This window comes from Watersipora subatra, chromosome 10, assembly GCF_963576615.1.
Source record: "Watersipora subatra chromosome 10, tzWatSuba1.1, whole genome shotgun sequence".
Taxonomy (NCBI): domain Eukaryota; kingdom Metazoa; phylum Bryozoa; class Gymnolaemata; order Cheilostomatida; family Watersiporidae; genus Watersipora; species Watersipora subatra.
Window position 1 is genome coordinate 10434011 of NC_088717.1, and position 54081 is coordinate 10488091.

Sequence of the window (54081 nt, forward strand, 5' to 3'; positions counted from 1 at the left end):
AAATCACTACCTCCAACTTAGTCTCCTAGCCCGTGGTCTTGCCTCAACAAAAAGTAACATAAAAACTCTGTACTGTATGTCAACTGTTTTATAAATAACTAAAGAGACGTTGTATAACCACGATTATTCTCGAGCGGCTGTTTGCATAGCTTTGAATAGGTAACTTTTATTGATATAAACTCAGCCCAACGATTACTGGAGTCAAAAAAATATTATAATCTCAAGATGAAGTAAATTTTTAAATATTTTGTAAGCTATAAAAACAGCATATGCAGTATGGCATATTTAAACCATGAATTGATATAGATAGACAACTCGAATTATAAAAAAGTCAAAGGAAGACTGCTGATGCAGTACTTTTATTTAAATTAAAATATTTTTACTCTAAACATAATCTTTGCGAGCAGCATCTGAAGCTGATATTGATGTTCGTTTTTAAAAGATTTCTTACAAAATTTGAATTAAACAAACAACCAAAATTTAATGTGAGTTAAAAATAGAGTTATTCTCACATGTTTGTGTTTTGATACCTCTATTTGGTATCTCTATTGCAAAATAGAACATAAAATTGATATCTTACTTTTATTCAATTAGAACCAATTGGTGATCAATTCTCAACAAGGCAACTGATGGTTCATACTATGATACAATTATACTATGATCTATACTATGATCTATACTATGATCTATACTATGATCTATACTATGATCTATACTATGATCTATGCTATGATCTCTACTATGATCTATACTATGATCTATACTATGATCTATACTATGATGTATACTATGATCTATACTATGATCTATACCATGATCTAAACTATGATCTATACTATGATCTACACTATGATCTATTCTATGACATATACTATGATCTATAATATGATCTATGCTATGGTCTATATTATGATCTATACTACGATCTATAGTATGATCTATAATATGTTCTATACTATGATCTATACTATGATCTAATAATACTATGATAAAAAATCAGATAGTATTGTAATTATTTGTTGAGGCAGCAGCAAGATGCATTATCGAAGTCCAGAAAATCTTTGCAAATTAATTCCTAAAATCTAATATAATTTGACAAACCCGTTTTAGCTGCCACATAACATATGAAACATTGAGTCAATTTTTTTGGAGTAAAAATATTTTCACTAAACAACTTAATTGCATAAGAAAGCCTTCTGGTGTATATTATAGCTGATCTAACACTACCGCTTCGTAAAATGGGCTGGTGAAACTAAACTACTAGTTGGTTTTAAACTGTACATATCACTGCTCTATTAGCATCCTTTATGTAGTTGTTTATTTCTGTTTTGTATCATATAATGAAGTGCCTCAAATTGATTTAAGTTGGTTTGAAATGGTTTGAGTTGGTTTGAAATGGTTTGAGTTGATTTGAATTGGTTTGGGTTGATTCGAGTAGGTTAGCTAACCAATTTTTGTTTGCTAGCTAGGCTTTTCACTGAAATCAATTGAACATTTGTAGTTAGTGAAAAAGGTATGTATTTCAACAAAATAGAAAGTTAAGAAATTTTGGAACAATTAAAACAAAAAACTTAAACAAATAGTAAATAACATCATTGATGTCAAAGAGCAGAAATTCATTCTGAATGTCCTTTGTCGATTCTCTTCAGGAGGTTCCTGTTGTCCAGTAGTCATCGTTGTCCAGTAGTCATTGTTGTTCAGTGGTCACCATTTAGTATCGGCCTAAAAATGTCAAAAACGAATGTAATCAATGTGCTCTGTAGCCAGAACTTGGCTTGTGCTCATCCAGTTACTCAAAGAAATGAATATACATACATTACTAACAAGTTGTTGTTTTGGGTTGTTTGACTAATAATTCTAAAGCCAGAGACCAATCTTTATAAGCTGCTGTGGGCTTTTATGTTAAACGATTTCTCGAGAAGTAATTTTTAATAGGTTTTCTGGTCTGAATTGTTAAAAGTTCTATTAAAAAGTAGGTAACTCAGTGGCTGTGCTTTACACATGTGGTAGCAAGGCTAAATATTCAACACTCATCAAGTTTTATCTCAAAAGAAATGAAAGACAAAAACTTGCAGTTTCTATTTGTGCGTAATTCTGCATTGAAACAACAGTTGTTATTAAAACCTTTAAAAAGATGTAAAGTGATATTAAATATGTTGTTTTGAAATTTTTAACACTTCGGCAACATTTTGCTTATTCATTTTTTTCATATAAATTGCTCTAAGAATGAGATTTCAACTTGAAAAAAATACTTTCAAGAAAATAATAGCGACTTTTAGTTTTACATCGATGCTTAAAAGAGAACTTTTTGAGCGTATTTCTGATAAAGCTTCATTTTACACGAAACAGATAGAATAAACGATTAAACCATAGAACAACTGTAGGTCAACTACTCAACTTACCAACATTTCTCCTGTATCCACCACCATAGGATCTTTGACCTCTGCCAAATCCTCGTCCTCCTGATCGTCTGCCATATCGTTGACCATACCTTCTACCATATCGACCTCCGGATCGGCCTCCAAATCGACCATTATTTCTGTAGTAATTGTTGTAGCCACCATAATTGCCTCGGTAGACGCTGTTGCCATATTGTCCAAGATTGTTAAGATAACTAGCAGAAGCCAAGGCAAGACAGAGAGCCAGAATTAGAGCAAGGACCTTCATGTTTGCTATAGGTTGTGTTGAAACCTGTAATACAATAAAAACTAAGGAGGAATGTCAAAAATTCAGAGAACGTTTAAAACTTTAGCGAACATAATGTTTAACATCTTCTTAAATATGAAGCTAGTAAACAAAAGTGTGTAATAAGTTTGGCATATATTTGCTATCAATGAGCTAAAACATACAATTATTGGTCATATACTAATGCAATTTTAGACCAGATACTTGTTCAAGTTCAGAAATGGTTAATTTTTAATTAACCGTGCTTACTATTCAATTCTTTTACAAAAATATTTTTTATTTTATTTGTTTATTTCAAACCAAATATTCAAAATTAGTTAAAATACAGAAAAAGTATGTTTTGTCGATATCAGGAAAATCTTTTACATTTATTTATTTTATAAATTACCAAAAAATAAGTATAATGCTACAGCTTTACCTGTTATGATCTGCTAAAGAACTTGGCTGAGAAGCTGTAATGATGTGATGATAATAGAGTAAAGCTGTTGTTTTATAGCAAACAACCAGGTACTTAATTTACTATTAATCATCATCGTGTGTTTATATTTTGCTTATTCATCTCCCCTTGCACGTAATCATTTTTAACAGAGACAGGTCGCTTCCTAAAGTAAAATTATGTTTAATTACTGAATTGCATTAGTGCCAGAACCTTCCGCTTTTCAGTAGAAGCCCGTAAAGTTTAAATAACGTGTCAAGGATATTTAGGCAGCTATCTTACCACTTTACTTTGGGCTAAAAAAGGTGATACGTTTCCACTTCAGCTGGCTTCAACCGCAGGCGTGTCCTGTTGTACACTTGATGCTATAAAGCTTCTTAAAATGAGAATTATAGTAAAATTGTCAACTGCCATTAACTATAATCAACTGCAAAGCAATTTTTCAATAGTTTTTTTAACGCATTTGCTTACAATTTCACATAAGCTGATTCTCAAAGCTTGCGAAAACATAAAATTTTTGTTTCTTTGCTTTTTAAACGCAATTCTTAGCTATTATCAGCCTCTTTTTTGTACTCATTTTTCAGGCAAGCTCACTGATTATCAAGTTGACCAGGTAGTTTTCCTTCTTATAAAGAAGATAAGAAACTGTTTTGGACTGTATACTTGCTGTATAATAAAAACCGAATATAACTTCAAACGGCAATTTTTTAAGTTGAAGGATTTCCTTAGATAAATATTTTTGTTTGTGTTGTCTTTCTATTTCTCTCACTCATTATAGCCTTTTAATCTAAAGCTTTGAGTTTTGGGTATCTTCATATGTTACAAGATCCCCTCTATATAAATACAGCTATCCAATGATGCCTTATTTCAATAAAAGAAGATTGTACTTGGTATAGCTTCTGAGCAACATGTATTCCCGTCACCACTATATAACCCCATTTTGTAGCAGAGGCAAAAGCAGGCCTTGCAGTATATTTGTTCACTAGTGCAGAAGGACAATTATTTTTTATGCAAGAAACTTCTGACCATATTATTGTATTACTGAATATTCAACTCGTGATCTAGTAAGTGAATCAGAAAGTTAATAAATTGTCTCCTTTTTAATATTTTAATTTTTTAGCTAGAGCCTCAGTTTTTCTAGATGTTGTTTGATAAGATTACGGCTGCCTGATTAATTTGCTGTGTATTAGGTAGATCTCTGGTTACAAAAACCCTTCTTTGCTTATAACATTTACATGTATGTACTATTTTACACTTTAATGTAGGGAATGTAATTTGAATACTAACAAATGAATGAGGATTTCGGTTTTTGAAATTTTGTCGCTAGAATATGGAAAAAGTCTGAAATTTTAAATAGCTTCTCAAATGACTGAGGTGTCTGTGAATTGAACAGGCTACATGTACAGTCAAACATGGATAACTCGCCCACGGATAGCTCGAAAACATGGTTAATTCAAACGGTTTTTTTGGTCCGTTCCCACGTAATGATAAATTGCTACAGATAACTCGAACTCAACACTGCTAACTCCAACTGTTTTTTGCCCAACGGCTACCGAAACGGTTGTTATCGCTTTAAAAAATCCCTTTATTCCAAGCCATAGAGGTAACCCTCAACTTTTCGTAATTCATAAGCGTCGTTATTACCAACATCGGCAAAATATTTTTGTCAACGACTTTTCTAAAGGTTTGGTGAAAATTGATTTATACCAAACATTCGCTTAGCGATTGCCCTTTGGAAGCAAGGTAAAGTTTGTATGGGAATATTATTTATTGAGGTTTTCATGAGAAAATAGTGTTCTGTTGACCTCATAGTTAAAAGTGAGGTAATCTTTGCATAAACTTCAAGAAAAATCGGCAAAATTGATCGTGGGTAAAACGCCCAAAAGAAAAAGATGACTTTTCTTTTGAGCATTTCAACAACGATCAAGTTTTGCCAATGTCAATCTAAAAAACGTCCTGGCAATAACATCTCCTCAAACAACAAACCGATCTCAAGTGATAGAAAAATCTCTATACTTTTTGATAAAAACGTTTTAAACTTTACATTAGAAGCATTTAATTTGAAACAAGCCATTTGTGCTTTGATTTATATTATAGTTTGTATATGTACATGTATCTACTAATAAATAAGTAAATACATAGACTTGTGACAGTGCTCTGATAACTCGAACGCTCTGATAATTTGAACACTTTCGCTCGGTCCCGTGAAGTTCGAGTTATCCATGTTTGACTGTACATAGAATCGTAAATGAGATGGAGTGAATGAAAGCATATATATAACATACACATGTATATAGATCGATTTTACTTCTACAGTTCATAAAGATTTTAACACAGATTAGTTAATAAAAAACTAGCTACAATATCATTTAGCGGTAGAATGTATTGCTTTGTATTTTTTCCATGCTCTCAAAAAATATTTGACCATTTTATGAGTAGGTATGCCTGCCACTTTTGAAGTAAAATTTTTATTTCGGCAGTCACATAGAAACATTAATTTGCTTAAATAAGCAGTAGCATATAATATATAGTAGCATATAATATATAGTAGCATATAATATATAGTAGCATATAATATATAGTAGCATATAATATATAGTAGCATATAATATATAGTAGCATATAATATATAGTAGCATATAATATATAGTAGCATATAATATATAGTAGCATATAATATATAGTAGCATTTTAATATATGTTAGTGAGTATTAGCACATAATGTAGGCTATAGTGTATGATTTGTCTCTTGAATTTTTAAAAATTCCACTGCTGCCGAAAAGCTATGTAAATACATCTGTTAGCTATTTATAAGGTAACACAAAAACCCAGCAATCTGTTTTATTAAAACTTGTATGTCAGTCACACATGAAATATTAAAAAACCAATTTTGTGTAGAAAAAACCGCAAGTCATATATTAGTATGTTTGTGTTGACACGTGTGTCAGTTTTTGTCCACCTCCTTTAGTGACTAATTAAAATCCTGCAGCTGCATAAAATTATAAAGTCCTGCAACATGATAATCAATTGTTATAATGCAATAATTGTGCCTTATAGTGCTGTAATGAAGAAAACTTCATAGTCATGACTCCAAATTTTATAGTAAAATACAATATTTTACATGGAGGTTGACTATAGAGCTCCAACAAAACTCCCAACTAATATTAACTTTCTATATTAGCTTTCTAACTTTCAATGTAACTGTTGGTTATATCCTTCCTTGAAAAGAGTCAACTAAGCTGTGTACATATGCTGCATTTGATCAAATAATTATATACAAATTTATCTAATTCTATCTGTTACATGAAGGTTCTCTCTGTGCTACAATGACTTCACTATTATTCCACTATTATTATTCTTTTACTATTTTGTAACCGTTTTGATACTTCCAAATATTGATCTCAGCCCTTGTAACGTTTACTCGCCGGTAAACAGGTAAAATTCTGCCAAGTATGTGCTGTCAGATTTTTTGAGATGATAGAATTTTCCCATGGTTACCATTTTTAACACTGCAAGTGTAAAATTCCAACGGTTGAGAAAATGCCATGATTACAACATCTTATAAGACCTAATTAGAAATTGCACATTTTGAAGCCTTGCCACATAACCAGCTGGCCTACCTCTTGAACTATTGGTCAACACGGAACAGCAATGTATCAAACACTTCACTCTACTGCAATTGTCAGGTGTCAACCTGCAGGACGTGCCATGACTCAATAAACTCTGCAATACTTCATAATTAATTATATTGCAACCTAAATGTTTATAACTTCATTGCCTAATTCGCAAAGAGCTTTTATAGAGTTTTCTTCAAAACCATTCATAAGCTCGGTTAGAGAGGAAGATGGTTGAATGCTCAACCGGCATTTTCTGACAGGCTAATATAGAATTAATAGGATTGTTTAGCGATTGCACAGCTTCCATAAGATAGCATCGACAAGTTAGGTCTGAGTCTAGCTTTTAATTTGAATTATATTTAAAAAGTTATTAATTACTTTTTGTCATTAAAAACAGATTCAGGGCAACCTGAAATCAGTTCAATTTTTTTATAGTTGGACAAAAACGTTGCATCATTCATCGAATGTGCTTGTAGAGCTCTGTTGCCCTGTGTCTTTGTTTATTCACTTTGTTTATGATATTTTTTAACCAAAGGGCTTGTTTGAGCCCCCTCTAGCATCTGCAGCTTAATATCACAGTGTAGACACCTAAACATGACTATATGACTAAATGAAGCAATTCCTTGGAAATCAAATATGTTTCTGCAGAGGCAGCAGAAAATATGTGTGTATTAAAAAGTCATGTTAGACAAACAATGTCTCAATGATCTCGGCTGGACATGTCTGAGTCCATTGGCAAGAGAACCTCGAAAACTGGAGACATCTCCAGTTGCAGAGAGCAATTTAAGGCTGGATGTCATTCTTATTACCATCAGTGGCTTTTTTGAAAATTGAGACAGTCCGTTGCTTTCAAGTCAGGCCTTCCAGACCACTAGGTCACGGCTCCTCTCAGACAACTAAATAAAGGATTACTTGCAGAGGGGATCTAGCAGACCACTAGGTCACGGCTCCTCTCAGACAACTAAATAAAGGATTACTTGCAGAGGGGATCTAGCAGACCACTAGGTCACGGCTCCTCTCAGACAACTAAATAAAGGATTACTTGCAGAGGGGATCTAGCAAGAAAATACAATGAAATCGAATGCAACTAACATATTTCATTTATAAGTAACAAATCTCAAGTTATCAAGTTAGTGAAGATCACTTGTGGCTCAACAATGCTTAGTCATCTCAGTTTATTAGTATATGCTGTTCACTGAGTAGATATTCCTGGTTTATTAGTAATAGTGTGTAACTATTGTTCTTTGTATCGATGGTAAGGAAATCATTTGAGATCTGACTCTATTTTGACATATTAATTATTTGTTCTATTGAAGAAACAAGTAGTTAAGGAGAATTACTCCAAACTGCCTGCTCTATTGGCTAACACCAAAAGTAAGCTCATCGTTGGTTACAAATTTTTAAAGAAATCAAATGAACCACATGTTAACTTTTTTGTTATTGTCTGTAATTATCTCATTATAATTGATTAAAATTGAGTTTGCAAATCATATAAATGTACATGTAGGTTACACACGTCTTAATAAAATTTCATAGGTTTGTTAAACTTAGTGATATTTTTGCATTGAGAACTGAAGGCATCACAATTGGCCGGCTTGAATTTGCCAATATGAGATTGTGCAACAATACTAATTTACATAATTTATATAATGTATATACGGTGTCTGTCGTTCATCTGTCCAGTTAGAGCGAGAAAGCTTTAGTAACAAAACAAATTGCTTTATAAAAGATTTGATCTCAGTACCTTCAGCTCTGTAAGTGGCAAGCTTATCTATTAGACTAGACATTCAACAGAACAGAGAGATCAATAATAGTTAAGATATTCGTTACATCAATTAAAATACACATAACAATGTTGTGTTACTTGTGATGACCACCAGCTGGCCTCACGGCCTCACAGCCTCACTAGTTGAATGCCCTGGGTTGCATGGATAATAAAGTCAGCTTATAAACAGTTGCAGGTAATGTAGTGTAAAGGTAATGTAGTAGATAAGGTAATGCAATGTTTATATGCTGGTTTTTATTACTTATGCAACTCAGGGTGTTCAACTAGTATTTGTACTAAGACTAGCAAACATTCCATGTTAGAAACTTATTGTTTCATCATGAACCTAAAATACTAAAGAACAAATTAACTTTTAAAATTTCATAATGCTTGTACGTACTTTTTCTTACACACTATATACATTACCTATAAACATTTAACAAGTCATAATGAAATTTGAGTGTACCAAAGAGTGCACTATTATGTATATTTCTGGTTACCCTTGAACAATGTAGTTATCTAGAGAGGTCAAAATAGCACTAGTAATATTATGATATTTGCTCTGAAATTAAAAGCATATAACTTTAACAACTTTCAATCAAGTTTGTCTTTAGGTTCTTTGTCTTGTTCTCATATATGCATCACCACAATTCATCTGTTCCTTCTCTTGTAGCATTTTTAACCTACTGCATCTACAAAAATTTCCTTTTATATGCATCACTCTTTCTGCCAGGTGTACTTCCGACATGTTATGATTATAGTGTCACTCTTACGTTTTTACATTAGCAACCTCATTTAACTTGATGTAAATCAGTGTCTTTTTGGGAACTCTTACTTTACCAATATATCCTTTTTCTATAGGAGCTTTACTCAAACTCAAAAACATAAAATTGATGCATCAGCTAACAAAAGCAGCAAATATTAGAGTGTGTTCTATCGACTTGATTGATTTTTACATATTGAAGATGCCAGCTTTCTAGTTTTAGTAAACTGAGTCACTTGAGATGATTACACAAAATAATTTTTATTTTCATGTTTTTTTCTACTCAAGTGTCTTACATGTAGTTCAACTTTCTTCAAGCCTTTAGTCCTTGCTGTCAGTGAATAAAGGTCACTCAGTCGTTCATAAACTTGTGACAACTTCTACTATCTCTCAATCAAGAATAATGATAACTTCTGATCCATGCACGGTTATGATGAAAAGTTGTTAGAGATCATATTCTTGTATGTTTACATATTATATACTAACACCTCGCTTACTTTATGTTTTTATTTTTCTCTAAGCTGACAGAAAAAAGTTTTTGTAAGTTATTTTCTGACTTAATTTTGTAGAAGAGGAAATCTACACGAAGTAACAACTAATAATAATGCTGACACAGAAACTCCTCTGGATGGTGAAGAAGAACAACCAGAAAATGAAACCATCATCTCTGTCAGGTGGGTCTAAGCTTTATGTTTGAGCAGAATCTTTAAAGAATTTCATACAGTGTGCAGATCAGAGCTGTAAAGCATTTGCACAGTCATTTGCAACAATGAAGGCAGTTTGTTGTAAAATATTGATGAATCTAAGGCTAAATTGACCTACATATAATTACAAGTGTTAAGAGATATATTGGTAGGACAAGCTGATAAAGATGGTAAAAAGGGGCAGTAAATAACAATTATGAAAATCATTGCATGTTTTACGCACAAACGTTGCTATGTGGTGATGAGTTACACAGTAAGTGGAGAGCTGCTCTGATTATTTAAAATAAAATGTCTATAGTGGTTTGAGAATATTAAACAAGAAAATAACTTAATTTTTTGTAATTTTTATAAATAAACTTACCTAAAATATAAGAGATCTCAATTCTGCAGCAGACAAAGTATTTACAAAGCAATTTGAAGGTTTAAAATTAAAATTATATTAATCTAGTTTTATTCAAATGCTAGGAAATGGAATAAAAATAGTGGCAACCAAAGTGAAATTTTGCACAAGTTGTTATTGATCCATAAAACAGAAATCATTCACAAAAACCTTCTAGCAAATTTGTAGTACCTTGTGTCAGAAAATTTGTTGTTTTCATCCTACTTATAACAAATATCTTATCATAAGTGTTTAAAACTATTAAAACTGTTTAGATGAAAGCAGATTTTGATGATTTTGTTTAAAACATAACTGCTACACAAAACATGAGAACGATTTAACTGTCGTACCATAACATGTATTTCAAGTTTTGTAAAATATACCGGACATTAGTTTACATATTATAAATAACAAGGCTTTAATAAGCATTTTGGCAAGCAAAAATTGTATATATTTTGCTTTTATTTATTTGTGTCATTACTCTTCTTTGTACAATACATGCTTTAAGATAAACTTGTACAAAATCTTTTTAAATTTTATCAGAAAATATCGATATTTTTCTATCATTTGAAGTTGTTTTTGATGTTTGAGGTGATCTGACTGCCAGGATGTTTATAGACAAAAATCGACTAAACTTAATCATCGTAAAAATGAGTTAAAATCATTTGCAAAAAGACCGTCAGAAAAAAGATGCATGATGATGCAACTTGAGCACAACCGATATAATTTATAGCGATGATAACAACTAGTGATGTCATTTCGAACGTATTTTCTCTGTACATTTAACTGCTGCCAGGTTTGGACGATTTTAATCTATAGACTGTTAGATCACTTCAAGCACCAAAAACAAGGACAAATGATAGAAAAATACTAATAGTCCTACTTTCTGATAAAATATGCTAAAGTTTTATGCATGTTCCTCTTCAAGGCTATAAACTATGACTGTTTTCATGTCTGGTACAAACTTTTAAAAACGCCTAGCAAAAGATCCTCTGGAATTTGATTGACCTTGACCTGACCTAATTGTAAACTTTCAGTCCGCAGCATGTAAAGCTTAAACTTGGAACAATTTCTTCAATTACTGTAAAGAATACAACGTCGAGTCTACTGGTCTTATACAAAGTGCATGTTGACAAGAAGCAACAGTTGGCTGTAGCCCCTACTGCAGGTGCATTGTTTCCACATGAGACAGTGGAAGTTCTATGTCAACTACTATCTAGTAAGTTGATGAGCCCAGAACTCAGTCTAAAATGTAGTATAGAACTTAGACTAAAGGTTAGTGTAGAACTTAGACTATAAATTAGTGTAGAACTTAGACTATAAGTTAATGTAAAACTTAGACTATAAGTTAGAATAGAACTTAGACTATGAGTTAGTGTAGAACATTGAACTAAAAACCCCTGGAATGGTAATCACGTGACTTTTACGTTGATAATAATACGTAACGTATGCGCCATATTGGAGAGCTAATCGAATGCTAGTTTCGTTTGTAAACAAACGGTGAAAAATGACAGAAATGTACATGTTGAATAGTTATTTTCCAGCTGGGTGTTAATGAAAGCTCCTCCTACACAGCGTTTAGAGTGCCCTGATAGAAGAAAACCTATTTATAACATATGGAATGGGATATATCAAATGATAAGTAGATGTATAATAGATTTTCGTGGACCATGTTACTCATACAAACTGTTGTATTACAAATGCGTAAACCCAGCAAATGATATATTCAGGCAAATAACAACTGTTCTATTATATTAAAATTTATATTTCATATGCATAAATGCATATGGACAAACTTAGCACATGAAGTATTTCGATAAAAACAACACATATAGGTATGCTGCCAAAACAGAAACTGTTTTCAAGATTTAAGTGATAATAGCTTATGAATGTATGATATGTATAATACAGTATCTGTAAAAGATGGAATGAACTACTGCAACAACTAAACGGAAATTAAAAAAAGTTGTAATAGAGGATAATCAAAATAATGCAAACAAGGAAATGCAGGAATTAGTGTAATCAGATGATTAAACTTATACATACACGTTACAGAAACTGTGTAAAAGGAGATTTGTATAGAACTGGATATTGAGCCAAGGTGCATCAGAGTTTCTTAGAACTAAATCAGATTAGGAATAACAGCACAACAACAGCTGCAGATGAATATTAGTGATCACATTGTTACTGGCCTTTAAAAAGTACTACTTTAGTATTGTATGCCACAAAGATGCACCTTGCAGTTTGAGTGTAGGATTTTAGCATAATGATGCTGTCGGAGATCATAAAACGACTGAATTAGGTTTTTCATCAATGACGCAGTGGTTGGATATGCCATCTGCCGTATCCGTAAGGTGTTTCCTAAAGCATAACACATCACTAGATCTTACACTACTGATAAAATACAACACACAATGGAGTGGATCTGGCTTTGTATGAATACGAAAGTATTGATCTGCAACTAGCAGGATCCTGATGACATCGTCTGATGGACGCACCAATCCTCCATTGTTTTGTAGCTTGAGTAGAGTATAGAGATGTCGGTACTGGATACTTAACTTAGTGGTAACCAGCAACTGACGCCAATGTCACGACAGCACTTTAGTTAGCTTTTGCACAATGTAGCCAGCTATATAGACTATACTGTTACCTATAACAGAAATTTGACATCTGAAATCATTGAGTTCCACAAACTTATCAACTTCTGGAGTAGCCTGTATGACGAGAATCTTGTTTTGAGCAGTAACATTACCTGTCTTACTAGCATCTGATTCTGCACCACATTTGCTGATAAGTTTGCGAAGGTAGCCTTAAACTGAGTAACAGTAGGATTATTATTCCAACCCCCTAAACAAAAGCATCAATTATAACAATTACATAAAATCAACAAAAATGAATGTCTTATTCACATAAACATAGTACCCTTAATATACAACAATACAACTAATAAAATAAACGAAAATAAAGCAGCTCAAAATGCTACCATATCGCTATGTAAAATGAAAATGTGGCAATTTTCACTGGAAGTCATTTACACCCATCTTAGGCATAAAGCTTAAAAGTTGACTTGCAACAAAATTCACATTACCGTTATTTGATATGAAAAGATTCACCATGTCTTACTCTGTTGTGTTGTAGGCAGGGTTGTTAAAAATCGATGATTTTTTTAAATCAAAAAAATCGATTTTTATTGATTTATTTGATTTTTTTTATTTAAATCGATTTTTTTTGTTCCAAAAAGATGTTTTGTGTTTTAAATTGCAAGTTATTGCTATCAATTTGGAATTTATGATTTGCAGGGGTATTATGTAGTTTTATTACAACAATTAGGAAATGAAAAAACATTTACACAGTTAACACACGATAAAAAGGACAGCATAATTTATGCGCTGGACATTAAATCCCAGAAACGAAGATCAAGAATTACAGAGAACAGATCACACAACCGCTAAGCTGCAGACGTATTCATAGGCACTTGCTGTGGCAGCTGTTACTGTTTTGCGTGCTGTTTGAGGTTTCTAACTTTTTTTTAGATATAGCTACTTTAAGTTGAGCAACCTTGCAGCACTGTGCTTGACAATATGGTTTTAAATTCAATCATTGAAAAGTATCATTCAACATTGGAAAATATTACCTTTAAATGACTTCAGTCGAACGTTTTAACCTGCTGTCAAAACATGGATCATTGAAATTTTCGTTGCAGATAAGTGCTCAAGGATCAGGCTTATTCACTCTTCTGCGGTTGCGATACGATTGTAAATAACGAGAGTTCTCAGTTGCTTTGTTTGGAAATCTAAAAATTAAAATGAAACTGTTGTAGTTAGTTAGCAACAGTAGTAATAGCAATAGTATTATTACTCTTATCTCCTAACTGCTAGCTAGATCCAGGTACAACAATAAATAATATTATAAGCACGACAAACATTTCCTTCAAATATAAATATTTAGAAATAACCTAATGGGTTGTAGTTCCAAAATATTAATACAAAATAAATTCCAAATTTAAATAATAAAAAACTTCGTTCTGAAGGAAGAACATTTCACTCACTAGCTTATAAATTTATCTAATCACCGACAAAATACAGTCAAACTCGTACACTCAGTAGTGACACTGATCGACTCTCACTCACCCTGTGACTAGTGTAATAGAACTAACTAGTGGCAGTACTAACTAGTAGTAGCACAACTATTAGTAGTCGTAGACTTGAGCAATAGTAATAGAACCAGTAGTAGAAGTGACTCACTTGTGAAATGTCATGCCTTTTCCTTTAAAAGTCCATTCTTGCGGTTTTTGGAGTTCATGGAACAGCAATAGCACTGTGCACCTACACCCTTATCTCTCGTACATAAATTATTAGTAGTAGTCTCAGTAGTCTGTTCCTTTGATTGAGCGGTGTATTCGTGATCTCCCATAGCTGTTAAATCTGAAATTAGATTTCTTTCTCACATTGAACACAATGAAATTAACTCAAACACTAACTGATAATGACGTCGGCCGGATTTCCGTACTCGCAAATGACCTTTGCCCTTCCACGGTTTTTAAGTTCAATGGTGTAGAACTTAGACTATACGTTAGTGTAGAACTTAGACTATAAGTTAATGTAGATCTTAGACTATAAGTTAGTATAGAACTCAGACTATAATTTAGTAAAGAACTTAGACTATAAGTTAGTGTAGAACTTAGACTATAAGTTAGTGTAGAACTTAGACTATAAGTTAGTGTAGAACTTAGACTATAAGTTAGTACAGAACTTAGACAATTAGTTAGTGTAGAACTTCGACTATAATAGGTTAGTGTAGAACTTAGACTATAAGTTAGTGTAGAACTTAGACTAAAAGCTAGCGTAAAACTTATTGTAGTCTAAAATTTAGTGTAGACGTTTCAAAGCAATTATCTAGGTATAGTTACGGGTAGATGTAAATCTGTTTAGATTGTAGCAGTTCCAATGAGACAATTTAAAGTATGTACTCATTAAATATTATTTAGGGTTTGCCAAAAATTTAAATGATATTTTTGGTTTCATTTATTGTGAGAATTTTATAACAAACATTTACTAGTTGACCTAAATAAAAATAACACCCTTTTACCTTATATCACTTGGTTGACCTAAATAATAATAACACACTTTCACCTTATATCACTTGGTTGACCTACATAAGAACAACACTCTTACATAGAATAACCTGATACCTGGCATAAATAAGAACTTACAGTAAGTAAGAATGACACACTTACTCAGTACAGTCTCAGTAGGTGATCAAAGAATGAAAGTTTCACCTGTATAGTTTGTCAAAGATTAAATTCTTTTACTCCTATTGATAATCTAATCAATAGCCTTATGTTACTGAATGCTGTACTTTATGATTTCAAACACTGATAGAAAATTTGCTAGCATGTTTCACACTCCTATTAATAAAAATAGGGTTTCTAAACATGAATTTGTCATATAGGGAAACCCAGCCAATCTGGAAAAGTGACAGTCATAGCAGCAGAAGTGGCTTCTGACATCGACATAGACATTGGTAATGAGAGAAGATGCGCTGCCACTTTAGATGGCTATCTTAAAGCTGGTTCTCGCTGCCACAAAATAACGTGAGTTCAACAGCAAAGGATTTTTATTGCTGATAATGTTTATTCCTGAGGTTAAATGTTAAAACCTCTCATAGAAAAGCCAGTTTTATTTTAGAAAACAGACTTTTTAGAATTTAATAATTTAAAATTAAGACAACACAACACAACTGGACGCTCGCAATTTCAGTTAATGTTACATCTTACAAAGAAGTTATGTAATAGGTTTAGTTTACTTATCTTAATTCACAAAAATAAATTTTCTAACAATGCTTTTTACTAAAGTTACATGACTGCGTGATGGATGGGTTCACATTATTGTAGGACAAGATACACAGTAGACTCAAGTGATGCTCAGTTAAAACCAAAGAGTTCCAAATCTGATGTCACACTGGGGAGCCAGCGGGCAGCGTCTTTTGAAGAGATCAGTCAATCGAAGAGTCTAACGATAGCTACAGATTCATCTAAGTTCCCCCAAACCACCCCTTCACTATCTCATCGAGATCCTACACTATCTGTTGACTCAAATACGGAACAGACTAAAGAGTCATACTCTGAAAACTTAGGGTCAAGCCTTAGTGAGAGGACAACTTTGAAATCAATAAAAAGGATGATGACTGGTAGAGACTGTAATAGTCGCTCCATGAGCCTTAACAACCAAATGACCCTGGATGAAATTACTTCCGGACAATTAGTGACCGGTAAGGAAAATATTATTATAACCTACAAAGAGGAGAGCTCTCTTTCCCTGCTTCCTATTTTTCTCCCTTCTCTCACTTCTTTCTTCACCCTTTCCATTTTGCCTTTCTCCCTTTTCCCTTTGTTTTTTTCCTACCTTTTTTTTCTCCTTCACTTCTCTTCTCAGTCTTTCTTTGTTCTTTTTTCGTCTGTTGTTTTAGATTCCTTTCTGGTTCATTCTTGGTTTCTTCTTTTCTGCCCTCTTCTCTTTTTCTTTCTAACTTTTTTTTAGTCCTTTCTCCCTCATTTCTCCTTTCTTTTGTGCCCTTCTTTTTTATCCTCTTTCTTTTTATTTTTCTCTCCTTTTTTTGTTTCTGTCCTATTCTAACATTTTTTATCAACTTGAAATTTTCTTCTTCACTACTTTTCCTCTTGAATCAGTCTTTTGTTCTCTTTCTCTGTCCATGCCTGGCCTTCTTTTTTACTTTTTTTTATTTTTATTTATTTTTCCCTTTTCCCTTTTTTCTATTTGTTTTTTTGTTATTGTGCCCACAGTTTTTTTTGCAATCTATTGACTTTTAGATATTTATATTGTTATGAAATTAATTTATTTGAAATTTTGTGAAATGTTGATTGTTAGATATCAGTATCTATGTAACTTTAGTGTCAACAGCAGTTGAATCTGAATGGATGATCGTGGCTAAAAAAGATCTCCGAAGAGCAAGGCAAGAGCTGCAGAAAAGACAAACCAAAACCGATCGATTAGACACAAAGATTATCAAACTCACAGACTATATAGACTCTACGGGAATTGAAATTGGTGAGTCATCCACTATCTTAACCTTCTTCTAACTTGTTCATTCTCCTTGTGACATATATAAACCTTATACATGTAGGTTAGGATGGTCGCGTTGCTTTAGAGCACAGCACATGTTTCTGCTAGGATCTTTCTCTAGGAAATAGTAACATGCATTTTTAGACCTGCTGACCTTTGTTAATTCAGATCATCTTCCTCTCTGCTTTTTGATAAGATCTTTCACCATATGAATGTAGATTAAAAGTTCACCATGCTTCTACATCTTGGCCTTTTGCAAGGAACTTTTCAAAGTTGCTAAATCATTACACATGATGGCAAGATATTATGTTATCTAGCTGTGCAATTATCTTTGTTTTAAATTTTTGATACTGCGGTAAGGAAAACTGAGGAGCTCAATGATGTACACAAAGTACACAGTGATATACATACAGTACACAGTGATGCATATACACAGTGCACAGTGATATGCATAAAGTACATAGTGGTACACATACAGTACACAGTGATATAATTGTTGTAACAGCTGATTTAATTGCAGTAATCACTTATGCATTTATACAGTGTGTACTGATATATACAACGTGTACTGATATATACAGTATGCACTGATACATACAGTGTGTACTGATATATACAGCGTGTACCGATATGCCTATATAACAATTTGTAAACCTAGATAAATTATTGAGATACTAAAAGTACCTACTTATTTGTATATTGAAAAAAAAACCGACCCTTTTAGCTTGTTGCTTCCCTTCATAAAAGTCTTTTTTGACCTCCATTTAACAAGTTTTTTTTCTGAAGCAATTTCTCTGCCTTCCTCAACTCTTTGTAACATCTGCTCAATAAGGTGCATTTCGATTTACAGTAAATTAAATTTGTGCATTATGTAGGCGCGATGCTACACACTTGCGAGAACCTGCGACAAGAAGTAAATAGATGTGAACTGATTCTCATTCCACCTGACTATAACAAAATACAAGCTCTGGCCTCAGAAATTACGGTAAATGTAAATAAAATTACAAATAAAAAATTACCCCCATGACTAGAAGTTTTATTTGAAACAACTGGAGAGACGTGGATAGGTCACAGAAGTACTAACATTAAAATCATTTGATGGCATATCATACGGAACAGGTCGGTTCATATCATACGGAACAGGTTGGTAGTAGAGGGTAACTTTGGGTTTTTACTGAACAATGTTACTAAAATAATTGACACTGCTCGTTACTAAGATTGAGATCAATGTATATTGTATTTTCCTACAACTAAGATATTTATCGAGTATCATTGTATGCATATATTGCCAGCAGGTTGGTATAATTTATAACTTTTCTTGGGGGCTTATTTGAACAGACCCAATTTGTCTGTCTCTTAACAAATTCAAGTAAACTGGTTTACAGAAAAATTTTAAATGATAAATAACAAGGTTTTAATAGGTCGCCTCTTAAAGGATATTTTCGCAAAAGAACATTGTCACCATTGAACTTTTTACCTTGACCTTTTCCTGAATAGTTCAGTAGGTCATTGCTGGACTGCATGAACTTTTTATCACAATATTGATATTATTCTTATTGGCCATACTTTGTCCATCTGTTTCCTGTTTCAGCGACAGAACTATTTTTTTTCACATATTGTTACAATTATTTTGAGGCTCTAAAAAGTGGCTGACCTGTTAAGTTGGTTGAAACATCAGTCTTCTAAGCTGTTTTGCGTTTTAAACTAAAATTACCCGACGTTAACATTTTTATACTTGCATGAAGTGCACACAATTTTGAGATTGCATGAAAGTTAGCCCATTTAAAACACCCGCTGTTGTAACACAAAAAGACTTTGATATACATAATGTACTTTATTTTTTCTGACAATTTAACATGGATTCAATTCACAATTTATTAACCACAGATCTGTGAGACCTCTTAAGGGAATCTCAAATAAAGCTGACATTGAATAAAAGGAATTACAATGAAGACTATAATCTGTCCAATGAGGACCACTTATTCTACCGAATTATATATACATAAATTATTTCTCCTTCGTTAATCATAAAGGCTTATCAACGGAAAGACCGGTAATTATCATTAAACCTGTTGGTATAGTAATGACATGTCATAGATAGTTGACACGGATTATTGGTAAAGTAGGGCACCTAATGAAAGAAAATTTTGGCTATCTTAAATTTAATAATTAAAGCAGGCTTTACTTTGTAATCTCACAATAGCTCTGTGTTTGCTAAAAAGTAGTTTGAAAATTATTGCAGCAAGTATAAAAGTATTTGTCTCAGAATTGAGAGAATGTTTTATATTGAAGTTATGGCCAGACTATAAAGTTATACTCTCGCTGTATTGTACACATTTTATGAACAAGCTTGTGTTCACTGTTGGCGTTGTCATCACTATGTATTTTCAGTATATTACAATTTAGTAATTATTGTATAACAGTGCAACATTATTTTCACATTCTAATATGGAAACATTATAATTCTTAGGGCCAGTGGTTCAAAATGTCTTTATATTATCAAATAACATCACATACACTCACTGCATTACAAATACCCTTTCACTTTAAATCTTTGCTATAATAATAGCTGTGTTTGGCTGCCAAAAGCCACAGTTAAAAGTTAAAAGAAATCAAATTGCAGAGGATTAGAGCTTGCAACATTTACAGCCACTCCTAATGACTGCCCCAATCGAATGCCCATTGGTGTTTCAGAATATTTGTTTGCGCTGATATTACGCTTGACATCCTCTCACAGTGCGCTGGAATGTCACCGGAGGTTAGGAAAATGATTGCACCATTTCAAATTGGTCTTGAAGTGGTCTTTACTACAAATAGAGTCATGAATGTCTGTTTGTACACAGCCACTGTTAGAGGTTGATATGAAAGATTGCTTCACAGAGTGCTGGTTCACAGCCAGCACTCCAACACTCTAAAACATCTAGCATTTCAGAATACTTATGCACATGTTTATTTCTTGTGCTTTATCTGCACAGTTGAAAATTGCTCATAGCAGACTAGACTGCTAGAGTACTTCTTCCCTATAACTATTTAAATACAAGATGATTTTGAAACTTTCTGAAATTCGCTAACATAGTTTTACTTGTGTGTCTGTTTCCAATGATTGCAGTCATATATGGATACATTTAAACGTAACATAGCAAGAATGCAGAGGCAGCATGCCAGTATGTGGGCGCTACTACGGAGGCATGCTAGTGAGCTAGCAGCGGTGAGCAAGGAGATGGGCCTGCCTCTGTCAGCTGACCCTCAAGCAAGTGATGCTACTCATGCTGATGAATTATTCAGTACAAGCGCTGACAACGAAGATTCCACTGAGGACTACTCCAGAAGAAACATCACTAGCAATGCTCTGAGGGAGGAAACAGGTACATGTAGTAGTACAGTAACATGTAACGTTGTTAACCATAGCCAAGTGAAAACTTGATTAATACTAGTATGGCTGTATTAGTTGTATTTGTTGTATTAGTTAATATGCTATCTATAAGAGTAGGAGTAGTGTTGATAGTACAAGAAATTGCAGCTATTGATGATATACACAAGTACTAAGGAAATGCCCGGCATTGCGTGTGTATTAAAAATCAATATATAAACAGTGACAGGTAATGTAGTTACCTGCCATTTGCCATTAGCCTGGCAGACTGCCAAATGCTAATTTAAGTCCGCTATTATCCATATTGCTAAACTTCCCAGTATGAGATGTGAAAGCAAGCTTTAGTCACGTTGTGTAACGCCACTCATAACGGCTCATATCGCCTCAGAATTTAATGCACCTCAATAGCTTAATTTGTAAGAATTTCCTGGATCAAAGATTGTAAGATGTTCCGAGATCAAATCTTTTGCGATACGAATTCTTCATTCTAATATTTTGATAGCTATAGCTAAACAAACCTAAGTACACACACACACATGCACACGCACACACACACGCACACGCACACACTCACAAACTTTGATATATATATATATATATATATATATATATATATATACTAGCAGAATGGCCGGCGTTGCCCGGGTATTAAAAATCAGCTTATGCAAAATCAGAGGTAATGTGGGCGCTCCCTACTTGTCATTAACCTGGCACATTGCCAATGGCTAATTTGAGTAAGCTTATTAATAAGAGCTAACTACTAAACTAACCGCTCACTCTTCATGACGTTATGGCTCAACATCATAGAGAGTGGTAGCATATTTGCCCGTATTTTATTGCACCAACATTAATCACCTAATGAATCCATAAAGCTTGTGTGGCCTGATCAGTAAGATTTCGGACTTGCGAATAAGAGCGTCCGAGATCAAATATTTTGTGATACGGATTTTCCATTCTAAGTTTTAATAGCCATAGCTGGACATACACAGGCACATACACACAGACTCTCACACAAACTTTCAGAATTATGTATATAAAAGATTGCTATTTCTCTTTTTACCTCATTCTTGTCATCAAAGCCCTGTGAACTTAAGAGTATACTGGAAAACTAAAAACATTACTAGATAAACAGTTGTAGTATTAGTAACAGCAATTATGTAATAATAGTAATTGAGCTAAGTAACAACAGAGGCAGTAGTAATAATAATAAACATAATAGTGATAGAAATAATGATAAGATAGTGACAGTAATAATGATACTGATAGTAATGGTGATAGTATTAGTAGCAATAATAGTAACAGTATTAGTCAAAGTTATAACAACAGTCGTAGTAGTACTAGTAGTAGTAATAGAAGTAGTAGTAATAGTAGTAGTAGTACTAGTAGTAGTAATAGTAGTAGTAGTAGTAGTAGCAATAATAGTAGTAATGATAGTAGTAATTGTAATGGCAGTAGTAATAGTAGTAGCAGTAGTACTAGTAGTAGTAATAATAGTAGTAGTAGTAGTAGTAGTAATAGTAATAGTAGTAGCAGTAGTACTAGTAGTAGTAATAGTAGTAGTAGTAATAGTAGTAGCAGTAGTACTAGTACTAGTAATACGTAGTAGTAGTAGTAGTATTACTAGTACTATTAATAGTGAATTATTAGTAATGGTAGAGACATTTGAAGTAGTAGTAGCAGTTTTAGTTGTCACAGTGTAGCAGTAGTAGTCTAGATGTTGTGAGAGATTTGATCAATGATTGTTTATGCACTCAAAAGAAATAACGCATGGAGTAGAAACCTGCAACTTACCACCATCACCATGCGTCACTTTATTGCTGATAGTGCCTGATTTCTCTGGTGCTCAAGTTCAGTTTGTAAGAGTTAATTATACTTGTATGTAGTATATGATAATATTTATAAATACCATAGTCTCCAAAATATGGAGCAGTAATCATATTTATAGCACCTTGAGGCTCCTCATGGCCATGATAAACCCAGTCATCCTAAGAATGCACTTCTACCAGCTTTGTAAGCTGTTTACCTTGTTAAAAACTTGTGTAATCTATAACTGTATTATACAGATGAGAGCCAAAAATCAACAGAAAGTGTTGGCAGCGCAGACACAGATGAGGGTATTAGTCCTCTAGATTCAGGCAGCAGTGCCGTAATCAAAGGAAAACAGTACTACCACGAAGTCAAAGGAAACAGAATAGGAATTGAAAGACTAGGCAAGTTAATTACTAAAGCATTCATATCACTACACAGATGAAAAAAAAGTTTTATTTCAAATTTTTAAATACAAGCATATCTCACAGTTGAAATAATATGTTATAGGTGCAGCCTGCTCGTAATGCATGACTTAAACTATATTTAGGGAAATTGAGGATTACTTATAAAGGATATTTCTCAACACATCGATGTGACTCTTTCAAAGCTCCTGTGTCTTCCTTTACAGAAAAAACACAAAAGGTAATGGAGAGTGAAATGAATAAGGTATCTGCTAATATGGTACATCTTGGAGGACAAACAAACAACCTGCTGGACATGCTAAAGAAATTAACTACAGTTGCACGGTCTAACAGAGACAGCTCCTATGTTGGTATCTCTAATATTGAAGAGAAGATCAAAAAGGCTGGACTTGGCTTGCATCAAATTCAGGTGAGCTATCTTCCAAATAAGAATAACTCTAAAATTATTAAAATCAATTAAAAAGTTTGTAAATAAAATGTTACATTTGCTCTTTCATCAATCAGTTTTGTGATATTTTTACTTATCTTTATATTACACTGTCCACGAGTTATATTTGCATCTATGAACCTGAGGTTTTTGCTCACTCTGTAATTGTTGTTTATCATAGTTTGAAGTAAAATGTCTTAACAACAAAGTGAAAGGAATCTTAAAGTCTATTGGTAAAAGAGATAAGTTGTATACCTAAATTTAGTAGCATTTAAATCCTCCTTGTAGAAATTTTTGTTTTTGTGTTTATGACACCACATGCCAATACCTTTTTATTAGTTAGTTTTTATCATTTAGTTTTGCGGCACCATATCTAAAATTTTTTTTATAAAAATGATTATGAGCTGTCCAATAAAAAAGTAATATATTTATAATAACGCTTACAGTAACGAGTGGGGAACACCTACGTAAGTTATTATTGATTTAGTTCGATTATCTTAAGTATGAAGTCTTACAGTTCATGTTATGAACAGTCAACAAGCAGTAACTATAGCATATTTCAAGTGTGATATACTTTAGTTAACAAATTGAGATGAAGTATTATATCATCTGCTTAGTAGACACCTGCCAGTGTTGTCAAAAATATGTATAATTTAAATGTGAGCTGCTGGATTTAAAGCTAATAAAAATTTGTAAATTTTCAAGAGCGAAGGGGACAGAAATGCAGCCACAATTAACACCCTGAAATGGAATTTCCAAGCGCATATAGAGAAAATAACTTCAGTGATCCGAAGTCTTTCCAAAGAACAAGTTGCAATGAGAAAAGAAGCCAACAAACTACAGTCTGGTTACAAGCAAATAAAGAAAAATCTCCTCAAACTTTCAGATGGTTTGTTAGCTCAGTGTTTCTAACAGAGATAGGATAACTCTTCATGAATTGTTTATCTTATTTGAGAATTATAACTCTATCTAAACCTGTCAAATCTGACTCACTTGTATGTGTTTGATTTGCAAGCAAAGGCTACAGTTGTACATGTTTAGGCATCCAACAAGTCTGGTTATTTTGTAAAGTTAACCAATAAGGAAGCCGAACTAATGACAAAGAAAAGGTTATACAATTGAGAAGCTATTGAGAAGGATAGGTTTGGGTCTCAGCATAAATCATTGAAATCCTTTAGTATATTTACATTACAATACTGTACTAAACGTTTTATTATATAATGTAATATAATAAAACACATAGTACAGTAATGTAATTTACAATATATATTGTAAGTGCTAATATATATATAATAATACATTAGTGTACATTATTATATATACTAATAGTATATATAATATGATATGAGATAATATAATAGAATACAATTTTCTTATGAATGTAGTATAATATGTAAAAAATAATATAATATAGCAATGTAGTAATATAATTGAATATTTACAATAGTGATATTAGAATGTTTTGAAAGTAACTAAATTCATTGTGTAAAATTACAGTTATTTATTATTTATTATATTATTTTACATAATTGATCTTATATTACAACTATATGAAATTAGATAATTATAATATGATTGTATAAAATATTTAAATGCTTGTATTGTTTATTTAGACATATTGTTACACTATCAATAACTAATGAAGATACATACTATCATTGCTGAAGCTTTAATGACCTATAAAAAAATCAAGCTTACAAAACCTTGACACATGAACTCTTAATATTTAATCTTATTTGGTCTTAATTAGAAATAATGTTTGAATTAGTGTTATTCTAAAACTACATGAAACATATATTAAAAAGTTTCATAATATGGGTACATGTTTTGTTTTTGGTTATGCATTCAAATAATTCAGTGATTTACAACTATCAAATACAATTGGATTTAAGGGGTTTGTAGCAAAAATGTCCTAATTGCGTATTACTACAACTTGCCTGTGATCCAGCAGTAGTATTATGAGATGGCATTAATGTGGAAAGAAATTTACTCATTATTTGCTTACTAGCTTTTGCTAAAAACAGCCAGCTTTTGTTTAGATCACATTCTACGCAGGTGTTGCATTATGAGAGCTCTGGACCACAAATAAGCTACCCTCTCCTGCTTTAAAGTTCAGATAGGTCCTAAAACATTGAATAATTCAATTATATCGGATAAAAACATTTATAACCTGTTGTTTAGTGTTGCATAATGAGTAAAACAGCTTCAGGCGTAGCGGATAAAAATTTGAACCATAGAAAGGTGAACCAATAAGTTTTGAGTTCGTTGGTAAAAAATTATCATTGTGCCTAGGGGTGTGTTGGAGGAGGCATTAGTTTATTAGAATGTTGTTTTTTCCTTATGCAATTCCTGATACTATCATGTCTTTCTGACTCCAAATAAAAAGAACATTCACTTCTTACTTCAGTCAATACCAAAAGTATAATATAATTAGTTTTTCTATAAACATAGACATACGGGCAATACATTTTTATACTGTGTTTCAGGTTTGTCTGATGAGCATAGACATCTAATGAAAACGCGAGAAAAAACTGAATTGAGAATAGAAAAGTTTTCTGGACGGCAGCAAGAAACCAAGCAGGTGCTTAAAAATATGCAGAAAGACCTGAAGATACTCCACTGCAAGCTGAAGCACTCTACTAACCAGGTACACAGTGTATATATATACACACATATATACGTATATACGTAAATATGTTTGTATACATATATACATGTACGTATGTGTATACACATATTGCATATGCTTAGATAAGCTGTATAGTCAAGGTAAAAGTTTAGTCCATGACTAACAACATACTAACAGGGGACTTCTGAGGCTACATCTCCTCTTAACCCTTCTCCTTCTTTCTTCTTCATTCATGCAGTCACCTTACTTTCTCTTTTCTCTTGCCTTTTACTTTCCTACTCTTTTCCAGCATCTCCCTTTTCTGATTTTGCCATTTCTCCTCTCTTTTCCCCCTCCTCCCTCTCTCTCTCCTTCTTTCCTCTTTATTTCTCCTTCCTTTTTTCCCATTTGCCCTCTTTTTAATTTTACTTCCATCTTTTTGTTTTAATCGCTGCTGCAATGCATCATCTTGCAAAACTTGGAGCCTTTTTGTATAGTTCTCTCCATAAGACTAAACATGTCATACAGGAAGATAATACACTGAAGTCTAATCTTAAACTTCCTCGATTGTATCAACAGGTTAGTATTTAGATTGGTAAGAATTGAAAAGCAGGTTTAATAGTAGGTGCAAATACTAAGTCTCTTCAGAAGCTCGCCTAGTCACAAATAAATCTTTGCTTCAATTTTAGATGACCAAAGTACTATCGAGGAATGAGAATTATAGGAGGGCTTTTCTCTTTGACCTTCAAAAAGTTTCTAGTAAGTTTGAGTAAATTCTACAATCTCGAAAAATATAAAAACGATAAATTTCTCACTGAAATTTTCTGTTTTTTTATTTTCCTAGCCTGTGTACCTTGTAGCCGATCATGCATCAATGATAGATCTCTCTACTGGAGATGATGAATTTCGGCTGAAGAAAATTGAATCCCTAGTAGTGGACTACGACGGAGTTCTGCAAGAGCTCAAAGCTAGGAACCAGTACAATGCAAACCACATACCAGAACAAAGGGCAGCTCAACAACATCATACATTACTGGCATGTGAAAGCACTTGTTTGTAGTTGTCAAGTGATAAGCTAACCTTTTGGAGATGTCATGTTGGTGCAGCAGGTGTCCACTTTTATTATCATAATGTTGTTGAACCCTTTGCAGAACTTCATTTTATAATTAACTGAAAAAACTTCAAATAGTAACTACAATAATAATTAGAATAATAATAACAACAATGCTTGTCAATAAATAATAATTAACTGTTAATTTAAAGAAATTTCAATCTTACACAATGACCTTTAATAGCAGAATTGCTGTTGAAAATAAATTGTTTAAAAAGTACTTGATTACTCAGAGTGCATTAAATACGTAAGTATTAATGCAAAATAATTTTGTAATAATACTTACATGCATGTTGATATTATCCTGTGTATTAATAAAAGTCTGTTTGACAACATGAATTTAAAACTTGGTATCATTTATACAAGCTATCAATTAGGTCATTTTGTAACTTCTTGAAAAATTTTGAAACCACTGTGATGAACAGCCATCTTGATCCAGCTTACATTTAAAAGAGATGATGAAATGAAAAGAAAGATAGTCTGGTGTCTAACAATTATAACAAACTTTTAGCAGGGGCAAAATAAATCAACCTGTTGATAACAAGCAAGGCTAAATAAGTAGTACTCTGGTCTTGCCATAAAATTTTTTAGCAGGAATGAACAACTTGAAGACAATCATGTTGCAGTTTGGTCAAGAGATGCAGAGGATGGATGAGCTACTATCCAAGTCAGTCGAAGCAGGAAGCCAGGAAGTGAAGCGATTGTTTGAGCATATTCGAGATAAACTGAGTGAATTTCAAGAGCACTACCAATACCTGAGCAAGGAGGTTAGTCATGTATGAAAATCTGTCGAAAAAGCTCATTTTATCATAAATTTCCTGTTTGCCGTGACTTGATCAACCACTTAGCATGTTAAACAATTTGTGGATGTTTGCGAACTTCTTGTGTACCAGAGATATGCATATGGTGTACATGCAAGAGAGTACACATACTGCATTTAATTTCTGCTTGTTCATCTCTCACCAGTTAATCTGACATTAGCTTTATTTCCATTGTCCGATTCACTTTGGTTGACTAATGCTAACAAAAGTAAATCAAGCCATGTGAAAAATATAATAAAAATAAAATAATTAAATACAATAATACAGTAACATGGAATACAATAGTAATCAAAAACAAATTATTGGAATATGTAAAAGAATAGAAAACTTATGATAGTACATTTATGGAGTGGGCTATATTATGCTATATGAGAACCAAATCATAGACATGGATACTGAGTATGTATAGACAGCTACAATGAACTATCAATAAGCCTGTCTTTGCCTTTAAGATATAGTGTCTCACGAATTGCTCTTCTACAAATGAATACTAGGAAGATCATCTATGGATTTGCCTGAGGATCATTTTCGAATAGATAGAATCATCACTGTAGCAATTGTTTGTAGATAAAAGCAGAGTGGAGAGGATAACTTCAAGTTGTTTATAGTTGTTCATCACATGCTGTATGTCAAGGCTGAATATTTGTCAGGCTAAAGATGTGAACATAAGGAACCTAAAAAACCCACTCCAACTATTTCTTACTAAAGAATTATGATTTTAAGAAATATTTTAGATGAAAAGTTTATAATGTTGCTGAATAAATAGTGTATGTATTTATCAATTAATGATTTGATAGCACCAGCATGGTTTTGATTTTTTTTCAGTTAGTGTTTTTTCATAAATAAAAATATGCTACATGCTTCTAGGTCGATGGCTACGCAGAGTCTGTGAACGCTATGAAAGGAGATATTAACATCTCTGAGTCAGGAATGGGCAAGGCAGTAGCTGACTTACTCAAGAAACTGAAGGTGAATAACCATTGTTTTAAGAGACTTCAAATTCCAAAGTTTTTTTACCGTTTAGATAATCATAAAGTTGGCTTATAGTTCAAATCATAAAAAAGCCTTTTTGCCACTTAAATCGTGAAAAGCTTTCTTATGCCGGAATCATTAAAGCTATATTTTAGTGTTGTGGCCGTTAAAGCATTATTCTAGTGTTCTGGTCATACGTCTTTCTATTGTGTGACTTCTAAAAATATTTCCTTTTTGTCCAAATCAGAAAACCTGTTTATCATCAACCATAAAAACTTTTTTATCACATGAACCTTTTAATAATTTCCATATTATAGACTTTTCAGTCCATATTTCATGCATTCTTTTTGGAAGCAGGGTATGTTGAAGCAGTTTGATAACTTTGTGATTTGTCAGTAATGAAAGCAGGTTAGTCCACATTATCACTCCTGTGTGTAACAGTACATGCGTGTTAACACACCTGTAACACACCTTTGGTGCCGTGCACACCAATGGTGTGTGTTACACACCAATTCTGGTGTGAAACATACACAAAAATCTTGTAAATACCATGTAAAACACTCATGGTACACACACCAATTTTGGTGTGTATACCATGAGTATATTTTTATCATGCCAACATTATCACTGGCGAAAATTGTTTATATTTTAAGAGTAACAAATAAAATGATGGCTAACATATATCAATCATCTTTTAACTAAAGCTACATCAAAGTAGTGCACTACCCTGATGTAGCGATGACTCCATCAGCTAATCAATAAAGGTGCTCAGGCTAGACATAGCTAGTGTCTCTTTCTTTATTCTGAATAATTCATAGTCATGACTCTCAACATCTCTCATGCTAACTTCTTTATTAAATTTGAATGTCTTTAGACACCAAACTTTAAGCATTAAGCGGTTAACTTAAAGAATTAAGCACCAGCGTTTGCATAGTTAAGTAATTACTGTACGTGAAAGCATTGAGTAGACAACTCCATGTAATCTAAAAGTTTAATTTCAAATGTGTAGGCGTAGCCTCATTATTGTTTACATATTTGCAAATGGTAAACATATAGCATAAATAAGAGCGTAAATGATACATAATGTAAATAAAAATTAATAATATGTTTTTATATACATGTATAAATAAATGTATGTAAGATAAATGTATGGCAAACATAAATAAAATAATGTAAACGCATGTATATAGCAAAGCCTGACAACTGGAAATGTGCTGAGTATTTATCAGCAGTACTCTTTGACTTCCTCTGACAATATTCTTAATTTCTTTAACAGCTGCCCTTCCCCTTAAAGTAAAAATCAAGTTATGGTTTCAACTCTGTTCTAGAAATTTGATTGTAATTTTTTACAAACACTTCATGACAAATAGACTAGATTTTGTACAAGTCATGGCTTGATCAACACATCCTACCTTTTTTTTCCGCTACTAGCTTACAAGACTACCTAGTTCAGCACCATTTTGCAATTTAATTATAACAGATTGATATTTTATCTCCTTGATATCAATATTTTGCATTGGTAATCTGTCTCAATTCTCCGTAGCAAATAAAACTGTTTGTATACTGTGTAACAGAGTGATAGTACTATAATTTTTCATAAAATAACTAAATCTTTGGGGGGAAAAATGCAGCATTGTTTTTTTCAGGACATCTCAGGTGATAAGATGGCACAAGCATACGTGAGTCTTGGTAAGATGGAGGAAACAATGAAGAAGCTCATCACTGATATCGACTCTTTAATCAAGTTCTGCAGTAAAGTTAATGGGTACATAAATATAATTAACTCTCCTATTATTATATTTCAGCTTATTAAGATAAATTAGTAAAACAATTAAATAAAATTTTTTTTATATTTGAATGAATTAATTATTCATCTTGTTGAAAGTGAAATGAGAACAAGGAATATGTTGGTTTTATAGTGAGTTAGAGTGCTACTTTTTGAAGTTGTCCTCACATTGTTTTTGATAGCGCTTCTTATTTTTTATTAGTCTGCATCTGTAGGACACTCATATCCTCACACCGTATCAAAGCAGCACTTTATTTATTCAGGACGATAAGCGATTTAGTTGACCATGTCAATACCAAAGTTCCGGTTGTGTGGAATGACTTGGAACATTTCATCAGAGACAGGCATTCTCTCGCAGCCATTTATGAGACAAAAACCCAGGTAATGTTTAGTATATCTTATTCTCTCGAAATTGCCAATCCGATTCAGACAAACCTGTCTTCATACCTCGCAATTATAAAAAACACTTTTTTGCCCGAAGTCTGCAAAAAACTCAATGCAAGTTGTCATTCAATTTTTTATTTGCACTTAGAAATTTTAACATGTGATCAATTTATTTTTGGAGTCAAATAATAAAACTTGTTGTAAAAGAGTTAAAAGAAATAACAAAATAAAATTTGATAACTATTAATTATTAAATTTAGGTTTTTCGTTAAAATAAAAATGAATAACTAATCATTTGATAGCACTATTATGGCATGAACATGAGTCTGTAAAAAATTTATAGTTTTCTATCATCACTTGGCTCTAGCTAACCACATAATCTCATAACAAACAAACTCTTTTATATTATTGTATGTGCAGTTCCTGTGACAAGCACTTCTGTTGCCAAATGTAAAAAGTGTTTTGAAATAATAAAATTGCTCAGAAAATTGTCCAAAAATATGTGTTGTTAAAATTTATGCATAACAATTGAGAATATAAGTTATAGAAAGAGATACGATGAATGCAGAGATTGCAAGACTTTCAACTTGAAATTTGTTTAATTATCTTTAATTGATCAACTTTACAAAAGGTTTAAGTGTTAAAAATGATTTAAAATAAAATATGATGTAATTTAAAAAAACTAATTAATAGATACATGATTATTTATAATATAAATGGCATGCCATCATGTAATGACAACTCCTCTTTTAGAATAATCGCAAAAACTCAAGGGCATAATCTCAACATTTGGTTTGCCATCCAATTTTTCAAAGCTATAATACATGTAGTAATGTTTTTGTTTAATGCCTTGTATTATTTAGAGATTAAAACACCTCAAAAACAAAAACTGATCAATCTTTACTATAATAAAAGCCTTGTCGGTCTGTTTGTCCGGATCATTTGGAAAAAAGATTGCACCACACAGGAATCAAACTTGGATAATCAGATTCTTTGTCCAGAGCCCTTCCACCTACACCACTCGACTACCACACCACATTTAAGAATAATTGTGCACATAGTTATTACACATGATGACCACTCACGGCGCACGAGACTGCCATCGTACTAGTAACTTATAAAAGACGATATTTTATTTTTGGACTAGCAAATTTTTAACGGGAAGCTATATAGTTCATTTACCACTTTTATGTAGATGTGTTGGTAGCAACAACATGTTGGTGTTCAAAAAATGTGAAGCTTGATAAAACTTCATACATTTTCAGCTGCATAAAAGAAAATAAAACCTTTATATACATGTACTCTATGCTGAAAGAGAGGAAATAATTAATATGACACATGTCAAGCTAAAAAGAGAGCGATGAAAAGCTTTATATATTTGAGGCTGGAGTGGGGAAGACCATAAACCAGATAAATTTCAGTCCAGGCTAAGCAGGTTGATATAATGAACTTTATACATTTTAGGCTGAACAGCTGGAGATAATGAACAGAATTAAAGACATGCTAAAAGCCCTAGATGATTATCGTTTCAGTGAAAAAGAAAAAGGCATGAAAATTACTAGTTTTTCGTTGAAGGTTAGTGGAAGGAATGCTTATTTATGATGAAATGTATAAAGTTGGTTGTAATATCTTACAGAATTTATTAGTAAGTGGAGCCATAACCTATGCAAATCTATTAAGAATGTCTTGTTCATGGTAACAGTTTGTAATAATATTGCTGCAATAAAAGTTTGTTTTGTAAATTAATTTGTTTTAATATGCTACTGAGCTATCTATTAATAAATCAGTATTTCAAAGTTGAATCAATTTATATTAGTTATAAGCTAGCAAAGATGCTGCAATGCTTCTCCGTACACCATACTATCTTTACTGTTCATCACAGACCTCAGGCTAGCCAGATTAATATAACATTAATATGTTCTGATATCTGCTTTATATATTGAAAAAAAAGCATGTTGAAAAAAAAAGTTTTATTAAAACATCCAATAACTAGTTTAATTTTTTTGACAACTTAAAAATTTCTGCAAACTTCATTAAATGCTGGATTATATAAATGAAGGATTAAAGCTAATCATTGTATCGAACTACGTAAAAAAATCAAATACGCAACCAGAAGTGAGGTAAAGAAAAAAGGGATTTTTAATGTTAGTATAGCTAAGAAACACACAAACAGAAGTGCTGGTGTGACAATGTGCAGATTTAGAGGTTGAGTTGGAATAGAATAACTTGCTTTGACTTAAACTAGGTCATCTCCGTAACAGCTTGGCTTATAAAGTTCTTTTAATATTTTTTTATTAGTTTTTACCAGCATTTTTCAACTTGCTTTTAAATTGCTAGACTTCTGTAAACATTGACTACTGAATGTTGAAAATTAATTTGAATGTAGAGTCAAGTATTTGCTAGACTTCTATATCATATTTTAGAAAATTTGTATATTAAGCCAATCGTAATACGACGGAGACTTTTGACTGTATTTGTTTTACTTAGATAAGACACCCAATGAGCACTGAGTAGCAGTAGTAATTTAGTAGTATAATATTAGTACTACAGCATAAGCAGTAGTAGCTATAGCAGTAGTAGTGGTAGTAATAATAGTAGTAGTAGCAGTAGTGGTAGAACTAGTAGTGGTAGTAACAGTAGTAATAGTAGTGGTAGTAGTAACTATAGTACTACTAGTAGCAGTACGAGTAGTAGAGGTAGTGATAGTAGTAGTACTAGTACTAGTAGTAGCGCTAGTAGTAGTGGTAGCAGTAGTAGTAGAAGAAGAAATAGTAGGAGTAGTACTAGCAGTATTAGCAGAAATTGTGATAGCAGTTGCAGTAGTACTAAATATGTTGCAGTGGTTGCAGTGCAACTGGTAACATTTCTAGCAGTACTAGTGGCGGTAATAGCGATAACACATAGTATGTATAGTCTTATTAAAGTAGATTGCAAATTATCCCCTGTTCTTACCGAACCTTTTCAAACATTGCTACTCTTCAGGCTCAAGTTGCATGTAATTAAACTTTTTATTATGAATGAAATAAAATAATATTATATTCTGTGCACCTCTTAATTTATTGATAGAGTTTACCAGCTCATGTTGGTACAAGATGTTCACAAATGTAATAACCAGAGTTACTCTACGATGGTTACCCAAAATACTTAGAGCGCATATCAACTTTATCGCAGCTTTGTTTGTTAGATGAAAGATTTTTTTGATGAACTGAGTGGAGAAATATCCAAAGGAGCAGTACAGATAAACAACTACAAACAAATACTCAGGTACCTTATTCAATTTTGTTGCTAAAAGGTATTCCTACTAATTGCAAATCTACATCATATTCCAGCATATTTTATTTCTATGTGTAACCTTTCTAAATCTTTTTATCTTCTGACTCTGCCTATGCTAAATGTTTTTTTACATCAAATATAAAACTCAAGATTGTTCATGATTTGCCTTTTTGTTTTTAACATGACATTATACATGTTTTTAACTCATTTCAACTTACTTGATATGAATAAATTGCTAACCATCTCTAACAATTATGTTGAAAATATCGTGCTAGCTGCCTTGACAATCTTTCACCATCCATTCTCTTAGCAGAGAAAGCTATGGTGAAAGCTATGTTAAACCATTTTTATTATTTTATTGGCTAAATGCTGCCTTTATTTTATTTTATTTTTTTTATGCCACAATTTGGAAAAGACTTCTATTTGAAAAAACATTGTTGTTTTAAATGAAGTATATATGTATATGTATACAACAATTTTGATATACAAATGCTGGTTAAGGACTAAAATTGTCTGAGGCGTACCACATGTTTTTACTTTAGTGCGTACTAATGAAGAAGTGGTAAGAGGTAAGAGGTATACATACATATGATACATGCGTAAATGTATGTGTATAAAGATATATGTATAGATATATATACTCATGCTACAAACAGTGCCGTTTAGGCTATTGAAGCCTGATCAGTGCAGTTTACAGTTTCAGTTTGCTTAATCCCTGCAACAAGGAAGACAAATCCCATTGCCAAAGAGAGTTGACTTCCAGCTATGAAACAACTAAGTTGCCTCACAGACTTTGAAAAAGTCAATGTGCTGACACCAGAGTGCTCAAATCACAAAAGTGATGAGCTATGCATGAAGGCAAATAGAGTTGCACCTCTCATATATATCTATATAAATGTCTATATATATAAATATATACATATATAGATATATATGTAAGGATTCGCAAATTCGGGGATTCACGGGTTTGCTGATGCACGAATTTGCAGATGCGCGGATATCACGGGTTCGTGGATTTGAACTTAGACCTTTTGGTCTGCAGACAGATGTTCTATCTACTAGACCAAGTGGCTCCATTGCTATACAAAAGAATAATGGTGGTCATACCCATTACATCGGCTAAAATATGGACGCTTGAAGCATTTGCGAAAATCCTATTGGTTGCTACTAGCATGATATAAGTCTATAGTTGCAAGAGAGAAATCATGATACACAATGTCACCCGGAATGATTACAACCTGGCTTCCCGGGTTTCAATATGGTACAGATTTAGACGCTAAAAATACTAGCTTAAGTTACTCCAATGGGCAAATTCTCCAACTTTGCCCATTGGCTAATTAGATAGCTTAGCCAATAGCAACTACTTCAGCTGCCACTGTTTTTTAACGTTTTTAAAAAAAAAAACGATAATTAGTTCAATTAATTAGTTTAATTTTAATAGTTTAATAGTTTCAATAGTTTAACTTTAAAAGCTGATAACTAGTTTAATTTTCTTTACTGCTCAAAAATTTCTGCAAACTTCATTAAATGCTGGATCAACTATCACTGTTTTCGAAGGGTTTTTACCATGCAAAGCCAAGCATTCAGTAGCATATACCTATATAATTATATATAAATCTCAGTGTCTGTTTGTTTTGTTTTTGTTGGTAGTTTTGTTAGTCCTTTTGTTCTCATCCCTGAGTCTAGTTGTAGCGGTTGAAACCTAACTATTAAAAGTCCGCAGATAATTTTGACTTGCAACATTCAAACCGCAAGACAACAAACAAGCGTGCATAACCCCTAAGCTAAATCGTTCCTATTATTAGTAACGCGCTTACATATAGGTATATCCTTAATATGCACTTATTAGCATTATTAATTGATGTTACCTTTTACTATTGTAATTTTTTGGAAGTTCTTTAAAAGCACATTTTTTCCCAATTATCCATCACCTCTTTTCTCAATTTTTAATTTTCAATTGTTCCATTTTAATTTTAAATCTGCCATTACACTCCTATTTCAAGTTTCGGCAAATTTGTGAAAGCTAAATACTTTTCACGTTTACAAATGTATTATTTGAAGTAGGAGTTGCCTCTACATTCTCGCCGCGTTTAGTCAGACAAAGTATCAGACAAAGACAATCTGATATCTTACATTTGTATTTTTATTATTATTTGCAGTGTCATGAGGTACCAGTATCAGTCATCAAAATCTATCCGGTACCATCCATCAAAATTTTGAATACAACGAGCCACTGCTGCAGCAATATACTTCTCTACATGTATAAACACACTTCCATGCCCAGGGTTGATACTCCTCCCCACAAGGCCCATTAGGCTCGGCCCAAAATCATGTTTTAGGGAGGTTTTCAGACCATGGGGCACTGTCAGTGAATTTGCTACTTTAGAGGGAGAAGGGAGGTTTTCACAGCCAAGCCAGCGAAAGGGCCCATGTTTCTCATAGCTTTACATATGGGATAGGATACATATGCAATAGGTCTAGTAGAAATTATCTTTATAGCTTCTGAATCGTATTGGATGTTTAGTAGAGCCTCCTAGGGAACTCCCAGTGTTCAGGGGGTGTATTTCAAAATGACCAACTAGGTGATTGGGGGTACAATATTCAAGTCTGGGCCTAGCCAGATAGGTGTTTCTTTCAGAGTATCAACCCTGGGCTTCCATGTACTCACAGTTTATCTCTTATCTTAATGTATTTGAACTGCACAAAGCACTTTACTCTTGAAGTTTAAAGTTCAAAAGTTAGAATGGTAAACGTTGTATAATATACATTTACCATTCTAACTCTTAAACTTATTTTTATTTAACATATTATGTTAAAAATAAGTTTTCTGCTCAAAGACTTTTTTATTACCCGTGCAACACCGGCCATTCATCTAACATATTTATTTATATCTTTATAAATCTACTAGCTGTGCTACTCGGCGTTGCCCGGGTAATAAAAATGTCTTAGTACAGAAAATTGATTTGTATTTAACATATAACATCATTTGCCGCTCTACCTAAAAACAACTGTAAAGGTTTTCAAACTTTGTCAAACAACTTTTAAACTCTATATCATGAGAAAAATGTTTTGTGCATGTCAAATAAGTTAAAAAAATTAAAACGACTATAAAAGGGTTTAGATGTAACAGTGAAATAATTAGCAAGTAGTAGTTAAATTGAGTCTGTTTTGCTACGATTACAATGAAAGATGATTCGGTAATGATACAATTAATACGAACTGAGAAAACAAAATAAAATTCTGAATATGTTGAATTAATAATAACAATTCTTGCATAGAAGTGTGTGTATAAAAAAGTTGCTGTTCCACCAGCTCCATCCATTAAAACTCTGAATACGACAATGCTGGTACAACGATATGTAAAAAATGAGATGTTGTAGTGTCTTTGTTTGATCGAAGGTGAGAAAATCTAGAGGCTATTTCTACTTGAGATAATACAATTGTCCATGTGAAAAGTATTAACCTTGACAGCGGATTTAGCAATTGAACCTTACAAAAAGTCAGAAATAGAAGTTCACAAAAATGCAAAAAAGGCATCGCGTTTCATTGTTTTGCCAAAAACAATATAGCTCTAATACGGCAAAAACAAAAAAGCATCATGTTTCAAAGAGCTAAAAGAGGTCATAGAGTTGTAATTATTACGTCATTTTGGTGTAAAAATGGAAAACTAGTGAGTATTTGTACGAGCTTCCGTGGTCTTGTGGTTAAAGCGATGAATTGTCAATCTGCGTTCGCGATCTTTGGGAGTTCAAGTCCAGCTCCGCGTTCATAACTCCGCATTCATTCCAAAATTTTAATGGCTCTAGCCGCACATACAGAAAACATGAAATATATATAAACCTCAAAGCTGGTGTATCCTTCAGTATGAGTTATAGCTATTAAAATCTTGGAATGAAAAGCTGAATTTGAACTTATGGAGATTACAACCACAATTTTCAAACCATGCATGTAACCACTGAGCTATACAGCTCTTAGCATGCTATTGCTCTTATCATATACCGTATGCCATATGAACACACTAATTTTCTGCTACTATTACCTAAGTTTTTAACTTGTAATTTTAAAATATGCCGTTTGATTTCAAATATGCCGTTACACTTCTATTTCCGGTTTTTTATAAAGTTCGATTGCTAAACCGGTTAAGGCTAATAATCCACACGTGGACTATTGTATTATCTTGAGTAGGAATAGCTGCTACATTCTTTCTCCTTTCGGTCAGATAAAGTACCAGACAAAGACAGTCTGATATCTTATTTGTACGTTTGCATCAGTATCGAGAGGTATCAGTATCGCCGTATTCAAAGTTTTGATAAATAGTTTCTGCTGGAACAGTAAACTTTTATACACGCACCTCTATGCATGAATTGGTATTATTAAGTCAATATATTCAAAACTTTTGCGTTGTTCTTTCAATTCGTATTAATTGTATCATTACAAAATCATCTTTTATTACAATCGTAGTAAAACTGACTTAATTTAGCTATTACTTGCTATTTATATTAGATTAAACACTTTTATAGATGTTTTTTTTTAATTTATTTGACTTACACAGAAAATTTTTCTCACGGTATGAAGTTTGAAAGTTATAGTTGTTTGACAAAGTTTGAAAACTTTACAGTTTTATTTTTTTCTAATTTATTTGAGCAAAACACTTCATGATATGAAGTTTAGAATTGAGAATAATGGTAGCTGTTGTTATATGTTAAATGAAAATAAACTTTCTGTGCAAAGACTTTTATTACCTGAGCAAGGCCAAGCCTTCAGGTGGTCTTTATCTCACGACCAAACGAGCGGATACGAGGTTTGGGAGTTTTTATGATAAATGCATGTGCACACAACTTACGAAAATTATTCATCAACAATGAGAAGAACCCTTGTATTAAAATTTCATTAAAAATTTAACCATCGTTTTGTAGATTAGTTAAAGTATAATAACAATACAAAACACATATAGGCCTATTTAAATATGTTACCAAGTCTTTGTAAATTGTCGAAATCCTTTAAAAACTTACCCGTCTGATCGGATTATACACAAATAGACAGATCTATTTGGACGAAAATCGTCACAAAACGCTTGAAAAGCTTGGTTTAATAAAAGTTAAGACCGGAAATTGAAACGCCGGGTGACAGATATTAGAACGATTAATTCGTGCGCATTTCGCGAAAAAATAACGTGCACATTTCACTAGTCTATGGCATTGTCGACGGTTTCTGTCACTAACGTAGGAGTACTGAAATCGTTTCATCTTTGCCGATTTCAAAGTGTCTGACTTTTTAGAAACATTCGAGTACTCTGGTATTCTAACTGATGTCCAACGCAGTGTAAGTAAAGGAAATGACGATGATATTTTTTCTAACGATTCTTATGAGATTACGATATTTAATTATAAGTTTGGATATTATTCTTGATACTTCTTGATATTGTTAGCTATGACGTTTTAAATACAAACACAATTGTTCATTGGTTTTCTATTATTACTGTATTACTATATTAATAATATTAGTTATTTTAATAATATCAGTGCATTTTACTTCTAATATTGCATTTCTCCTATTGCAGGGAGAGAGATATAAACATAGAATCTTTTCCTTTCATTATTGCTGTTTGTCATGATCAAACACTTTTTTAAATAGATTTTCTAAAAATCTCTATAAATATCACTTCTTGATAATGTTAGCTATGACTTTTTGAAATGTAAACAAAATTGTGCATTGGTTTTATACTATTACTATATTAATAATATTGGTTATTCTAATAATATCAGTGCATTTTACTTCTAATATTGGCCAATATTGCATTTCTCCTAATGCTGGGAGAGAGATATAAACATATAATCTTTTCCTTTCATTATTGCTGTTTGTTGTATATAATAACACCTACACCCAGTACATTACAGCTACCATTGCAGCTATCCTATTGCACTGCAGTGCCATTTGACTGCTAATATTGCATTTCTCAACCATCAGTACCCTTTCTTTTTTCCGATATCACTTTGGTCGTGGGCTGTATGACAGTGGAATTTCTAGTCAATAATTCAGAATTTGAAGATAAGTAAAGCCTATTTCGATCTTGCTTGAGTATGCAAGGCATGAATTGTTTACTACAGAGGGAAGATGTATGAATTGTTGAGGGTTCACTTAAATGAGAACGTCGGTTTAGTGAGACAGGCGAGAAATACTAGCATGGCTGAGATTAACACCAGGATGGAACAGAGCAGTAAAGAGCAGTTCAAAGAGGTGCAGCTGTACTTTGATAAGATCAAACAAAGGGTAAGACATAGTCATAAAGCTATTAATCATCATTCTTTACCTGTAGTAGGCCAAACTCGGGCTATAGTATAAAGGTTATATAACCATGAAAATCAAATGTTTTCGAGGCATGCTCTTAAATTTAAAAGTTATTTTTGAGTGTCTCCATGTATATTCCATGCACATTGTGCTTAAATGTTTCTATGATCTTTACAGGCTGGTGTAGTTTTGACACCATCGCTAATAAGATTATCAAATGTTTTAGCTGATGTTAGCATCTTCCTTAGCTAGTTCAAGTCAGCATGCACTAAAGTACTTACACAAGCTGGCTAGTTGAGAGCAGGCAGTTTGCTACAACCGATAATGATCAATTTTTAATAATGACAAATGATAATGACAAATTTTTATTCCTGGACATTTTGTTATTCTCAAACTAAAAAGAAAAATGTGAGGGAAAATTTTTTTTATATGAAAAGAGCCTTTTTCGTTCATCTGTCTGTCCATCTGTCTGTCTGTCTGTCTGTCTGTTCATCTGTCTGATCAAAAACACAGCTGGATAATGTGGAAAAAAGTTGCGTCGGGTGGGATTCAAAGCGACAGCATGTAACTTCACGGTAACATCTGTATCAGTCGGTCGCACAAGAAAATACTGAATTATTGTATAGATAGCTATTCTCAGTGCCTAAAACCTGGCTCCCATATTTATTGCGAAACTCCAGCGGTAATCTTGCGCAAAACACTTGCGATGCTAGGCTCGGCGGCTTCTGTTTACACAAAGCTGCATCATTAATAATCGCATAGAAAATGTTCGCTCGCCATGCCGTTCCAAAAATGCTGACCTTCACCTGTACAGTGCACTTTGTAAAGGTTTCGTCTGCGGCTTTTCGCAAAAGTTGAACAACGGTAATCTTGCTGAACTACTGGTGGTACTCCCGTGGTAGCCACCACTACTACTGGTGACGCATAGGCTCACATTTCACTGCTGATAGCCCTGCGGTGCTGTCGCCGGTGCTTGCGGCATATACGGGAACCAGGCTTTACCTGCGCACTTGATGATCTCTCACACTTGACTCACAGGGTACTTGTAATCATAATCCCACGACCAAACACGAGCGAAGCGATTGTTTGGGAGCTTTATGATAAATGCATATGTGCACACAACTCCCAAAAATTATCCGTCAACCGCCATAATCAAACCCTTGTACCGAAATCCCATCAAAAAATTTAACCATTTTTTTGTAGAGTCATTTAAGTATAATAATGATACAAAACACATATAAACCTATTTAAATATGTTACCAAGTCTTTGAAAAGTTGAGACAATATCCTAAAACTTGACCATCTGGTCGGATAATACATAACTAGACAGATTAATTTGGCCTAAAATTGCCATTAAAACCTGACAAGCCTTTTTTAATCAAAATTAAGACCGGCAAACGAAACGCCAATAAAGCTGTGCAACAGATAGTAGAACTATTAAGCCGTGCGTATTTCACGAGAAAAACATGCACATTTCACCAGTTTATGGCATTGTCCAATTGCCGAAGGTTTCTATAATTAACGTAGAAGTACTGAAAGGTAATCGTTTCTTTTTTGCCGATTTTAATATTCGATTTAATTATTCGATTTATAAAATTATTATAAGATTTAATTATAAGAAAAATCATTCGAATTTACAAGATCGAAGTATATAGTGACCGATGGTGTGCATTATGTTACTGTTATTATTTTTCTAAAGATTTTGTTGGTGATATTACGGCTGTGCCCAATGTCGTGGTATCGACAAGCTGTTTTTAATATCTGCAAAACTAAGTAATAGGCCTACATTTTCTTATAAATATGCAGCTATTTCTATAACCAACTAAAATCTGTTTAGATTTTTAAACTCAGCATAATTCTTTGAATGTACATTCAAAAACCTAAATAAATATCACTTCTTAATATTGGTTGCTATGACGTTTTGAAATGTAAACAAAATTGTTTACACTTCATTGGTTTTCGTTTCTCAAACTTTAGCACCAGTTTTCTCAGAACTATGTTTTCGCACCAATGGTAAACATGCATTCAATTTATTGACCATAAAATCTGCTGTAGTTAAGCTGGAATCAAATTTTTTTCGTAAAATAACTGAGCATTTTCTTTTTCTGCCAGTGTAGATAACTCTAAATCTCACACACTCGACTTAACCATGGTTTCTGTGATCATTACCCATTTTTTCACTTTGCTCCAGTTTGCAAAAAACTTCCAGAAACACGTGAATGTTAATGTTTACTTTCTGTTACAGATCACTGTCAAAACCATTCTACATTCAACACAACCAACTTTCAAACTGTGTATATTACACAGCAGCTTGCCATTTTACTTCTAATATTGCACTTCTCCTATTGCAGGGGAGAGATATAAACATATAATCTTTTCTTTTTATTATTGCTGTTCGTTGTAAATAATAACACCCAGTACATTACAGCTACCATTGCAGCTACTATTGCAGTTCTCCTATTGGACTGCAGTGCCATTACTTTTTTCCAATATCACTTTGGTCGTGGGCTGTATGACAAGGGAATTTCTAGTATTTAACAAAACGATAAAAATACATGAACTTCTAGGCAACATAGTAGTGTTTGCTATGAATGGGAAATAGCTCATGGTAAACTATGTAAAGTTGCTAAGCTGTATGCACAGACCTACTACTAAAACTTGTAACCTCTAAACACAAACCTACATGTACTACTTTGCAAACTATTATTAGGGTTTTGTTCCTTTTTAATATAAGTAAATGTCGGTTCAGTTTGTATCACATGACCTATGAGATATTATATAAACCAATCAACTGAAACACATAAATCTTGATAAACTGGCTAATGGCCTACAACTATTTGATTGGAAAATGCTAATTTTATTGACCAATTAGATCTTTAGAAAAAAGTCATTTAAGTATTTTAACTTTTGCTGGCCCTATACATCTTGAGCAAGACAATGTGACTAAAATAAGTTAAATTTCACTGACCAATTACATCTATAGAATTAAAAAAAGGATGTAATAACTTTTATAGAATGATTGTTTAAATAAAATAAAAAATCGTTAGGATATATTGATTTTTATAGAGCAATTAGATTTGTGGAAAAAATAATCATTAAGATATGTTAACTTTCATAGAGTGATTCCATTTCTAGAAAAAAAACTCATGAAGTTAGTGACTGAAAATTTGTGCATGTTGCAGACTAATAAAACAACAAAGACATTACAAAGTGTACAGACATCAGCAGACTGGGTGTTTTACTTCCTGATGATGTTGCTTGTGCTCATCGCTATTTTTCTCTATACAACAATGGCGTTAGATTCAGAGCAAGGTTAGTTTTACTAGCAAAGCTTTTAAAATGCCATTATCATAGTTACAGCTAAAAACATTAACGAAGCACGAGGCCTTCAAATGTTTAACTTACCAAACACCAAAACACTCTCTGTAAGTAAGGTATTGCCAAAGTTTATGTGAGCATGATCAAAATGTAATTAATTGTGTGTATTACATTTCAGATGAATCCTTTTGAAATCACTTTTTTCCCACTTGGCTCGATTTGAAGAATGTTTCACTTAAATATACAGGCTTCATAGCTAGTAGAACCATTACATCAACCACAACAGTCTAACATATTAATATAACTGAATGATAGAGCAATGAGACTGACTTATGATCAAATATCTTTGCCTTTTGTTCATATTTCCCATATTCTACACTTTGGCTTTATTATTATCAAGCCATTCAAAGGTGATAATTTATTCAAACATACCACATTCTTTCAGTTGCAGCAAGTAGACATCCACCACCTCCTAAGCCCTGGGTACCTCAATTTATCTCAAGAACAATTAAGTTTGTCTGGAACTGGGATGAACCGAGTAACTATGACTAGAGAGTTATCAACGGGAACAGTCAGTTGTTGCCATACTCTGTGGTCTGTTTATATGCCTATAGCCTTATACATAGACATGTAAATATATTGCTATTTTATTTTGAAGCTTCTCCATTCTTACCCACGACCTGTAGCTGTTTTACAAAATTATGTAAAGCCTTGAAAGCTATAAAACTGATATAATGTAACCAGAAAATAAGCTCGCAGGACAACATAGACAAACAATAGTATAGAATGCACCGTCTACGCAATTTACATTACATTGGTTTGTGGCCTAAGAAGTCTAAGTTTTTCTTAGGATGTGGTTGACCAAAAAAGGCCAGTGTATATAGATGTAAGTCAGTGACCCATCTCGTATGACATACATGTACAAATTATGATACCAGTTGCTCTGGAGTAATAATCTAGACATCTAAGCTGATGTTAGAAGCAAAGTTAAGCTTGATAGAATGTCACTTTGTAGATGGTACACTACAGTATCACTTGTATATTATTTGCATCAGGTATACAATTATTCTTGACTCATATGTCTGTTATAGCATATTCTGAAATGCCTACTAATCTCTTTAACACACTTAGTAAAGATTTTTTACATAGAAATAGTCTTTTTGTGATGTTTGTCTGTACAAATATTTTCTGTTTAATCAGCAGTGTTAAGAACAAGTCATTAACTTGATTTTCATTTTTGACCGAACACAAAAAACTGTAAAAACGAACAGTTTTTTGTGTTTATCAGACAACACTTTTCGTAGAATTCTTCACATATTGCAATAGAAATAAAAGCATAAGCTAATATTGATTGCTAATAATCAGTGTAACAATATTGACATCGGATCAACTCATAAAAACTTGGTGATTGGTATAAGTAAACTTCAGTACGTATGGGGTGAAGGACATGTGTGCTCGTAAGTATACATAATGACCCTTACTTTGGGGTGTACTACAAATGTATAGACTGACAGAGTACCTTGTAAACCGACTATGTAGTAGGCCAGGCCAAGCTGTTCAGTATACAGATAGACATGGTCCTGTTGCATAAAATGAGATTATATACTTTTAGTTGAAATCTTCTTTGCTTACATTATCAGATAAGACAAGTTAGCTAGCAGAGTAGAATTGTATCTGAAGAAATCACAGTCTAAAATCAAATCTTAAGGCCTCATCTCCCTCATAGCTGAGTTCATTACTTGTTGAAAGAGAACTGCACTCTGGATAGTGTCCCACAGTTTTAAAGTTGTGACATGCAGCTCTTAGTTTACTACATTCTATAGAGTTAAAGCTGTGTGTTGCACTTTTGGAGACTGAATATTAATTTTTTTTTCATAACTCGTGCTAATTTATTGATTTTACTAAACTTTACTATTAATCAATGCTCATATCAATTTTACTGTTTATAAAAACAGACTTAGCAACATGTTTGAACTTTGCAAAATAATATCGATCAAAACTGAGTAAAAACCACAATTATTAGAGATTTTACAGGTGAAACCTGAGTAGAAAACACTTAGGAACAACTCACTAAATTGGTCAGTTAGTTACAAACACAAATAAAGAAGTGTGCTCTCCTTGTGTATAAAATGCTACAAACAAATGAAAACTGGATAAAGGAAATCTACATTTGATTTGTGATCCAAGTGGGGATAACTACAACAGAAAAGTGCTATAGCACTAGGACTAATGCTCCCTTTTCAGATTATAGTATACTGCAAGCTAGAAATTGGTGTTAGTTTGCTGTTTGGAGACAATAATACAAATATATTACGCAAACCTTTTATACTCTTAGTTTTACTATTTATTGCTTTCTAAAAAGACTCGCTGATTGTGATCTTCTTATTCTCTGTGTAAAGTTTATACTTTGCTTGACAAATAAAACAATCATATAGAGGAATTGTCGTAACACGCATGGTTAAACATACAAGCTTCCATTTCTTTGCCCATAATGCTCTAACAAAAATAACTACTGCAGCCAGTACTCACGACTTCACAGGTAGCAAAAAGTATATTCTAAGCAGGAAATACTGTAACAAATTGAATCCTGTTGCTGAAGGCACTCAAATTTGTAACATGATAAAATATTTGTAACTACAGACGGCCTGATAAATATGAGAACTAATTTCCTGCAAAAATATTACATTTTATTGATTTCCAGTTGACAAGCTCAGATTCTTGATACCTACTTTTACATCTCAACCGAATCAACATACGATCTTGGTGACAACCGCTGTTCTCTGTTCTCTAGAGATTTTCAGTCATTGAAAAAACTCAACTCTCAGAACATCATGCTGTTCAACAACGTAACTGAAACAACTTGCTTTTCATATGAGCGACACCTTGCATATACTGTTGCTATTTTATTCATCATCATTGTAGCTGTGGTTATAAATTCGCTGCCCGTGTACATGCTGACCACTATAAAATCACTACAGAACTTTAAAGAATAGAGAAAGCATAATATTATTATGCTTTATTATTCATCTTGAGGTGTTGACTGATGTTCTAAAAAAAGAATCAAGGAGATTGACCAACCAGAAGCTGAGATATAGCCAGCCAAACACAGGTCTACCAAAAAACAAAAGTGTTTTGGTAATCATCAATATATGACGTATGAAATCGACTTGTGTGTCATTGGTCAATTAAGCCAACTAATGCGCTCTCCTATAACAATCACGGCGTTTTAATTGGTTTAATCCCTGGAAGTATAGAACAATCAAATTGGGCCTAACAATCATCGCTCCTAGAACTCCGAACCAGTCCCTCTGACGTGTAGATTAGTTTTAGCATAAAATAATTACACGCATCTATTATTTCGCAACATTTCGCTATCTTGCTAGTTCAGCTCAGTTTTGTTGTTCTCCTACTTAGCTTCCCTATTCAGACTCATCTTTAGCGTTGTTCAGATTTTTTAACTATAGCTAATAAATAGAATCAATTAAATCAATCTCGGTTATCATTTGGAATTTTCTACAAATTATATTAGTTACATCATTTATTCTATACACAGTTATATTATTATTTTGTATAATACGCATTATGAATATTATATAAATCATAAAAAATAATCATAGATAAGATAATAGATCAATAGAAAAATCAAAGCAAAAGTTATCGTTTTCTTTTCTTATAGCAAGAGCAGCACGGTCAAGTTAGTCTTTTTAAGATTATGGCTGTAGTGAACTTCCAGTCTGTTAATAGTGACGATAATCATGAAAATCAACTGAATGCTGCAGTAGATACACAGTAGAAAAATGATGAAGGAACAAAAAGTCCCATTCCTATTTCGTATTCTAAAAAAAACTGCAATCGCGGATATCGCATATAGACTATACACGCGCCGTTCGTTGAACAGATGATCTTCGGAGCATATCCGTGGAAATCGAGTTAAAATTTGAAGCACAATAGTCAAAATCTGCTCTTCTGCTTTAAAAAATCATGACGAGGGGTTGTGGGCAAATGCCTTTACCACACAATGTTTGGATGATTTTTCTGAGAAACCAGAGCTAGTATGTAAATTATTTACTATCGCGAGAAGCGTTTCACATCTCGTAGCCAAAACAATCATTATAAGTAACGGCGGTAAGGGTGCGCAACTCCGGCACATGACCATTAAGTCGATTTTATACGTCATAGTTTTCGGGATTTTCGAAGCGTTTTCCTCTGATTCTTTATTAGGTAGACCTGTGTTTGGCTGTCTATATCTCAGCTTCTAGGGGGTCAATCTCCTTGATTCTTTTTTCAGAACATCAGTCAACACCTCAAGATAACTAATAAATCATAATAATATTATGCTTTCTCTATTCTTTAAGTATTTTTAGGTTCTTAATCATGTTGCACTTGCAAACATTTTCTATGGTTTATCAACCACAGCTCACACTATCATTACTACGCTGAGACTGTTACAAGCAGGTTACAATGCAAATCCAGTTACTGTGACAGCAGGAATGCTTATGGCTGCTTGACAATGCAGATGTCCCATCCTTATTCTTGCGAATATCGATAGGTACTTTTTCTTCCCATCAGCACACGGATTAGCAAATATTACACTATATGTAGTGCTTATTTCCGAGAATATGTTGAAAGTAAAACTGATGCTTCAATCGCTTTTGGGAAACCACGCTGGTTCTATTGAAGAATGATTGCCACTATATTTTTCTTTTCTAGCCCTCCAAACCATCTATCCGTACCATTGTTTGTGATTTATTTGTTATACTTTTTCTGAAGTTTAACAATCTGCAATAATCTCTAAAACATGCCATGTTTTTGCATTCTGACACCTTTATGTTATCAAACATCTCAACATCAATGAATGAGAGAAGGACTTTAAGGGTTTGGTTTTACTGGTATTTATGTGAACCTGTCTTGTTTCTCTTAGAGTCTTCAAACCTTAGAATATCATGAATTAGTCTTCCCAGCTAAACATTGTAGAATGCAATTTGTTGTTTTCCATTATAGTAAATTATCTGTATTGATTAGTCTCACTTTTTCATTGTCTGGTGTGAAGTGTGGGCTCGTATGCACGTGTGTTTGTGTGTGTGCGCACGGGCTTGCATGCGTGTGTAGATCACATGCCTTTGCTCTGTGTTTTTACACCAGGTCACCAAAAAAATTTGATTTCAAAACTAAAAAAAATCTGGTTTAAAAATTTGATGCTTGTGTGTGTGCAAATGCGTGTGCATCCTCGTTTGTGTCTGGGTGCGTGTATGTACGCGCAAGGGCGGGCTGTTTGTGTACGTGCTGCGCGCGCACACACACATGTGCGCACAAGCATGTGCATGCACATGCGCACATGTGTGCTCGTGTGGGCTCGTGTGTGCCCGTGTGTGTATGCATGTATGTGTACCTCCAACGCTCCGTGTTTCAACCAGGTCACCAAAGCTATTTGGCTTCAAAACTCTTTGGTTCCTGAAAACCAGCCTCCTAAACACTCATCTGCAGACTATTAAATACATTTTTAACCAATCTCTATTTTACAGTCAGTCAACTCCAGTTTACTGTTGTGCGATTGTGTCAGTCATAAAATACTATTTGATAAACTTGAGTTTGCTGATTTTTGAAAGTTAATCCCTGCAACTACTTCAATCTTATTTTCACATAAGGCTTCAAAAAGTTGCCTTCAATGACACAAGATCCTAGATGCAAAAACAGATGTCAATGGCCCACAGTGATCTCTTATTGCTTCAGTGTCGTCATTTGCTTCAATCATATGACAATCGGTTTACAAAAATTGCTAAAACAAACTTTGAAATAACTTTTTTTTAAATTCAACAGTCTAACAGTCAGTTTATTATCTATAGACGTGAAGCACTATTGTTTTGGGTGATTTTTGACAGATCGACTCTGTTGGAGTAAGTGTAGTGTCAGTAAGTAATTTGCTCTACTCCAGTTTTACAGCTCATACATTAACTCAAAATCTGGCATGGCTTTTTATAATCAGTTCATCTTTTGCCATACCATTTATGACACATTTGTTTTTGTTTTGCCTTCTGATGGTCTAATGTACTTTAAAGGTTGACTTGCAACAAAATTCACTTTACAGTTATTTGGTATCAAAAGATTCACCATGTCTTACTCTGTTGTTTTGTAAGTGCCAAATATGTTGAAATGTGATTACAAGCTCTTAAAAGCTCAAAAATGAAAAGCCACCGTAGATTGGAATCTCTTTATTTCAATGACGTATCCACGAAATTTGGTTATCGTCTTGTCACGTATGTTCTCACGTGAATTGAAAGGCCAATACAAAGCTCAATATAAAACTTATCGTAGTACTAGTTTATGACAAACACTTCGGGTTTTACCGAAGACCCCGTATCAAATATAGATGCTCGCTGCTCTACAGTTTTGTTTCAGCCTGGTCTAATCGGCAAGTCGTAATCTGATCATGTGACCCAATACTTCGCAAATAATTTCTGCAGCACTTTTCGATTATCACAGGTGACCAACAGGCTCGTCATGATTATCAGACAATGATATGTACTCCTTCAAGCTAAGGCTAAAAAATTAAACGAATTTTTACGGTAAGTTATAAGATATCACTGCTAAAAGTGACAGCATTACGATGACGATAAAACAGAGGCGTAAGAACAATAGACATAGTTTTATTGAATGCGTGAAGTATATTTGTGAAAATATTTCGATGAATAAGGTTGCAAAAAAGTGTAAACAGAAACCATCTCTCACAACTACATCACATTTGAGCCGTTTTGAAAAGGGAATCCAAACTACGGCGGTCTCGTGTAGCTGCGGTTAACTGTTCGTTTTTGAGCTTTTAAGAGCTTGTAATCACATTCCCACATATTTTGCACCTACAACACAACAAAGTAAGACATGGTACTTTTGATACCAAATAACTGTAATGTGAATTTTGTTGCAAGTCAACCTTTAAACGACATTGGCCGGTGTAAATAAAGTTAATATCTTTCATCTTTCATCTTCCTATAATCTAGCCGTAATATATGTTACTAATGATTTATTTTTAGTGCAAAAAAAGCATTCTGACCATTTGCAAATCTACATCATGTTTCAGCAAATTTTATGGCAACGAGTTATTTTTTCAATTGTATTCATGTTTTGACTTTGTAATAAATGTTTATTTTATGTCAATCATGGGTTTGAAAATCCTTCAGGTTAGTCTTCTTGTTTTTTGCATGGCAATTACAGGTTACTATCCCACTTCAGCTTACATGTTATGAACAAATTGCCATCAACCTTTAACAATTATTTTAAATATATCATTGATAGCTTCTTTAATAATTTTCTACCTAATATCTGTTCTCTTAATAAAGAAAGGTATTTTAAACGCTATGTCAAATAAAATATAAATATAAAATTAAATATAAATTTAATATAAAAATATAAATTTAAATATATAATTTAAATAATATCGTTTAAATATAATAACGATACAAAACACATACAAACCTTTTTAAATATGTTACCAAGTCTTTGAAAGGTTACCGCAAAACCCTGAAACTAACTCATCCGATCCGATTATACATAAATAGACAGATTAATTTGGCCAAAAATCGCCACAATTTCCTCTGTCAATTACTCTGTCAATTTCTGCTGAGAACTACTTTTTCAACAACCAACAGTACCCTTTCTTTTTTCCATTATTACTTTGGTCGTGGGCTGTATGACAGTGGAATTTCTAGTTAATAATAATTATCCCACGACCAAACACGAGCGAAACGAATGTTTGAGAGCTTTTATGATAAAAGCATGTGCACACAACTCCTGAGAATTATTCATTAACAGCCGTCGCAAACCCTTGTACTGAAATCTCATCAACAAATTTAACCATTTTTGTGAGGAGTTGTTTAAATATAATAACGATGCAAAAAACATAAAAACCTTTTTAAATATGTTACCAAGTCTTTGAAAGGTTACCGCAAAACCCTGAAACTAACTCATCTGATCGGATTATACATACATAGACAGACTAATTTGGCCGGAAATCATTATTAAAACTGGCCAACCCTTACTTTTATCAACATTAAGATCGGCAAACAAAACGCCGAGCAACAGAAAAAAGAACGATTAAGTCGTGCTCATTTCACGAAAAAATAACATGCACATTTTACCAGTCTATAGCATTGTTGAATTGGCGACGGTTTCTGTAATTAACGTAGAAGTACAGAAATCGTTTCTTTTCTGCCGATTTCAAAGTAACTGACATTTTAGAAACTTTTGAGTACTTTGGTATTCTAAGTTTCTAACTGATGTCCAAAGCAGTGAAAGTAAAGGAAATGACCATGATATTTTTTTCTAACGGTTCTTATGAGATAATTACAATATTTATTTATAAGTTTGGATATTCTTCTTGATACTTCTTGATATTGTTAGCTATGACGTTTTGAAATGTAATCAAAATTGTGCATTAGTTTTCTATTATTACTGTATTACTATATTAATAATATTGGTTATTCTAATAATATCAGTGCATTTTACTTCTAATATTGCATTTCTCCTATTGCAGGGGGAGAGATGTAAACATAATCTTTTCATTTCATTATTGCTGTTTGTCATGACCAAACACTTTTTTAAATAGATTTTCTATAAATCTATATAAATATCACAACTTCTTGATATTGTTAGCTATGATGTTTCGAAATGTAAAAAAATTGTGCATTGGTTTTATATTATTACTATATTAATAATATTGGTTATTCTAATAATCTCAGTGAATTTTACTTCTAATATTGGCCAATATTGCATTGCTCCTATTGCAGGAGGAGGGATATAAACATATAATCTTTTCCTTTCATTATTGCTGTTTGTTATATATAATAACACCCACACCCAGTACATTACAGCTACCATTGCAGTCATCCTATTGCACTGCCATTTGACTGCTAATATTGCATTTCTCAACCATCAGTACCCTTTCTTTTTTCTAATATCACTTTGGTCGTTGGCTGTATGACAGTGGAATTTCTAGTTAATAATTAGAATAAATAATAGTAATAATAATTATTATTGTTAAAAAAGAGTTAGCCTCCAAGCTCAATGAGTTAATCTATGGTTTGTACCTTATGGGGATGTGGTTCAACCTGTTTGTAAGATAGCCTAACTAGGATAGCCTAGATAACTCCATGTAGAAGTCTTGGGAAAAGTTTTGTTTTAACTTTCACAATTACCTCTTGCAATAATCCATTGTGACACACCTTGTCATCGTGCTAGTAGTACAGCATAGCCAATTAAATGCCAAAGGTAAAACTCTATACAATATGTGCAGGTTTGTATAGAACCTCAGATATGCACCTGCGATACATATCAATGACCATTGACAGCGGCAATCAAGCGATTTCCAAGGCTATTTATTGTCGTAAATGCGAATAGCGTTTGCTTAGAGTCTTATAGAGTATTATGGAATGGCAGATACATTGAGGGTGCTATTGGTAAACCCTCAAAACCTCGTTTTCTTACTCTACTAGCTTCTATCACCACCAGTCCATTACCAGCCAGCAAATCAATTACTAAGATTAGTAGGTCCGAAAAAGATTATGCAAATCGAAGAATAAACCATTTTATGACGATACTATAATCAGAGATGATGTGACAGCAAATGGTGGCAAAATTTAGACAACATTGTGGAGAACTATCGAATTTCTATTAATTCAGTTATTGCTTGTTGTGAAACTGCACATTACGGTAAATGAAGTTTAAAGTTGAAGAAATATAATTTGCTATTAAACAAAAGATTAGTTATAGAATTCATATATAAAAATAGGTGATGACCATTGTCAACATGTGCGTTCAATTTTAGTAACTGCATCATAAGAAATTAAAATCCACATTTGAAAATGTTATTTTATAAGCACCAAACTATTTATTTTAATAAAACTAACAGATTTTTATCATAAATTGTGTTGTCATTGCATGATACATTATCAAAATTTCAAAATTAACTTTCTCAAAATATGCACATGTGACATCAGTAGTTTTTCCACTGTGATGTTCGTATATGAACTTTGACCTGTGCAGCTATAGTAGATACATCAAAGTCCTCACAT

The 54081-nt window shown here is 33.0% G+C and overlaps 2 protein-coding genes across 2 annotated transcripts; one reads left to right on the forward strand and one right to left on the reverse strand.

The window, feature by feature from the left end:
• Positions 1-1501: 1501 nt before the first annotated feature.
• LOC137406439 (neuropeptide-like protein 31) lies at positions 1502-3145 on the reverse strand. Its single transcript, XM_068093024.1, has 3 exons — positions 3104-3145; positions 2403-2691; positions 1502-1722 (listed from the first exon to the last, which is right to left on the reverse strand). The coding sequence occupies exons 2-3, from the start codon at positions 2665-2667 to the stop codon at positions 1712-1714; spliced, it is 276 nt and encodes a 91-aa protein (XP_067949125.1). The 5' UTR covers positions 2668-2691; positions 3104-3145; the 3' UTR covers positions 1502-1711.
• Positions 3146-9686: 6541 nt separating this feature from the next.
• On the forward strand, positions 9687-44572 carry LOC137406766 (putative leucine-rich repeat-containing protein DDB_G0290503). Its single transcript, XM_068093378.1, has 24 exons — positions 9687-9727; positions 9836-9940; positions 11387-11517; positions 15801-15942; positions 16243-16619; positions 17261-17416; positions 18307-18416; positions 20541-20796; positions 22865-23011; positions 23239-23441; positions 24165-24348; positions 25946-26106; positions 26596-26646; positions 26757-26826; positions 26928-27119; positions 27770-27945; positions 28867-28968; positions 30618-30736; positions 30973-31138; positions 32606-32716; positions 34326-34405; positions 40522-40684; positions 43885-44014; positions 44466-44572. The coding sequence occupies exons 1-24, from the start codon at positions 9687-9689 to the stop codon at positions 44570-44572; spliced, it is 3480 nt and encodes a 1159-aa protein (XP_067949479.1).
• The last annotated feature ends 9509 nt before the right edge of the window (positions 44573-54081 follow it).

Excerpts from the sequence above, each read along its gene's own strand:
- LOC137406439 (XM_068093024.1), bottom strand. The coding sequence starts at position 2,667 with ATGAAGGTCCTTGCTCTAATTCTGGCTCTCTGTCTTGCCTTGGCTTCT.
- LOC137406766 (XM_068093378.1), top strand. The coding sequence starts at position 9,687 with ATGCACGGTTATGATGAAAAGTTGTTAGAGATCATATTCTT. Across the intron at positions 9,941-11,386 it reads GAAACCATCATCTCTGTCAG|TCCGCAGCATGTAAAGCTTA; the intron begins GTGGGTCTAAGC and ends GTAAACTTTCAG. Across the intron at positions 27,946-28,866 it reads ACCAATACCTGAGCAAGGAG|GTCGATGGCTACGCAGAGTC; the intron begins GTTAGTCATGTA and ends ACATGCTTCTAG.